Source organism: Heterodontus francisci, chromosome 18, assembly GCF_036365525.1.
Source record: "Heterodontus francisci isolate sHetFra1 chromosome 18, sHetFra1.hap1, whole genome shotgun sequence".
NCBI classification, from domain to species: domain Eukaryota; kingdom Metazoa; phylum Chordata; class Chondrichthyes; order Heterodontiformes; family Heterodontidae; genus Heterodontus; species Heterodontus francisci.
In genome coordinates, this window is record NC_090388.1 from 22,154,608 (window position 1) to 22,226,696 (window position 72,089).

General features: G+C 40.0%; 1 protein-coding gene across 2 annotated transcripts; it reads left to right on the plus strand.

The window, feature by feature from the left end:
• The first annotated feature begins 16,472 nt into the window (after positions 1 to 16,472).
• On the plus strand, positions 16,473 to 52,358 carry cpsf6 (cleavage and polyadenylation specific factor 6). 2 transcript variants are annotated; one of them, XM_068050398.1, is made up of 10 exons: positions 16,473 to 16,602; positions 23,239 to 23,457; positions 24,246 to 24,349; positions 25,594 to 25,739; positions 26,583 to 26,753; positions 27,484 to 27,985; positions 30,909 to 31,024; positions 31,738 to 31,891; positions 38,393 to 38,592; positions 51,785 to 52,358. In XM_068050398.1, exons 1-9 carry the CDS (start codon positions 16,543 to 16,545, stop codon positions 38,586 to 38,588), a joined length of 1,668 nt encoding a protein of 555 aa, XP_067906499.1. In that variant the 5' UTR covers positions 16,473 to 16,542; the 3' UTR covers positions 38,589 to 38,592; positions 51,785 to 52,358. The 2 variants fall into 2 exon arrangements, with proteins under 2 accessions (XP_067906499.1, XP_067906500.1); XM_068050399.1 differs by lacking the exon at positions 51,785 to 52,358 and adding an exon at positions 39,818 to 40,689.
• Positions 52,359 to 72,089: the final 19,731 nt, after the last annotated feature.

A 72,089-nucleotide genomic window follows, 5' to 3' on the forward strand; every position in this document is an offset into this window, starting at 1 on the left:
TACCAAAACTATTCTGAAACAAATGTAAATTCCATCAGTTACAAGTTGGAGAAAGGAAAATATCAAACTTAAACATCAATTTATTATTGGCTCACATTGAATATGACTAACAGTTGCTTTTTAAATTTAAATTGTTAGATATTCAAAACCCAGGAAGTCCTGATAACCATTTTTCCAGAAGTAAAAAGGCCTGTTCTTTTTAAATTCATGATTGGAGCTTCTTTGAAAGAAACAACCAGTTGAAACTCATGAAAGAAAGAATCAAAATCAATACAATATTTTCAAGAAACTATTTAAATAATACAGGCTCCCACCTGATAGGGTATTAGTACTGTAGGCCCAAAATTCTTGGGTCTCTGCTCCATGCCAGAAAAGTGGGACAGCAACCATGGATGACAACCCTGTTCCAAATCCTGGAAATGGGGTCATTAGTATGTTTGGGTCAGGCACATTGCACCAATAAAGACACATCATGGCTGCCACCTAGATCCGCCAGCAGGAAGGAGGAATGCACAAAGTCTTTCCACTATGGGGAAGCCAGAGAAAACCTGGACCAAAGAAAACATAACTCCAAGGGTTGCAACAAGAGTCAAAATCTGGTGCACTTCCCGTTTTGATTATCTTACTTCTGACCAGATATAGGATCCTTTCTCGGGCCTCAGCAGGACTTACCCCTTCCATCTTCTTGTGTGAGTTCCAGTGAGACCTTTTAAAGGCACAAAGGGTGGCATTCCTGGCGTATTTGTCCTTGTGCTAAGGGAGTAGAAAGAAGAGCCAGGGTTCCAATTCTAATTCCAATCCAGTGACTTCCACTGGAAATTACTTGTGTACGCGGCCATCAGGATCAGAATCTACTCTGATCCCATAGGTGGTAAAATGACCTGCCAAAACTCGGTGTTAGAATGATGGTCACTTTAGTGAGATGGCACTTAGTGCTGCGAAAATGTACCCTGACAAGGAAGCAATGCCGTTGAGAGAGGAGAGATGGAACTTGGAGAGCAAACAGCGTTTAAAAATAAAGAAATAAACTAATAGTAATATTAAAAGATACGTATGGGACAAAGAGAGAACATGAAGAAAGAGAAAATTGTGAAAAAGAGGACTGAAAAGGCAAACAGAAGCAACGTTTAATTTTACTTTTGCCAATTCTGTTCTCTTGCTTCTGGGCCCCAGAAAAATAATCTAGGCCATTCCCATTCTTCAAACTATTTCCCCATTCCCACCCCACCATCCCACTCACTTACCTCGATGGTGGCCATCCATACTCCAGCCACCTGCATCAGGATGTCCATTTGTTGCCCCACAGCTTAACAGCCCAATGTAAATGTGGCCAGTGCGTCAGAATTGTAGATATCTCTTTGTCACAGTTAATGGCTGGCTGGAGTAGTTGACAGCTGTCAAAATCTACCTTAAGGATTATATTTCTTAGCCTCTCAGGCTGGTTGTGTGCTACAGGGATTGGAGATGGCAGTGGAAATGGCAAGCGGGATAGGATGATGTTGGAGAGATTAACACTAACAATGGTGCAGGGTGAGATGGTTGTCAGGATCAATGGAGCAATTTGTTGGAGAGCCAGTGATAGGTCCCATAGTGGGCCCAGAGAAGAATGAAGAGACAGGCACAGAGATAAGTTGTGAGCTCATTCATGAGGAATTTGAGCATGAGATGATGGCAGGAGAGATGGTAGGTTTTAGAGCAGTGATGGCAAGTAAGAAAGAAAGACTTGCATTTAGATAGTGCCTGTCATGATCTCAGGAGGTCCCCAATGTTCTTTACAGCCAATGAAGTATTTTTGAAGTGTAATCACTGTTGTAATGTAAGAAACATGCAGCCAATTTTCGTACAGCAAGCTCCCACAAATAGCAATGTGATAATGACCAGAAAATCTGTTTATGTGATGTTGATTGAGGGAAAAATGTTGGCCAGGATTCTGGAGATAACTCCACTGTTCCTTTTTGAAATAGTGCTATGGGACACCTCCAACAGTGCAGCACTCCCTCAGTACTGCACATCAGTGTCAGCCTGGATTGTGTTCAAGTCTCTTGAGTGGGATTTGAACCCACGACCTTTTGACTCAGAGGCAAGAGGGATTAAGAGTGGTATGATCCCAGACAATGGGGAGATGAAATGTGCTGTGGCCTAGTAGAAGGAACAGGAACAGAGCAGCACCTTTGAAAGGATGGAAGGAAATCAATGAGGTCAAGTCCTGAGCAGCATCTAAGATGCACATACAAATGGACATGGAGGGATAACTGAGTTACATTAATGTGACAGAGATCTAGGTGAGGCAGAAAGGTGTCTTTAAATGTGACTGAAAGTCTATGTTTATGACGGACGGAAAGTCATTGACAGAGAAGTTGGAAATATTTGGGCCTAAGGCACTTTCCTGAGTAACTTCTGCTGCACTGTTCTGAGATGATTGACCTCCAACAACCACAACCACCTTCGTTTATGCCACATATAACTTCACCCACTGGAGAGTTTAACCCCTGATTCCCATTGACTTCAGTTTCACTAGGGCTCCTTAGTGCCACACTAGGTCAAATGTTGCCTTCATTCATTCTCTTCATTCTCACCTCACGTCTGAAATTCAGGTCTTGTGTCCATGCTTGGACTAAGGCTGTAATGAGGTCTATAGCAAAATAGTCCTGGAGGAATCCAAACTAAGAATTAGTAAGTAGGTTATTGATGAATAAGTGCTACTTGATAAGACTGTCGACGACCCCTCCTATCACTTTGCTGGTGATTGAGAGTGGACTGATGGGATGGTTATTGACCCGGTTGAATCTTTCTGTTTTTTGTGGACAGGCCATACCGGAGTAATTTTCACACTATTGGGTAGATGCAAGTGTTTTAGCTGTACTGGAATAGCTTGACCTGGGATATGGCTAATTCTGGAGCACAGGTCATCAGTATTACAGCCGGGATATTGTCAGGATCCGTAACCTTTGCTGTGTCCAGGATACTCAGCCATTTCTTGATATCATGCGGAGTAAATCGAATAGGCTGATAACTGGCATCTGTGATGGGAGGGATCTCAGGATGAGTCTGAGAAGGATCGTCCACTTGGCACTTCTGGCTGAATATGGTTGCAAATGCTTCAGCTTTGTCTTTTGCAGTCAACTGCTGGGCTCCTCCATCATTGAGGATGGGGATATTCATAGAGACTCTCCACCCTTAAGCTGCTCAATTGTCCACAATTGTTCATGACATTTTAAAAATTCTTTTATGAGATGTGAGCATCGCTGGCTAGGCCAGCATTTGTTGCTCATCCCTAATTGCCTTTGAGAAGGTGGTGGTGACCTGCCTTCTTGAACCACTGCAGTCCATTTGATGTAGGTACACCCACAGTGCTGTTAGGAAGGGCATTTCAGGTTTTTGACCCAATGATAGTGAAGGAACAGTGATACAGATCCAAGTCAGGATGATGTGTGACTTGGAGGGGAATTTGCAGGTGGTGGTGTTCCTATGCATCTGCTGGCCTTGTCCTTGAATGTGGTAGAGGTGGTACAGGTCATGGGTTTGGAAGATGGGTCGAAGGAGGCTTGGCGAGTTGCTACAGTGCATCTTGTATATGGTACACACTGCTGCCACTATGTGCCGGTGGTGGAGGGAGTGAATGTTTAAAGTGATGATGGGGTGCCGTTCAAGCGGACTGCTTTGTCCTGGATGGTGCCAAGCTTCTTGAGTGTAGTTGGAGCCGTACTCATCCAGGCAAGTAGAGAGTATTCTATCACACTCTTAACTTGTGTCTTGTAGATGTTGGACAGGCTTTGGGGAGTCAGGAGGTGAGTTACTCACTGCAGAATTCACAGCCTCTGACCTGCTCTTGTAGACATAATATTTATATGGCTGGTCCAGTTAAGTTTCTGGTCAATGGTAACCACCCCCACCACCCCCCAGGATGTTGATGGTAATGCCATTGAATGTCGAGGGGAGATAGTTAGATTCTCTCTTGTTGGAGATGGTCAGGGATATGGCTAATTCTGGACCACAGGTCATCAGTTGCCTGGCACTTGTGTGGTGTGAATGTTACTTGCCAATAATCAGCCCAAGCCTGAATATTGTTCAGGTCTTGCTTTATGTGGACACGGACTGCTTCAGTATCTGAGGAATTGAGAATGGTGCTGAACGTTGTCCAATCATCAGCGAACATCCCCACTCTGACCTTATGATGGAGGGAAGCACATGATGAAGCAGCTGAAGATGGTTGGGCCTAGGACATTACCCTGAGGAACTCCTGCAGCAATGACCTGGGGCTTAGATGTCTAGCCTCCAACAACCACAACCATCTTCCTTTGTACTAGGTATGACTCCAACCAGTGGAGAGTTTTTCTGCAGTGTTATGATCCCTGTGGAGACCACCAACAAATGAAAAGAACCAAATCCAGCAGTTTACCCTAATTTACCCCAATTTACGAAAACAAACCAAATGGACAAGATTTCACTTTTATAAATTTTACTTTAATGCTGAAACCAAAACCAACATAAATTAAGCATGAAGCAACAAACAGATCAATATATTTATATATGTTACAAATTACATCTTAATTATCAGATACAACAGAGATGGGTCGCACAGTTTCACTGGGCAGTCCACCCAGCCTGTACGGCAGCAATTACAGTCACACAGTTCTTCACAACTCTGAAGTTCCTCAGGTAGATTTTCAGCTCCTTTCTTCAAGGATTTAGCTGCTGTTCTTCTTCTGACAGCCATTCCCTCTCAATCTGAACTCCACAGGTACGGTCTTCACTACAAGGTGCAATTCTCCAGAACCTCCTCAGCTCTGCTCATGACAGTCTTGATAGTATGGATTTACCAGTCTTCCCTTTATCCAGGTACTTCAGTGAAAACCTGTGCACTGTATGGCCGGTCTGGTCAGTCTGCTACTTTGAGTAACAGAAACAGCTCCTGGATTCAGTGTTCACTTTCTTCTTCTTGCCAGCACTCCCCTCTTGTCTGATCTGCCTGGTCTGCATGATCTGGGAAAAATTCTGTCTCCTTTTATCTGGTTCTAACTAGTGTCAGTTTCCCTGGAAACCTGAAATTGTTTTTCCAACTTCTGTTTCAGTTTTGGTTTCCATTTCTGTTTCAGTTCTAGTCTCCCTCTCAAAAAACAAGCTTTGCAACCATGTATTCCATCACACCCCAATTCCCATTGACTTCAATTTTTCTAGGGCTCCTGGATGTCAAGGGCAGTCACTCACACCTCACCTCTGCAGTTCAGCTCTTTTGACCATGTTTGGACCAAGGCAGACCAATATAGATAGGTTGAGTGAGTGGGCAAAAATCTGGCAGATGCAGTATAATGTGGGAAAATGTGAAATTCACTTTGGCAGGAAGAATTAAAAAGCAGAGTATTAAACAGAGAACGGCTGCAGAATTCCGAGGCACAGAGGGATCTAAGTGTTCTAGTGCATGAGTCACAAAAGGTTAGTACGCATGTACAGCAAGTCATAAAGAAGGCTAATGGAATGCTATCCTTTATTATGAGAGGAATTGAAAATAAAAGTAAGGATGTTATGCTTTAGTTATACAGGGCATTGGTGAGACCACATTTCGAATATTGTGTGCAGTTTTGGTCTCCTTATGTACGGAAGGATATAAATGCATTGTAAATAGATGTCCCCTTACATATTTGTTATTTAATCTCTCCTGCCCTCTGCCCTATCACACACCTTCCCTTTTGTTCTCTTCCACACCCAACCCCCGCCCCTTCACTTATATGAAACCTAATCCTTTTCTAACCTTTGCCAGTTCTAATGAAAGGTCACAGACCTGAAAAGTTAAACTGCTTCTCTCTCCACAAATGCTGCCTGACCTGCTGAGTATTTCCAACATTTTCTATTTTTATTTTGGAATGGTACAGTTGGGTATTGTTGGCATACATATGGAAACTAACCTCAGTAACACAGCACAATCACAATCACTGATACTGGCAAAGATCAAGAAAAAAACAAATTCGGAGTTGACAACACCAGGATCAAAGATTATGTCACGACCGAGATGGGAAGAGTGCACTGTCTTTCTCTAGTGCCACTTCTCCATGGGTCACAACATATATTTAAATGTTTACCCAGTTACCGACACGGTCAATTATATACCCTATTTTTATTTCAGAATAAAATCCACTAACCAGGTTTCTTTCTTTAATAAATAACAAATTTATCAATTTATTATAAAACAAGATGTATTCAGTAAAGATGCAAAGCATTAACACAGATTGAAATATGAAAATTCCCTTTTAAAATTAGTCCCCCCAACATATATATATATATATATATACACACACACACGTTAAAGAAAAAATAGAGAAGGTTTCTCTGCAAAGATCTTTTTACAAAAAAGACAAAAAAGAATACTTTGGCCAAATACCTGTTAATTTTTGAAGGAAAAGGGAAAGATTTGGAATGATATCAGTTGTCCCTTTATTCTGGCATCCCAAATACGTGTAGATGGCTATCACTGGATCTTTCTGGAGCAGTTCTTTTCAGGCCGTGTCAAGGATTAGTCTGACAGACTTTCCAGGGGAAATGTGGCAACAGGGGTTTCAGCTATCACACACTGGACTCACAGGGTTTCTCAAAGAGTTGGAGAAAGGATGAACTGATCTTTTCTTTTAGCAGGCTGACCCCAAACTGACTCAAAACAAGCCAAAACAAAACCAACTCTTGATAACCATAAATCTTGACATGTCACTTCTCTGTAAACAACTCCCATAGTGAGAAGGCACCTGCTGTTTACTTATCTGAAGACATGTGACTTCCAGTAAGTGTTTTTAAACAAAGTCCCAAAGTCCTTCCAGTGACTTTAAAAAACAAAGTCCAGCATCTTGGACTCACTTCAGTCCTCCCAAGGAATCTATCTCCACAGTCCTCAACCACAAGTCATCAAAAATAGAACCACTTTCATAACACCTCCTTCCTTGGAGGAATTATATGCCATTTTAAAAGCATTTCATTACAAAGAGTGGGAAAAAAAGATGAAAAAATATTAAAACACATTTACACACACTCTCATTCACTCTTTACCTGTAACTAATACAGTTATGCCCTGTACCATCTTTGTATTCAGATAACTCGAAGCAAAGTTAAATCTTAGACAAAGCACCAGCAATGACATTATTTTTCCCCACAATGTGGATAATCTTTAAGTGATAGAAGCTATTATTAAAGACATTATAGCAGGGCATTTAGAAAAATTCAAAGTAATCAGGCAGAGTCAACATGGTTTTGTCAAAGGCAAATCATGCTTAACCAATTTATTGGAGTTCTTTGAGGGAGTTACATGTGCTGTGGATGAAGGGAAACCAGTGGATGTATTGTACTTAGATTTCCAGAAGGCATTTGATAAGGTGCCATATCAAAGGTTATTGCAAAAAATAAAAGCTCATGGTGTAGGGGATAACATATTGGCATGAATAGAAGATTGGCTAGCTAACAAGAAACAGAGAGTAGGCATAAATGGGTCATTTTCTGGTTGGCAAGATGTAATGAATGGTGTGCCACAGGGATCTGTGCTGGGGCCTCAACTTTTTACGATTTATATAAATGAGTTAGATGACAGGACCGAAGGTATGGTTGCTAAATTTGCTGATGACACAAAGATAGGTAGGAAAGTAGGTTGTGAAGAGGACATAAGGAGGCTACAAAGGGATATAGATAGATTAAGTGAGTGGGCAAAAATCTGGCCGATGGAGTATAATGTGGGAAAATGCGAAGTTGTCCATTTAGGCAGGAAGAATAACAAAGAAGCATATTATCTAAATGGTGAGAGATTGCAGAGCTCTGAGATGCAGAGGGATCTGGGTGTCCAAGTGCATGAATCGCAAAAGATTAGTATGCAGGTACAGCATATAATTAGGAAAGCTGATAGAATGTTATCGTTTATCGCGAGGGGAATTGAATACAAAAGTAGGGAGGTTATGCCTTTTGTTATCTCTTGCCCCACCCCCCGCTTTATTTGCTTAAAACCTATTACATTTCTAACATTTGCCAGTTCTGATGAAGGGTCACTGACCTGAAACGTTAACTCTTCTTCTCTCTCCATAGGTGCTGCCAGACCTGCTGAGTATTTCCAACATTTCTTGGTTTTATTTTATATTAGGGAGGTTATGCTTCAGCTGTACAGAGCATTGTGAGACCACATCTGCAGTACTGTGTACAGTATTGGTCTCCTTATTTAAGGAAGGATGTAAAGCATTGGAAGCAGTTCAAAGAAGGTTTACTAGACTGATACCTGCAATGGGTGGAATGGGCGGGCTATCTTATGGGAAAAGATTGGACAGGCTAGTCTTGTATCCACTGGAATTTAGATGAGTAAGAAGCATCTTGATTGAAACATATAAGATCCCGAGGGGTCTTATCAGGGTGGATGTGGAAAGGATGTTTCCCCTTGAGGGAGAATCTAGAACTAGGGGTCACTGTTTTATAATAAGGTGTTGCCCACTTAAGACAGATGAGGAGGAATTTTTTCTCTCAGAGGGTCGTGAGTCTTTGGAACTCTCTTCCTCAAAAGACAGTGGAAGCAGAGTCTTTGAATATTTTTAAGGCAGAGGTAGATATATTCTTGATAAGCAAGGGGATGAAAGATTATCTGGGGTAGGTGGTAATGTGGAGTAATCAGTTCAGCCATGAACTTACTGAATGGCGAGCAGGCTCGAGGGGCCGAGTGGCCTACTCCTGCTCCTAATTCGTATGTTTGTATGTTCGTATGATAGGGCTGCAATAGTAAGCTCCATCGAAATAGTCTAGCATTCTAGGTTTTGAATTTTTCCACAAAGGCTGAGGGGTTATGATCAGTATCTACCAGTGTCTCTCTGCAGTTGTGGCAGACATAGACTTCAAATTGCTTAAGAGCTACTAGTAAGCCCAGGGCTTCCTGTTCCAATGTTGAGTATCTCTTTTGATGTCGATTTAGCTTTTTGGAAAAGTATACCACTGGCCTTTCTATGCCTGATTCATTGTCTTGTAACAGGACTACTCCAACCCCCCAAGTCACTAGCATCAATTGCTACCTTGGAGGGCTTAGTGACGTCTGGGGCAGCCAGCACTGGTTCGTTGATCAAAATGGCTCAAAAGATGTTTGCCACTCTCCTGACAACACTACCTTGGCTTTCTTTTGTTGTAGCAAATCTGTCAGTGGAGCAACTATAGTGCTAAAATTTGGTACAAGCTTATGGTAGAAACCACCAAAAAACTCATGATTTCCCATTTAGTCTTAGGGGCAGGGAACTCCATCAATTCTTGTACTTTTGCTGTTTTTGCCCTAGGTCGGTTAGTCATGCTTTTGCCTTTGGTAAGGTTTATCACCAAATCAGTTGAGAGTAATTTTCTAAATAGAGCTTCTAGTTGTTCCAAGTGGTCCTTCCAAGTGTCACTGTATACCAGCACCTCATCAAGGTAAACCACACAATTAGGAACACTGGCTACCACTTGGTTCATTAGGCTCTGGAAAGTTGCTGGGGCATTTTTTAGCCCAAATGGCATCCCTTGGCATTGGAAAAGATCATCTGGTGTGACAAAGCCAATATTTCTTTAGCTCGGGGTGTTAAAGGAACTTGCCTGTATTCCTTTAACAAATCTATTTTTGTAAGAAAAGTGACAGTGCCAACTTTGTCAATACAGTCTTCCAAGTGAGGAATTGGGTAGGAGTCTGCCTTTGTTACTGCATTAACTTTTCTGTAGTCTATGTAAAATCTAGTTGAACTATCATCCTTAGGTACTAACGTGACTGTGGAACTCCAGCTGCTTTGACTGGGTTCAATTAGGTGGTTTTCCAACATGTATTGGATTTCTGCTTTCATCTGGGCCTGTTTCTCAGGACTTCAGTGATAATAATGCTGTTCTATAGGAGAGGATTCTCCTACATCCACTTCATGTATGGTTAAGGTTGTACATCCTGGTTTATCCCTACAGACCCCTTTCAATGCTGTGAGGAGCCTTGTTAGGTCATCTTGTTGCTTTACATCTAAATATGAAAGCATAGTGTCTAAGTTAGAGATACAGCACTGAAACAGGCCCTTCAGCCCACCGAGTCTGTGCCAACTATCAACCACCCATTTATACTAATCCTACATTAATCCCATATTCCTATCACATCCCCTCAATTCCCCTACCACCTACCTACACTAGGGGCAATTTACAATGGCCAATTTACCTATCAACCTGCAAGTCAGTGCACTCCTCCTGCCTCGATCATAACATATTAATTAGGGGCTCTTGTCGGGTTTAAACCCAACGGCGATAATGTTTAATAGTATGTGGAGTAATAATAATTGAAAAAGGAAAATTAAAGAACCAGGTTTCTTGTGTGATAGGGTAAAGTCTAAACCACCGGAATGTCTTTAGCAGTTGCTGAAACTTTTCTGGGGAAGGAGAACGTATCCCTCAGCGAAAGATGGAACTTTCTTAATGGGGGCGGGGGAGGGCGGCCTTGACTCCAGTGGAAATTCTGGTTAGGAAGAATCTGAATTGTGCCCAGAACCCAGCAAAAAGCTGTTTAAATTTATACAAGCTCTCCCCAAGTTTGAAGAAAGGGACGTAGAGGCATTTTTCATTTCTTTTGAAAAGATAGCCAAACAAATAAAATGGCCAAAGGAAAGCTGGACACTGCTAATACAAAGCAGGTTGATGGGCAGAGTTCATGAAGTTTATGCCATGCTTTCTGAAGAGGCTTCTGCAGATTATGAGATGGCAAAAAAGGCTATTCTCACTGCGTATGAGTTAGTTCCTGAAGCTTACCAACAGAAGTTACGGAACCTCCGGAGATTGGCTGGGCAGAATTATATAGAATATGAGAGGGTAAAGAAAATTAATTTTGATCGTTGGAAATGGGCATTAAAGATGCAAGCCACATATGAGAACCTTAGAGAACTGATTCTCCTGGAAGAATTTAAAAATTCACTCCCTCCAATAGTGAGAACTCATGTACAAAACCAGAAAGTGTCAAGGGCCAGACAAGCAGCGGAAATTGCTGATGATTTTGAGCTTGTGTATAAGCCAAAACCCTTTGTCTGTTACCCCCACAAACTCAAGAAGGATAGAGGGTGAAAGAGTGAAAGGAAGGCAAGTAGCCGAGGACAAGAAGGGACTGCTGGGAATGTCCCAGGAATGCCGCAATGTGCGGTGCACTAATAAAATTCAGCCCAACATTTCCACCAGAGAGTGCACTGAATACTAAAGTTTTAGTGAATGGTATTGGCGGGAGTATATACCCATACCTTTGTATTGTGTGCACCTGGAGTGTCACCTCATGTCTGGGTTGGTAACTGTAGGAGTTGTCCATAGTTTGCTGGTAGATGGAATTGACCTACTCCTAGGGAATGATTTAGCCAGAGCAAAAGTATTAGTTTCTCCCGCAGTCATAGAGAAACCAAGTGAAATTAAAGAAGTTAAACAGTTACAGGAAAAAGTTCCAGGAATTTTTCCTTCATGTGTAGTAACCCGAGCAATGGCTGAACAATTTCCAGTGTCGGAGGTAAAATTGGCACCACAGACAGATAGCCGAAAATCTGGAACTTTATTTGGGGAATTAGATAATCCAAATGAAATGTTTAATAAATCTTCTCTGATCACAGCTCAACAAGCTCAACAAGAGTCCGACAGAAGCTGAGGTAAAAGGAGTTCCAGAAGGCTATTATGTTAAAGATGGAGTTCTGATGAGGAAGCGGAGACCACCTCACAGACCTGCGGATGAAGAATGGACAGTTGTTCGACAGGTAGTGGTACCACCTAAGTATTGCCGGAAGTTATTAAGGATAGCACATGAAATTCCTATAGCAGGACATATGGGGATCAGGAAGACCAGATCATGTATAAGTCAACATTATTACTGGCCAGGCCTTACAAAGGACGTGGTGCAGTTTTGTAAAACATGCCATACATGCTGGTTTGTGGGAATACCGCAACCTGCCATAAAACCAGCACCTCTAACTCCCATACCAGTTATTGCGGAACCATTTAGTAGGGTGATGATAGACTGTATAGGACCCTTACCGAAAACAAAAGCGGGACATCAATAAATACTATCATGGATATGGCTACTCAATTCCCAGAGGCCATTCCCTTGAGGACAATTACTGCTAAGGTAGTGGTAGAGAAGTTAACCCAATTCTTCACTAGATATAGATTACTGATTGAGATTTAGTTGGATCAAGGTTCCAATTTTATGTCTAAGATATTTCAAGAAGTTATGGGTAATTTAGGTATAACACAGTTAAGTCTTCAGCATACCACCCACAGACACAGGGAGCTTTAGAAAAGTACCATTAAACCCTCAAAACAATGATTAGAGCATACTGTCAAGAATATCCCCATGATTGGGATCAAAGGTTAGACTTTCTTTTATTTGCCACTAGAGATTCACCAAATGAGTCTACAGGTTTTAGTCCTTTTGAATTAGTTTACGGACCTGAGATAAGAGGTCCTCTAAAACTAATTAAAGAAAGAGTTTTAGAACAGAGGGATGAATCTTCTGTACTAGATTATGTATCCATGTTCCGGGAATGGCTCATGAGAGCTTGCAATGTGGCTCAGGAACATCTTAAAGCATCCTAAACCACTATGAAAAAATGGACAGACAAGCATGTAAAGACCCTAACATTTCAACAAGGGGATGAAGTGTTGGTATTATTACCTTTACAGGGTGAACCATTAAAAGCATAGTTCAGTGGTCCGTATAAAGTGGTCAAAAGAATTGGTAAGGCAAATTATTTGATTGTCAACTCAGATTGCCGAAAAAAGAGTCGACAGTGTCATATCAATAGGTTAAAACAATATTATCGCCAGGAGAAGGATAAGCAAGCACAGGTATGTCAGGTAGTAGGAACAGTTAAGAATGAAAGGGATAGTGAGAATGAGGCAGAAGGAGGCCTAGACAATTCTCAAATTGATCCTCCTACTATTCAGTTAGTTAATATGGAATTGCTAGGAAGATTGGACACTATGCTTTCATATTTAGATGCAGAACAACGAGAAGACACAACAAGGCTACTCACAGCATTTAAAAGAGTCTGTAAGGATAAGCCAGGATGTACGACCTTAGCTACACATGATGTGGATGTAGGGGAATACGTTCCTATAAAACAGCATCCTTACCGCTTAAGTCCAGACAAACAGGCTCAAGTAAAAGCAGAAATCCAATACGTGCTGGAAAACAACTTAATTGAACCCAGTCATTTGGAGCTGTAGACTCATTTGGAGATCACCAATAGTATTACTGCCTAAACCTCATGGGTCAACCAGACTCTGCATAGTCTACAGAAAGGTTAATGCAGTAACAAAGGCAGACTCCTACCCAATTCCTCACTTGGAAGATTGTATTGACAGAGTGGGCAGTGCCCTGTTTCTTACAAAGATAGATTTGTTGCCATCTCTTCTCTTCAGTAAAAGTTATTTTTTTTATTCCTTCTATTTCTTTGTAACAGCTGTAAACAAAAATCCCATTTTTTCCGGTTAACCAGTTTTTGGATGTATGTGAGTGTGTGTGAGGGCTAGGTTATTAAAATAAATACAGGGCTTTAATATTTCTATTCACGTATATATTTACTTCCTTATTGGTTAAGACGTGTTTTATAATAAACGGATAGTTTTGTTGTTTATTAAAGAAACTTGGTTGGTGTGCTTTATTATGGGGACAAATAGAGTATCTAATTGGCTGTTTCAGTGAGTAGGAAAATTTATTGTTACGTTGTGACTGTAGAAAAGTGGGACTGAATTAACACTGCACTCCTCCCGCCTTGGTCGTAACACAGTAATAGAAACACCTCATCCCCTGGTTGAAATGTTCGTGTCTTGGCATGCTTGTCTGCCCATTTCTTCATGGTTATTTGGTAAGCTTTCAGGTGTTCCTGAGCCACTTTGCAGGCTCCATGAGCCACTCCCAGAACACAGATACATAATCTAACACAGAGGATTCATCCCTCTGTTCTAAAAGGTTTTCTTTGATTAGTTTTAGAGGATCTCTTACCTCATATCCATAAACTAATTCAAATGGACTAAAGCCGGTAGACTCATTAGGTGAAGCCCTGGTGGCAAACAAAAGAAATTCCAGCCTTTTGTCCCAATCATGCTGATATTCATGACAGTATGTCCTGATCATCATTTTGAGGGTCTGATGGTACCATTCTAAAGCCCCTTATGTCTATGGGCGGTAGGCTGAAGATTCTAACTGTGTTATACCCAGATGACTCATAACTTCCCAGAAAATTTTGGACATAAAATTGAAACCTTGATCCAACTGAATTTCAATCTGTAATCCATATCTAGTGAAGAACTGAGTTAACATTTCTACCACTACCTTAGCAGAAATTGTTCTCAAGGGATTGGCCTTTGGCAACCAAGTAGCAATATCCATAATAGTGAGTATATATTGATGTCTCACTTTTGTTTTTGGTAAAGCTCCCACACAGTCTACCAACACTCTACTAAATAGTTCCCCAGAAACTGGTATGGGAATTAGATGTGCCGGGTTTATGGCAAGTTGCAGTTTTCCCACAATCTGACACGTATGGCACATTTTACAAAACTGCACCACCAGGTAAAGACCTGGCCAGTAAAACTGTGGACTTATATGTGATAGGGTTTTCCAGATCCCCATATGTCCTGCTATAGGAATTTCATGGGCTATCCTTAATATTTCTCGGCAATACTTGGGCGGTACCACTATCTGGTGAACTACCGTCCATTTGTCGTCCACAGGTCTGTGAGGAGGTCTCCACTTTCTCATCAGAATCCCATTTTTAATATAGTAGCCATCCGGAACTCCCTTTCCTTCAGCTCCAGTTAGAGCTGATAGTGTCACTTTACTTAACTCTGGATTGGCTTGCTGAGCCTTGATCAGAAAAGACCTACTGAACATTTCCTTTGGATTATCCAAATCTACAAAAAAAATTTCAAATATTTGGCTATCTGTATGCGGTGCCAATTTGACCTCCAACAATAGAACATGTTTAGCCATTGCTCGAGTCAGTACACAGGAAGGAAAAATTCCTGGTACCTTTTCCCACAACTGCTGTATCTCTTTGACTTCACTTGGTCCTTCTGTGACTACTGGAGAAGCTACTACCTTCACTCTGGCCAAATCATTCCCCAGGAGTATGTCAACTCTGTTTACAGGCAAACTATGGACAACTCCTACAGTTATCGTCCCAGACATTAGGTTACACTCCAGCTGCACCCGATACAAAGGTACCGGTATATAGTCCCCGCCAATACCATTCACTAAAACCTTGGAATTCAGTGCGCTCTCTGGTGGAAACGTTATGCCTTTCCTCAGCAAAAGAGTTTGGGTGGCTCCTGTATCCAAAAGTATAACTATAGGTTTACCTGCCTCACTTGAGGGATAAGGAGTTACTTTTCCTTTTGACAAGAATTCCCTATAACTCTCAGGTACCTTGTTCACGTCCCCCACACTCACAGTGGTTTTTGTACTTCGCCTTACAGCTACAGTCAGAGCTACAGCCTGATCTGTCGTACTCAGTCAGGGCCCCTTTCTCTGCATTGGCCTTGTGTATCCCAATAAGTCCCATGGGTTTACCCCACAATTTACAGCATTCTGCACGAATGTTGTCCCACCTTATGGCAATGGAAACACTTAGGCTTTTGGACCTAACCCACCCTCAGCATCTTCCTTTCTGGCCTGAGGTGATCCTGCGGCTTTTCCAGCTATCCCTTCTTGTCCCCAGCTACTTACCTTCCTTTCACCCTTCCACCTTCTATCTTTCTCGGATTTGTGGGATTGACTGACAAAAGGTTTGTGCTTGTAAACAAGTTCGTAATCATCAGTGATCTCAGCTGCCTGCCTGCCTGTTGAAATCTTCTGGTTTTCTACATGGGTTCTTACTAACAGAGGGGGAGAATTTTTAAATTCTTCCAGGAGAATTATTTCTCTAAGTGTCTCATACGTGGCCTCTACCTTTCATGCCTGCATCCAACGATCAAAGTTAATTTGCTTTACCCTCTCAAACTCTATATAAGTCTGTCCAGGCTGTTTCCAGAGGTTCTGAAATTTCTGCCTGTCAGCTTCAGGGACTAGCTCATAAGCAGCGAATAACCTTTTATGCCATCTCATAATCTGCAGAAGCCTCCTCAGAAAGCATAGCATCAACTTTATGAGCTCTGCCCATCAACCTGCTTTGCATAAGCTCGCAACCACAAAGAGTAACTGAATCAAACAACTTAGATGCATTTAAGGGGAAGCTAGATGAGCACATGAGGGAGAAAGGAATAGGAGAATATTGAAAAGGTAAGATGGAAGGGTAGGAAGAGGCTCCTGTGGAGCATAAACGTCTGCCGAATATTCGATTTCTGCTGATGTAAATTAGGCTGTCAGAAAAACAAAACCATACGTGAAAAAAGGGAAAAACCTTTTTAAAAAATTTTGCAGTGTTTTCTCCCGCAAAAAAGAGTACACTTTTGCTCTGGTGTGTCAAGTGCTGAGGTTGCAGTTCCCATGGCGGCCTGCGGGAGGGTGGGGGTGCTGTTTCCGGAAGTGATGCAGTGACCCTTCAAACGGCCGCTCGAGCGCAGAGAGGCGGTGAAATGGCCGACGGTGTGGATCATATCGATATCTACGCGGATGTCGGCGAGGAGTTTAACCAGGTAACGGTCGGTCGCTCGGGACCGGTGCGCCTCGGACCTGGGAGAAGGAGTGAGCCCGCAGTCACCAGACTTTCCGCCCTCCCCACACACCCGATCGAGGGGAAGGGGCGGTGAAGTTGTCGTGTTTCCTTGGTTCGGTCAGCCGCGGCGGGATCGAGTGGACTAGGAACCGCAGTGCCGGTTAATAGACCCGGCCGCCATGGCCTCCAGCCAGAGCGGCCAGCTCTCAATAATTGTGAAACGTAGGCCCGGCCCACATGGGCCGCCTCTTCCCCACTTCCCTCAAGGAAAGTAAGTAGGCCGCTGGCTTCCCTTATCCTTAATCCCCCGCCACCCCCTCCTCCCTCCCAGCAATGGCTGTTAATTCGGGAGAGGGGGTTTTCCCGGCGCCCCGGTGACATTTTTTTCTTTAATCGTGTGGATTTTGTTTTCTTGACTGGGAATCGCTTTCTCTCCGGCCGGTAGATCCCGCGCTGCCGAAGCGCAGCTTTGTGAAACACGACAACATGGCGCCCGTGAGAGCGGGAGGCGGGCAAGTAAACAGCAGCTAGTGATTGCGTATTCTCCACTCAACACATTCTTGGAGCCGTCTTCAACAATTGAACTTTGAGATTTCTCATAACTCCTGTATATTTTTTTTAAAGGGCTAGGCAAATTTGGATAGGAGTGGAATTGGAAAGCTATAATATGTTTCTGCTACTCATGCAGTTGATCTGGAATCGCAACGTTTTTGCTTTGATTTCAGTTCATTTTTAAATCCAGTTATGTGGTATAACAAACTCCAAATTTAATGCAGTTTTATATTTCACGATCTACACACGAATGCACTTTCAAAAGATTAGATGCTTATAAATTCAATAATTTTGAGGATATCCACGATTGCATTTGCTAATCTTTGTAATCCCTTATAGGCGGCACAACCAATGGGCGGTCAGTAATACATTTCTTTCTGGGATCTGTACTGCGTTTTTCTTCGCAACTTAGTGAAAGCAGTTCGTTCATGTTTTGCGAAAAGTAATTTATTAGTTTTGTGTGTCCTGTTATACCAATTTTTTTCATTAATTGCCACAGGCTGTGATCATACTTAATGCTTTTCTGTTTTTACTTTTTTATATCGAAATTTACATTTCCAGAAAGTCAACTTAAAATAAACTTTTACATAATTACCTGCATCCTTTATTCAAGTTATTCAGTATTTTGTTCTCTGACCTTGTAATTCTCAGGTGTGGAATGTCACTTGGAGGCAGCATGGGTTTTTAGTACAAATTAGGTTGTTAAAATTCCAGTAAATATGTAAGAGGAAACTAATTTTGTTTGTGTGGGGAAAATTGAACAACTTGAGTGCAAGTATTTGAAATTTCACAGCCTGAGTCTACAGATCAATGCTTGTTCACTTTGCAACATAAATTTTCTTAAACAGAAGAAGCTGACAATTTGAAACTAGGTAACTGGGACATATCAGTTTTGAATTGGATCAGTCAAGTGCTGGAGAATGTCTGGATGTAGTAAAAGATGGATGTTCTTGATGTATGGGAGCCAAAAATAGGTGGATAGGGAGACACTGGGAAGAAAAAGATAATGAGCAGTTTAGAATTCTAGGAGGGTAATGGGAAATTGTGACTGGCTATTGCATGAGTAGCAGAAACATGTAAATATATTATACTTTCACTTTTTTTGGTGGTTTACTATAGAGAAGAGATGGGGAAATATTTCAGACCACAGCAGGTGTGATCTGAAAAGTTTATATTGAAATGCAGTGTTGCATTACTGCTCCATATATAACATTGCCAATTAATGCTATGTGGTATTTCCCCATAATTAGAATCAATTGCGCTTATACTACTGGCCACTAATGAGCTTAGTTATTTTGATTATTTTGGTTCATGGGCGTGTGTGTTTCACTTCTTTGTCAATTTAGTGAAATACATAATCACAGTAGTTTCCCTCACTGAACTACATGGGTAATTTTTTTCCACTTAGTATGAATCTGACTTTGCTCTGGTCCAGGGTTATGTTTCTGATGCCGACTATTGTATATTTAGCCCAATGAAGTTTAATGGGCCAAATTGACAAGCTATAATATATTATTTACCTCCATATTGGTGTGTGCACTTGGAAAATTGTAGTCACATCTTTGACAAGGAGATATGAAAGACTTTCCATATGGACCTTAATTTCCCTCACCCTGAATCAAAATCAACTATTGCTTCTGGCAATCTTAGAAAATCCCAAAAGGAATATAGTTTCCAAGTTTAATTTGTTACATGAAGTAACTATCTCATTATTTCTAGCTTCTTAGCTCTGAAATAAAAACATAAAATGCTGGAAATGCTCAGCAGGTCTGGCAGCATCTGTGGAAAGAGAGAGTTAATGTTTGTTTGCTTCTATAATAAAGTATAAATTGTGTTATGAGCAAAGTTCTTTCTACAGTGGGGACAACTATGGCTAAATGGTGCAATTTTGAAGAGGGTGCAAGAAAAGAGAAACCTGGGGGTACTTCTGCACAAATCTTTGAAGGTTGTAGAACAGGTTGACAAAGCATATGGAATCCTGGGCTTTACAAATTGAGGCATGGAATACAAAAGCCAGGAAGTTACGCTGTACCTATATAAATACTAGTTTGACCCTAGCTGGAATATTTTATCCAATTATGGGCTCCACAATTTAGGAAGGACATGAAGGCTTTGGAGGGGATACAGAAAAGATTTACTAGAAGGATTCTAGACAAGGGATTACACTTGTATAGATAGGCTGGAGAAGCTGGGGTTCTTAGAGCAGCGAAGGCTAAGAGGAGATTTGACAGAGGTGTTTAAAATCATGAAAGTTTTAGATATCGTAAATGAAGGGAAACTGTTTCCAATGGTTGAAGGGTTGGTAATTAGAGGGCACAGATTTAGGATTGGCAAAAGAATCCGAGGTGACATGAGGTAAAACGTTTTTACACAATGACTGTTTAGGATTTGGAATGCAATGCTTGATGGGGTGTTGGATGCAAATTCAATAGCAGCCTTCAAAAGGGAATGGGATAAATATTTGAAGGAGAAAAATTGCAGCGATATGGGGAAAGAGTGGGGGAGTAGGACTTAACTCCATTGCTCTTCAAAAGAACTGATACAGGCAAAGATGCACTGCAGCAACGCACCAAGGCTCCTTAGACAGCACCTTCCAAACCCGTGACCTCTACCACCTTGAAGGACAAGAGCAGCAGATGCATGGGAACATCAGTACCTGCAAGTTCCCATCCAAGTCGCACACCATCCTGACTTGCAACTATATCGCTGTTACTTCACTGTCACTGGGTCAAAATCCTGGAACTCCCTTCCTAACAGCACTGTGGGTGTACCTACATCACATGGACTGCAGTGGTTCAAGAAGGCAGCTCACCACCACCTTCTCAAGGGCAATTGGGGATGGGCAATAAATGCTGGTCTGGCCCGTGATGCCCACGTCCCATGAATGAATTTTTTTTTTTAATGGGCCAAACTGCCTCCTGTGCTGTATTCTATAACAGATTATGTGGAGTTGTTGCAAGATTTGTTTTCAGTGGAGGAAGAGGGTAATGTTGAGTCAACTGATCTTAAAACAGTATAATTGGGTGGTATTCAACACTGTTACTAGCTGACAGTTTCTTCTGAGAAAGTTAAGCTCGGCAGCAGGAACAGCAGCCACCATGAGCGCTAACTTTTTAAACTTGTATCGTTCTGTGATAGCTGGCAAAACTCCTGGTCCCTGCTGTTAGTGAGACCTTGAACTACTTTGGGAGAATGATTTCTGGTATTTGGAGAAGACACAATTTCTCAAGAGGCAGGTTTTTAAAAAAAAAAAAGAAATTTTCCTGATCATTTTCATTTTCCTTAAGATCCCTCTGAATTGCAGAGGGAATTCATTGTATAATGTACGATGCTTGTAAATGGACCTTTTTATTAGGGCTTTAACCTGCGACCCTTGCACTATGTGATCCCCAAGCCCATAAAGCTGGCCTTTGAACATAAGGCAACTGAAGGCATTGCACTTACCATCTTTACTGGTTTGTCTTGATTGAGCTTTAAGGGCTTGAGAGATTTGAAAGAGCTGTTCTTTTGCACTGTTGCCTCATTGGTAAGCAAATCCTAATTCAGAACACCTGTTGGTAACAGTGGTTTGAGTATGACAGTTGAGGGAATGTGGGTTAAAACTTTATTTTTGCAAAGTTCTGGCACAAGTTGCTCAATTTTTTTCCCCTATGGAAATTCAAACATTACCGATTTATGCTAGTTTTGCACTAACATTGCTGTGTGTGAATTTCCTCAATCGATAGCGCCATAAGATGCATCCTCTGAAATTCTCTTCCACTCACTTAGAGATCTGGATGGGTCAGCTTGCAAGTTTCCTAGATTTATGCCAAAAATTTAGACACAGCAAAACTCGTAGTCACTATCAACGTATCTGCGGTTTCTCAAATTTAATAATGCAAAAAATCTTGCTGGGTTCTGCGCTGTACTTTACTAAAGTGCTGTCAGTTTTGCTGCACCCAAAAGTTTTCCGAGACCCTTTCTCCCCCCATACGTTCAGAAGGTCTATGCAGCTGGAATCACCTTCCCACATGGCATGTTCCTGTTCTGCATAATGATGTCAGGAAAATGCTGGAATCTATTATTTAAGGAAGTCTTGATGCACAGAAAATCCTAGTATGATCAGAGTCAACGAGGTTTAATGAGAGGGAAATCGTGTTTGACAAATTTCAGTTTTTTGAGGATGTATATAGTTGGTCAATAAAGGGGAGCCAGTATATTTTAGTATACTTGGATGCCTAAAAGGCCTTCAGTAAGGTACCGCACGATTAGGGTTCATGGAATTGGAGGTAATATATTAGCATGGTGGAGACAGACAGGAAGCAGAGAGTAGGGATTAATGGAACATTTTCAAGTTGGTGGTCTCTAACTATTGGAGTGCCACAAGGATCTGTGCTGGGGTCTCAGCTATTTACAATCATGATTTTAGAGGAAGAGACAGAGTACTGTGTTCAAGTTTGCTGACCGTACAAAGCTAGATGGGAATGTAAGCTGTGAGAATGATTCAGAGGTTGTTAAGAGATGTAGACAGGTTAAGTGAGTGGGCAACAAGGTGGCAGATGGAGTATAATGTTGGGAAGTGAGGGGTTATTCTCTTTGATAGTAACAATGAAAAGCAGAATATTTCTTAAGACATTAAACATTTAAATGTTGATGCTCAGAGACTTGGGTGTACTCGTACACAGAATACAGAAAGTTAGTATGCAGGTACATCAGGCATTTAGGAAGACAAATTGCATGTTGGTCCTTATTGCAAGGGAGGAATAAGCAAGTCTTGCTACAGTTGTACAGAACTTTGGTGAGATCACACCTGGAGTACTTTGTGCAGTTTTGGTCTCCATATCTAAGGAAGGATGTACTAGATTGGTTTCTGGGATGAGAGGCTGGGTAAATTGGACCTATATTCTCGAGTTCAGAAGAATAAGATGATCTCATTGAACCGTACAACATATTCTAAACAGCTTGATAGGATAGACAGAGAAATCTAGAACATGTGGGCACTGCCTCAGAATAAGAAGTCAGTCATTTAGGACTGAGATGCGAAATTTCTTTGCTCACAGGGTTGTGAAACTTTGGAATTATCTACCCCAGAAGGTTGTGGATGCTCAGTCATTGCGTATATGCAGGCTGGGATAGATAGATCAAAAATCTATTGGAATCAATGGATATGGGGAGTGGGCAAGAAAGTGGAGTTAAAGGAGACAATCAGCCATGATTGTATTGAATGGGCTCGAGGGGCCCTCTGGTCTACTCCTATTCTCTACTGCTCCTCTTTCCTTTTTAAGAGATAAGAGGCTTTGAGAGTGAGATGCTATGACAGAAGATAGCAGGTATGGCTTTTGGTGATGCTGAGTTTGTACTTGTTTGATGGGTTGGATTATATATTCTGTAGGCAAATTAACTCTACAGGAAATTTCAGCATTAGTTCCCGTTGGCAGGTTTTGTGTAGAAACTGAAGTAAATTTAAACATTTGTGTAAATGCGATCCAGGGAATTCTAGGCTTATATGTGGCCTTGTCGTGCAGACCCACAATGATGCAACTTTTTAATACCCTGACTTTGACACTTGATTATCATGAGTTTTTGCATTTAATTTTTTTTGGTATGCTATCTTTTATTGACTGACTACACTTAAGGCTGCTTTATTGTAGATCAGGTTGTATCTCTGTTCATGCAGAGCACTTTGTTTAATAGTGTGAATTTTATAGTTAAATGGGGATTTTTATAGAAGATTTCAATTATGTTGGGCGGCGCAGGGGTTAGCACCGCAGCCTCACCGCTCCAGCGACCCGGGTTCAGTTCTGGGTACTGCCTGTGTGGAGTTTGCAAGTTCTCCCTGTGACCGCGTGGGTTTCCTTCCACATGCCAAAGACTTGCGGGTTGATAGGTAAATTGGCCATTGTATAAAAAAAAATTGCCCCTATTGTAGGTAGGTGGGAGGAGAATTGAGGGAAGGTGGGGATGTGAGGGAAAATGGGATTAATGTAGGATTATGGGTGGTTGATGGTAGGCGCAGACTCGGTGGGCTGAAGGGCCTGTTTCAGTGCTGTATCTCTCTATGACTCTATGTTCTTGTCTTATTTAGGAGACTGAGTACAGTGGTCATGATCAGATAGATTTGTATGATGATGTCATATCACCATCTGCTAATAATGGAGATGCGCCAGAGGATCGTGATTACATGGACAGCATGCCACAGTCTGTTTCGGATGATGGTGGCAAAACTCCTAATTCATTGGGTCCAAATATTGTTTATACATACACTGGCAAGAGAATAGCCTTGTATATTGGGAATCTGACTTGGGTAAGTGTTTAGATTTGCTAACAATTGTGTTTGTACAATGGGATCTGAGTTTTACAACTTCCTCTCTCCAAGCAGCTGCAATTACAATTAGTTCAAATTTCAGACGTTCCTGGTTAAGCTCAATAATGGATGGATAAAATATTTTGGGTGGAATAGGAAGAGACCTATGCTTCTTTGCAATAGTAGTTACATACTCATTCGTGAGCTGGAAGTAGTTTTAAAAAAGCCAATCCCATTTGCTAGTAGAAGTGGTTTTCCACCATCTAGCCCTGGGTGGGACAGATGCCCAGGATCTTCTGGACCAGGAGGACTTCCTTTTTTCCTTGAGTATCAAAGTGATTATCAATATTTAATGATTGACACGATTTAAGAATTGGGATCTACATGAATTAGTTACCGATTTAACACGAGATATACACAAACTTGTCCCAAATGACACAAGTATCAGGTCCATCATTCCTGAGCATTTCAGAGATTATTAGAAACCTGTGGATGCTGCCCAGTATTCTCAAGAATTTGAAAGCAAAATTTAATGAGCATTTTAATCCCATGTCATTGAAGGATTTTTGCGTATATTCTGAAAATCCTTGTACTGTCTTTAAACTTGATAATGCAAATATACATTCCACTCCTCCACATTTAGTTGTCAAGCATCTCTTCCAAGTTCAGAAGCTATTAACTTTTAAAATCTGCTGAGCATAGTTGAGATGCCTGTGTTTTAAAGCATGTTGCTCCTTTGAAGTGCCCAGTTTAACATTCAAAATTCTTCTTTCCACATTGCCTTACAGTGGACCACGGATGAGGATTTGACTGAAGCTCTTCATTCAATGGGAATTACTGATGTTTTAGAGATAAAGTTTTTTGAGAACCGGGCTAATGGGCAGTCAAAAGGGTGAGAACATGTGATGAATTGACATCATTATTTATTTATTTTTATTTTTATTTTGTTTAGAGATACAGCACTGAAACAGGCCCTTCAGCCCACCGAGTCAGTGCCGACCAACAACCACCCATTTATACTAACCCTACAGTAATCCCATATTCCCTACCACCTACCTACACTAGGGGCAATTTACAATGGCCAATTTACCTATCAACCTGCAAGTCTTTGGCTGTGGGAGGAAACCGGAGCACCCAGTGAAAACCCACACAGACACAGGGAGAACTTGCAAACTCCACACAGGCAGTACCCAGAATCGAACCCGGGTCCCTGGAGCTGTGAGGCTGCGGTGCTAACCACTGCGCCACTGTGTAGATAGTGTGTTTGTAACTGCTTTAAAGAGGAGTTAAATTTGTAATTTTATTTGAGTTCAACGATTTGGATGTGCAGTGAACTGCCATTTCAATAAATTTAAACTTCAACATTTTAGTACAGAAGTTGTTCATCAGAAACATGTAATGGCAAGTGATATATGCTGCAAAAGATTTAGCAGTTTTGCAGAGGAAAATTGCTTTTAATAACTTCATGATTGGCTTACTAGTTATATAGATTTATATAAGTATTACATAAATGGTTTGCCACTTTTAAGTGCTATAAAACAAAACTATTAAAAGGCTAAGACGGTGTGATTAAAACTTTGACATAAAAACAGAAAATGCTGGGAATACTCAGGTTAGGCAGCATTTGTGGAGAGAAAAGCAGAGTTAACATTTCAGATCGATGACCTTTCATCAGAACTCTGTTTTGGCGATAAAGTTTTTAAGAACCGGTCTAATGGACAGTCAAAAGGGTGAGAACATGTGATGGATTGACATTGTTAGGTAGTGTATTGGCAACTGCTTTAGAGAGGAGTTAAATTTGTAATTTATTTGAGTCAAAGATGTGGATGTGCAGTGAACTGCCATTTCAATAAATTGAAACTTCAACATTATAGTACAGGGGTTGTTCGTCGGAATCATGTAATGGCAAGTGATATATGCTGTAAAATATTTTAGTAGTTTTTGCAGAGGAAACGGTATTCTGATGAAAGGTCATCGATCTGAAATGTTAACTCTGCTTTTCTCTCCCCAAATGCTGCCTGACCTGAGTATTTCCAGCATTTTCTGTTTTTGCTCCAGATTTCCAGAATCCAGTATTTTGATTTTGTGTCATAATTAAAAGTTTGGTTATTCTATATTTTCTTTTTAAAAAAACAGGTTTGCACTCATTTGTGTGGGATCTGAAAGTTCGTCTAAAAAACTGATGGATATGCTTCCTAAACGAGACATGCATGGGCAGAATCCTATCGTCACACCATGCAATAAGCAGTCACTCAGTCAGTTTGAAATGCAGTCTAGGAAATGTAAGCTTATACAAATACATGTACTGAATAATGTAATTATTTGGCATACAGATGCTCTGTCAGTATGAGAAGTTGTATAAGCATTTTTATTTAATGATTTAATTACGACTCTCTGCACTAATACTAACTGCAACATTTTTAATTTAGCTCAGTTGGTAACAACTCTTACCGCTAGGCTTTGAAGGCCCGTTCCGGAATTTGAACACTTAATCTAATCAAATAGTTCTACTCAATTACAAAGCATTGATGCATTAGCATTAGCAATGCAATCTCTCTGATGTGTTTAAATAGACTCCCCCTTTATCTGTTCATGTGAATGTTAAAGAACCCACATTATGTTGAGAACAAGGAGTTTGCCTAGTGTGAGCTAATTTTTCTTTTGACCAACTAAAAACTGATTCACTGGTCATATATCTTGTTTTGCTGCTTCTGGTAACTTACTTTCTGTAAACTGTCTACAAAACAGCAGTGACTATCTGAAGCCCTTGGGGCATATTGCTATGTAAAGGCAGTTTTTTTTTTCTTGTATTATACTGGATGATCCACTCAATCTTAACTTTTCTGTGGTGCAGCATAGGGCATGTACTTAAACATAAGTGCACTTAATATATACTTATTTGTATGTGTTTGGTGGTTTGAATTTTACCACCACCTGCCATTGGAATGCTCCCTGACACTGCAGCTTTGCAGAAATACAAATGTCTGGTTACCCATCAGATGCAAGGTTATACAAGCCTGATCTCCATGTATATTAGGTAAAGTAAATGCTTTTGGTACTTGTTTGAGAGAACTTTTTAAAAAATAATTTTAAATGGAAGTGATTGGTGTTTATCATTCTTGCAGCTACTCAGTCTGGCCAAATGTCAGGGGAAGGTAAAGCTGGGCCTCCTGGAGCCAACAGTCGTTTAGCATTTTCCCAAGGTGGAAGAGGACGTGGCCGTTTCCCACCATCTGGCCCTGGTGGGGACAGATTCCCAGGGCCTTCTGGACCAGGAGGGCCTCCACCTTTTCCTGGTGAGTGTCAATGGTTATCAATATTTAGTGAACAACGCTGGGGAAGGCAGCAACAAAGCGCTACATGATTTGATGTCCGTCATTTTGGATTCTGAATTCCTTAAGGATGATACATAGTTTCCACAGTACATAAGTGCAACTGATCTAAGTTGGGTGTTCAGGCGTCACGTGAGCCTTCTACTCTAATTGTCTCCACGTCCCTTTTCCCTTCTCGCTTGTGTATGTTCAGCCTCATCTTAACTGTCGATATTATCTGCTTCAACTACTCCCGTATGACATTGAGTTCCACATTTGTACCGTTCTCTAATTCTTTGCTCTGTGGATGATATTAGTGGTGATATTAAGTCATTGGGTTTGGACTTCAGTTGCTCAATTGGTAAATTCACTGCCCACCACCCCACATAACAATCTTTGGAGATAGGCAAATAATCAAGTTCAAATATCTTCCACTGAGTTTCAATAACCGAATTCATTTTCTAAAGTTCATTGCTGCCAGAGCAGATTTTAAAAATGTTCATTGCTGTGAGTTGACATGCTTAGGTGTTGTTTTTTCATTCATTTAACAGCATCAAGGAATTAAAGAAACTTAAGTTGTAATGGGAATATGGTTTAAGTTAAAAATGTTGAAAGTTGAATTTGGTATTATAAATAATGCATATAATCTTTAGTACAGGTATTTCTTATAAATTGTATTTCTTTGAATGTGACAGCATCTTTTTATTTTTGTCAGGGCAAGGTCCACCTCGACCACCTCCAGGTCCTCCTGGTCCACCAGGCCTCCCGGGTCCGCCTCCACCTGGGCAAGGTCTTCCTCCTCCATTAGGTGGGCCACCGAATCGTGGTGATCGTCCTCCACCCCCAGTTCTTTTTCCAGGACAACCATTTGGGCAACCTCCCATGGGACCACTCCCTCCTGGTCCTCCCCCTCCTGTTCCAGGATATGGTCCTCCTCCTGGCCCCCCTCCTCCTCAGCAAGGACCACCCCCACCACCTGGTCCTTTCCCTCCACGTCCTCCAGGTCCACTAGGCCCTCCTATTAATCTTGCTCCACCTCCCCATCTTCCTGGACCCCCTCCTGGTGCACCACCTCCAGCCCCTCATGTAAATCCTGCTTTCTTCCCACCACCGGCGAATAATGTCATTCCCTCATCTGACAGTCGTGGACCACCTCCAACAGATCCATATGGACGGCCTCCACCATATGACCGAGGAGACTATGGACCTGCTGGCAGGTAAATTTTACGTATACTTTAATTTTGTTAATAAATGTCTATTGATCTTGAGAGAAAAATCCTTTGCAAATCCGTCAAAAGTTGAATGTTTTAAGTCAACATGAACTGGGAATGGGTGGGGGTGCAATTGGATTTTAATGTAGAATACTGACCTTTTCACCCTCAGGACTTGGGTTCAAATTCACCAGTGGTGTGTCGCTCTTGAAATGAGATTATGATTTCAGCTCTATTCATAGCCAACGATACAAAACTGCCTATAATTCATGATCATGTTGGAAATCGAGGAATCATTTTACATTGTAGCTATTGATCTGAAACTAGTAGGTACAGTTTGGTTTTCTGCCATGCAGCACTTTGTTTAAATTGTCTAACTCCTACCTAACTGGAATTTCACTTGCATATTTTGGAGAGAACTGCATTTGTGGATGCATGAATGGGCAGAGCTATCTTCCAGCAGTTAGAAATTCAAATGTTTGAGAGGGGAGAATCCCTGCTGCCTTAACATGTAAATTAAGATAAATTAGGTTTTTTTGCTTTTTAAAAGTACACAGTTGGTAGAACTAACAGACCAATGTTGATGCTGTACTGGATTTATAATCAATGTAGTGTTACAGGAAGTGGCATGAGATACCTCTTTTAGAAAGTGTCACTGCACTTTGCCCTGGAGTGAAGTTAAGCTTTGACTCATTTCCAAGGAAAGTGAGACAGAAATTGCTTTGTACTTTGTAACTCTGCCTTAAAAGACAATAATAACTCTTGTATGAAACAGTATCATCTTACAAGTGGAGTTGGTGGTGGGAATATAGGAAATAGGAGCAGGAGTATGCCTTTTGGCCCGTCGAGCCTGCTCAGCCATTCAAGAAGATCATGGCTGATATCTACCTCTACGCCATTTTTCCCCACTATCCCCCTATCCCTTGATGTCATCGGTATCCAGAAATCTATTGATTTCTGTCTTGAACGTGCTCAATGTTTGAGCTTCCACAGCCTCCTGGAGTAGAGAATTCCACAGATTTACCACCCTCTGTGTAAAGAAACTCCTCCTCATCTTGGTCTTGAATGGCCTGCCTCTTATTCTGAGACTCTGTGTCCCCTGGTTCTAGACTCACCAGCCAGAGGAAACATTCTATCCACATCTACCCTGTTGCGCCTTGTAAGAATTTTGTAACTTTCAATGAGATCACCTCTCGTTCTTCAAAACTCTAGAGAATATAGGCCCAGTTTCTGCAATCTCTCCTCACAAGACAATCCCACCATCCCAGGGATTAGTCTGGTGAACCTCCATTGCACTCCCTCTATGGCAAGTATATCCTTCCTTAGATGAGACCAAAACTGTACATAATACTCCAGATGTGGTCTCACCCAAAGCTTTATACAATTGCAGCAAGACATTTTTACTCCTGTACCCAAATCCCCTTGCAGTGAAGGCCAACATACCATTTGCCTTCCTAATTGCTTGCTGCACCTGCATACCAGCTTTTAGTGACTTGTGAACAAGGGCACCCAGGTCCCTTTGGACATCAACACTTCCCAACCCCTCTCCATTTTTAATAAATACTCTGCCTTTCTTTAGTTTCTACCAAAGTGGGTCTCTTCACCCTTATTCATATTATATTCCATTTGCCATCTTCTTGCCCATTCAATTGACTTGTCCAAATCCCCTTGAAGCCTCCTTGCATCCTCACAATTTACATTCTCTCTTAGTTCTGTGTCATCAGAAAAGTTGGAAATATTGCATTTTGGTCCCCACATCCAAATCATTTATGTAGATTGTGAACAACTGTGACCCTTGCAGTACCCCACTAGTAACAGCCTGCCATCCTGAGAATGACCTGTTTATTCCTCCTCTCTGCTTTCTGTCTGTTAACCAATTCTCAATCCATTGCAGTCCCAGGTGCTCTAATTTTGTTTACTAACCTCCTGTGTGGGACCTTATCAAAAGCCTTCTGAAAATGCAAATACACCACATCCACTGGTTTCCCCCTTATCTATCCTACAAGTTACATCCTCAAAAAACTCCAACAGGTTTGTCAAATCCATGTTGACTCAGCCCAATCATATTATTTTCCAAGTGTCCAGTTATCTCATCCTTTTATTAATTCTAACATTTTCCCTACCATTGACGTTAAGCTAACGGGTCTGTGTTCTCTGTCCTCTCTCTCTCGTCTCTTCTTAAATAGTGGGGATACATTTGCTACTTTCCAGTCTGCAGGAACCCTTCCAGAATTGAAAGATAACCACCAAAGCATCCACTATTGCTTGAGCTGCCTCCTTCAATACTCTGGGATGTAGCTCATCTGGTCCAGGGGATTTATCAACTTTCAATCAAGTTAAATTTTTGAGTACTACCTCTATTTTGATACTAATTTCTTTCAGTTCCTCATTTTTACACATCCCTTGGTTCCCTAGTATTTCTGGGAGATTTTTGTCTTCCTCCATGAAGATAGACACAAAATAATTGCTTTGTATCTTTGCCATTTCCCCATTTCACCCACATTTGTCCTTGCTAATCTTTTCCTTTTCACATACCTAAAGAAGCTTTTACAGCCTGCCTTTTGTTTCTAGCTAGCTTACATTCATAGTCTCTTTTCCTTTTCTTTATCAGTTTCTTGGTCCTCCTTTGTTGGATTCGAAATTGCTCCCAATCTTCAGAAGTTGGGTTCAGGCACAGTATGAATAGAAATTTTTCCTTCATCTGACTTCTGCAATGTCACCATTAATCAATCTCAAAAGGGGAAGGAAATGCCATCATCAGCATTCACAAAGAAATTCACCTGAAATGCATTTCTTAAAAAGAAAAAATTGTCATGTACATCCCATGAACCAGTTTCGAATGTTGAGAAGACCAGAATTTTGTTGCTGTGGTTATTGGGAAATTTTATACTACATTTGCTATTGTTTGCATTATTTCTTTTTGTAACAGAGACATGGATTCTTCAAGGACACCACTGAGTGAAGCAGAATTTGAGGAAATCATGAATCGAAACAGAGCCATTTCTAGCAGTGCCATATCGAGGGCTGTGTCGGATGCTAGTGCTGGTAAACTGAAGCAACTTCTCCCTCTTTTTTTTTTCCACTTCCACCATCACCCATAAACATGTATCTCTACTCAAAACAGGAATTTTTGAAGGAGTGTGATTGTATTGATTCTGGTAACCACCTAGCACCTCACCTGGTTTTTATGCTCTTGTGAACCTAAACAGTGAGTATTGGCAACCTGCTTAATTGAGGTACATTGCAATAGATCTTCAAAAGATGCAGCGCATTACAAATGGAAAATTACCCTCTTTGGCTTTGGAATGATTAATACATTGTGAACATGTGTCTGTTCTAGCGGAAGTCTTTGGTTTCCACTGCTGAATGCTTTCTAAAGGTTGCAACCACCCCCACCAATCTCCAACCAAAAGTTACAGATAGCAGTTGTAGCTTCCTAACTGCTGGGCTGGCTGAGATCAGCTAATGGAACAGTCTGGAGATCAAATTAGTACACTTTTGGTCTGTATGGCTTAGTTCAACACTAGGTCATGCATTTTCTCATTGGACCATTAGCAGACCCAGAAATTGATCTAATTTTGAAGCTAAAGAGAATGTCAAAGTAAGATTCAAGGTACAGGTTGCAGGACTGTGGTTGAATTAGATGTGGTAGCTGTAGCAAAGGAGGCATTTCAGCTGTGAATGCAAGGATTAATTGACTCTATTATGCAGGTAACTGAATAATTGTAATAGTCATATTTTTTCCATTTGGATTGCAGGTGATTATGGAAGTGCTATTGAAACCCTGGTTACTGCTATTTCACTGATTAAGCAGTCTAAAGTATCTGCTGATGACCGTTGCAAAGTTCTCATAAGTTCTCTACAGGATTGTCTTCATGGAATTGAATCAAAGTCATATGGTTCTGGGTCACGGTAAGGTGATAATTTCCATCCTTCATCGAAATTCAATAATGGCGGGCAGCTGAGGCCTCAAAAAGCTTGTTCTTGCGTGCTGGGGTGGGGGCACCCTGTTCCCCATGGAGGGCCGCCCCCAATACACAACACTCCCCTCGGCGAGTCCCTAAAAACCTGCCTTTTTTCCGGGGCCATCCTTCAGCTTCCGATGGAACTGAGAGCTGCTGGCTCACTGGCTGGCAGCTGTAATAGGTGGGACTTCCTGCCTCAAGGAGGTGCAAGTCCCGCCCAAGACCAATTAAGGGCCAGGGGAGTGTTAGATCTGGTCTGGCTCCCCAGGACCGACAGATGTGGGCTCACCACTGACTTTTCAGCTGGTGGATGCCCCCACCACCCAACGATAAATGCCAACCCGTGTCTTTAGCTGCTGAAAGCTTGTTGCAGCGTATGGCCAGCCTTGTTAAAATAAATTAGTAGTTCCATTGAAGGTTGCTCTGTTCTATTTGCTGTAGGGGACATTAAACTTTTTGAAACCAGGAGAAATTATTTTTGTTCTGCCCTTGTTTTTCTCACCCACTGTATTTACATGAAATCACTTTCTCTGGCATTCCTGAGAATTAGTATCGCTAATGCCCTGTCCCCATCCCTATCCCCTGTGAGTAGAACAAGAGATTCTCTCGTGAAAATTAACATTTGTCCACTGAGGGGCTATCTGTTACCTCAGTTCTTGAAGATTAAACTGAGGAGAGCACTAAAGGAAATGTATGGTTAAATTTCCCTGTTAGAATCCTGGCTAAGACTGGAGCAAAATTGGAATATGTTGTTTGGATAGCCTCACAACTGAGGCTTCACTTCTAAGTGTGTCCATGCCGCAACAAAATAAGTATGTCACTGAGTTGTTTCACAGGATTTCAGTTGGAATAGTCTAACAAATGTGTTGCACTGGTCCTATTTCTGCGGTGGCACTAAAACTTTTTTCCTAGCTAAATCTCTCAAAAAAAATTTCTGTCACTTGCCACAAGCTAGGGATACTCTTACCATTAAGGAAATCATTATGGATTTTCAAATGGCTTTCGATAAGGTACCATTTAGTGGACTCACGACCAAGTCCAGAGCATGTGGAGTCGGGCCATGTGGCAGAATGGATAGCATGCTGCCTACAAAACAAAAGAGTAGGAGTTAAAAGTATGGCTTGGGTGGGAAGTGATGTTTCACGTGGATTGATGTTGGGGCCACTGTTCACTGCCATTTGCATGAATGATTTGGACTCTAATCTAGGGAATACAATTTCAAAATTTGCAAATGATGCCAAATTGGGGGATGTAGATAATGCAGAAGAGGACTGCAAAATACAGGAAGAAGTTAATAAACTTTCACAATGTGGCGTTTAATTGTGAAATGAAATTCACTATAGTGGTACATTTTGTAATGAGGCCACATACTCATAAAATAGGAAAAGAACAGAAGGATCTGGGAGTACAGATTCACAAATCACCAAAAGTAGTGACAGAACAATAAGCAAGCAAACTAAGCAATGGGTTTCATTATCTAGAGGGATGGAATTAATAGCAGAAATGTTATGCAAAACTTAGAACCTTGAATAGATCACACTTGGAGTAGTGTGAACAGTTCTCGTCTCCATTATAAAAAGGATATGTACGCATTGGAGAAGTTGCAAAAAAGATTTACTGGAATTGATGCCAGAACCAACAAGTTATTCCTGTTGGGAAAGACTGGTGCTCTTTTCTCTAGAAATAAAACTGATGGATGATCTGATAGAGGCCTTCAAGATTATGCAAGGGTTTGATAAGGTAGAAATAGAGAAGATGTTTCCACTTGCAGGGGGTACCCGAACTAGGGATCATGAGTATAAGATAGCCACTAATAAATCCTAAAAGGGAATTCAGGAGAAACTTCTTTCCCAGAGAATGCTTAGATTTTGGGACTAGCTACCATAAGGAGTAGTTGAAGTGAATAGCATAGATGCATTTAAAAAGAAGTTTAATGCACATATGAGGGAGAAAGGATTAGATGGAAAAGGATGGTAGGTGTTGAACATAAACACCGGCATGGATCTGTTGGGCAGAATGGCCTATCTCTAGACAGCACCTTCCAAACCCGCGACCTCTACCAACTAGAAGAACAAGGGCAGCAAATGCATGGGAACACCACCACCTGCAAGTTCCCCTCCAAGTCACACACCATCCTGACTTGGAACTATATCGTAGTTCCTTCACTGTCGCTGGGTCAAAATCCTGGAACTCCCTTCCTAACAGCACTGTGGGTGTACCTACCTCACATGGACTGCAGCGGTTCAAGAAAGCAGCTCACCACCACCTTCTCGAGGGCAATTGGGGATGGGCAATAAATGCTGGCCTGGCCAGCGATGCCCACATCCCATGAATGAATTTTAAAAAATTTTGTGCTGTAAATATTATGCATGCGCAAAAAAAACATGCTATCTGAATTTTAAAATATCTTAAATTGTACGAGAGCATGTTTAGTTTACTGAGTTGTTTTTAGACCTTAAAGTGGCCAAATTTGGAATTCCAGATCCTAATGTTTAGTTTAGAGATACAGCACTGAAACAGGCCCTTCGGCCCACCAAGTCTGTGCCGACCATCAACCACCCATTTATACTAATCCTACACTAATTCCATATTCCTACCACATCCCCACCTGTCCCTATATTTCCCTACCGCCTACCTATACTAGGGGCAATTTATAATGGCCAATTTACCTATCAACCTGCAAGTCTTTGGCATGTGGGAGGAAACCAGCCAGAACATGATGAGGCGAAGGAAAGCATTGGGAAAGTGTGGGAGAGGAAGGAAAAGTTTAAAATGGAATGTTGTATGATCACTTTCAGACCATTTGATAAATTGAAGGATATTACAATTTATATAATTTTAAAGTCTGCTTCTGTAGATCTGGATTAGTTTAAATTGGAGGCTTTGTTACTTTTTAATGCAATGTATTTAAACTGTGTGAAAATGATGGCACTGTTGCACAAAGTTCCAGCAATTGTGTGCAGTGATCAGTGCCCTTTGGCATTCTTTTCCATTTTGCCACCCAACATGCCAGTCCCTCACCCCTCTGGTTGACCATTGTACAATGGCATTCCCAAATTCAGACCAGGAAGACAAGTCTATGCCGAGTTAGTTCATATCTTTCCACAAGAAATTTAGAGTAATTGGAAACTTGAAGCACAAGTTATATTTTTAGTAAGGATGTGGCACTTCATTTAGCAAGAACTCCTCAAAAGGTGCAGATATTTACTTCATGCAGTTCTAGGAAATGGTTGGAGGAGGGTGGTGGGGGGAGAGGGTGAAGAAAAATCCTCTTAAAAGAAGAGATGTGACTTGAGGCCTTACGAAAGGTCCCCTCAGATGAGGGAAAACTCTTGGGAGTAAAACTGGAGATGTAGGTTGATGCAGATTGAACATTGCAGATTTTTCAGCTGAGTACATTGTGAATAAGACACACTGATGCAAGCTAAAAGATTTTTCACAAGTGGACATGCTTCAGATGATTAAAGTACAATTATCCAGAAAATCTCTTGTTCACTTACAGGGTGAAAGACACTGTAGTTTTGTTTGCGTCCCAAGTGACGCTACTTCTGTTTTCCAGACAGGCAATAGTTTCTTAGGAAATGGAGGTTCCTGTATGCAAGGATCCTTCATGGGTGATTCAGCTCCTTCACAGCTGAGGAGGTACATCATCCTTGTGATAGCCAAAAACAACTTTCCCAGACTAATGGTTGGTTCACAGGACAATATCTTAATGGTGTATCTGTTGCATTGGGCAAAGAGCCATAAAGTGAGTCCTGCTCAACTGTTCGTAATATTTCGGTACGCATAGTTGCTTTCTTTTCCAATCTTGTATTTAAAGTGGTTTAAAGACACTTATCTGTTCCAGAGTTTCTGACTTGGGTGACATGACTCTTGAAAGATCCAGGCTCGAAAAGCAGATTTTCACCAGTCTTTTTTTTTTAAAGAATCTCATGATCGTTATTTTAGTCCTCAAGGGATTGACCATAAGAGACATTCTTTGGTTTTTACTTCCAACACTCACCATTGCGACTTTTGTTACTTCAGAAAGAGTTGTTTAGTTGCTTGCCTTAGTGATTTTATAGCACATGAATGGAGCAGTCATTGAGATTCACCTATCAATCATGCTTAGGATTGTTTTAAGTTCTCTTTATAACTAGAGGTAACTGCATTTACACTGCGTATATTCGGTAACTGAGTTACAGTTTTGCTGGACTATGCAGTTATTCTCGCTTGAGAATGAAAATTTACAAAGCTCCTTGCTAAATAAAAGTTAGCAAAATGGGTACTAGAAAGTATCTCGGATATCCTGGAAAACTTGACTGAATTTTGGCATTGCTTTGGTATAGTACAAGAAATAAAACCAATTTTGTATTTTCAGAAATTATTTTCATTTTATATTTTAAGTTCGGCATATGTAAAAACTCCTGTTCCTAATCTGTTTTTCCTTTTCACATCTGGATTGAAGCTTTTTCATAAGGTTTCTCTGCTACTGTATGTTTTTATTTTGGGAATAAAACCAGCAGATGAGTTCACAATATATACGGGGAATGCAGATCACCTGACTCCTTTTATATTTAAAAAAAATTTAAAGCAAAGTACCCCCAGATGACTTATTTCCTGGAACTCTCTTTGAAATGCTCCAATCAGGTTTGTGTCACTGCCACAGTACAAAAACAGCTCTTATCAAAGTCACAAATGATATCCTATGTGATTGACAAAGGTGAACTTTCCCTCCTCGTCCTTCTCAACTTGTCTGCAGCCTTTGACGTGGCACACCATCCTCCTTCAGTGCCTCTCCACTGTCGTCCAGCTGGGTGGAACTGCTGTCACCTAGTCCGTTCTTATCTATCTAATCGTAGCCAGAGAATCACTTGCAATGACTTCTCTTCCTGCTTCTGCATAGTTATTCCTGGTGTCTCTTCCCCCACCCTGCCAGCCCAAGGATTTATCCTTGCTCCCCTCCTATTTCTCATCTACATGCTGCCCCTTGGTGACATCATCTGAAAGAGCGCTAGTTTTCACATACATGAACGCTGACGGCACCCAGCTCTATCTCACCATTACCTCTCTCAACTCCTCCACTGTTGCTAAACTATCAGACTGCTTATCTGCCATTCAGTACTGGATGAGGGGAAATTTCCTCCAATTAAATATTGGGACTGAATCCATTGTTTTTGTTCCCCACTCCAAACTCTGTTCCCCAGTTACTGACTCCATCCAGGCAACAGTCTGAGATGAAGCCTATCTGTTTGCGACCCTGGGGTCACAGTTGACTCTGCGATGAGCTTCTGACCTCATTTGTGCCAACACCTAAGACCACTTCCAGCTCCAGCTCATATGTTGCTGAAATCCTCATTCTTACCTTAGTAACCTCTAGACTTGACTATTCCAACACACTGCTGACCAGTGTTCCACATTCTGCCCTCTGTAAACTTGGTCACCCAAAACTCTTCTGTCCATGTCTTAACTTGCACCAAGTCCTGTTAACCTTTCACCCCTGTGCTCATTGACCTACATTGGCTCCGGGTTAAGCAACGTCTTGACTTTCAAATTCTCATCCTTTTCATATTCCTCCATGGCCTTGCCTCTACCTATCTCCATAATCTCTTCCGGCCCCACCACCCTCTCAGCTATCTGTGCTCCTCTAATTCTGGCCTCTTGAGCATTGTCCATCCGGGAGATGATGGCATAGTGGTAATGTCATTGAACTAGTAATTCAGAAGCCCAGGCTAATGATCTGGGGACATGGATTCAAATCTCACTGACAGCTGGTGGAATTTAAATTCAAGTAATTAACTAATTAAAGTAAGTAATTAAAATCTGCAATTGAAAGCTAGTCTCTGTAATGGTGCCATGAAACTATCATCAATTGTTGTAAAAACCCATCTGGTTCACTAATGTCCTTTTAGGGAAGGAAATCTGCAATCCTAACCTGGTCTGGCCTACATGTGACTCCAGACCCACAGCAATATGAAATAAAAACAAGAAATGCTGGAACCACTCAGCAGGTCTGGCAGCATCTGTGGAAAGAGAAGCAGAGTTAACGTTTCGGGTCAGTGACCCTTCTTCGGAACAGCAATATGGTTGACTCTTAACTGCCCTCTGGCCTAGCAAGCCACTCTGTTATCAAGGGCAATTAGGGATGGGCAGCAAATGTTGGCTTTGCCAGCGATGTCCACATCCCATGAAAGAATTTTTTTTTTAAAAACATTGGTAGCTGCACCTTCAGTTGCCTCTGCCCTAAGTTCTAGAATACCCTCTCTGCCTTTCCTCCTTTAAGGCACTCCTTAAAACCTGCCTTTTGGTCCACTGACCTGATATCTCCTTATGTGGCTTGGTGTCCTATTTTATAATGCTCCTGTGAAGGGCCTTAACATATTTTATCATGTTAAACGTGCTATATAAATAAAGTTCTAAACTTTTTAAAATAAATGTTGGATTGATAATTTGCTTAAACTCTTCTTAGAAAACGTGAGCGTTCACGGGAGAGAGACCACAGTAGATCAAGAGAGAAAAGCAGACGCCACAAAGAGCGCTCACGAAGCCGTGATCGTCATGATGACTATTACCGTGAAAGAAGTAGAGAACGGGAAAGGCATCGTGATCGTGAGCGAGATAGAGACAGAGAGAGAGACAGAGAACGAGAGTATCGTCATCGTTAAATAGGTGAGTTGCTTTGTTCGTTTTTATAATTGTGTAAAGTGATTTATTTTTATTTTCTGCCTATTTTACAAACAGATTTGAGAATTCTTCAATTTTATGCAGTAACATTCGACTGGGACCTTGTGTTAAGTTCCAAAGAAGCTGTTTAGCACATTAGTCAAATAACATTCTTAAGAATTTTGGTAAGTATTGCTTATGCTATTGCCGTTGAGATGAGTTGGTGTCTAATTTGTGATGAATGACAATTGAACTACTTTATTTTAAACTTGAGTTCACAGATTAGAGCATTGCTTTTCATGTAAGTAGTTTAACAAAGTCTCTGGGCACTCATTCATACCCTCTTCTTAATTCCTGCTGGTGCTATACATTGCATGTTTTGAAATACTTCACAGAATTTATAATAGGTATCACAGATTAAGCAACACAGCTGCCTCTGGTTGCATAAAGTTCCACTTCAAATGGTATCTTTATTCTGTATTGCATTCTTTGCTCCATCTTCACCTTTGTACCATTTCCAGCAAATTGCTTTCAGCACAAGATGCTGCGGCCCACCATTTCTTTTTTGTTGGCAATAGGTTCAGTGCTAAGTCCATTTTACAAACTTCCCTCTATCCCCACCCACCTTGTGGGGAAGGTTTGCAACCAGAAAATCAAGTTTCATTGGGATGTCAACGTAATTTTTATGTGTTCAGTTGCTTCTCTGTCAGTTGTGTAAACGGGAGATTCCTGGGCTGTTAGCATATCGTAGGAATGCTTCAAGTAAAAGTAATCTGCGATGTAAACTGACAAATTTGCCATAAGTATTGTTTGTGCTGTAAAGGATAATGAAGTACTAAGTCTTGGGTCAATGCACTGGTAGTTTTGTCATTAATGTTTTGAGATTTGAATATGCATTAAATTCAGATTTCTTTGCTGTAACCATATGTCTTCATACTTGGGAGATGGAACTCTACCACATATCTTCCGATTCTGAGATACAGATTTTTACAGCAATCTAATATTCAGATGTGTCTAAACTGATTTTTAAATGGTTAGATTTATAGACTGTGTATAATTGGTCACAGTGATGATGTTAGTCAGGCCATTATGGAGGTGTGAAGCAGAAGGGTTGAAATTTCCATATAGGGAAAGAAGGAAAGCAAGAGGTCATGTTACCCTGAACAAAAGTCACAAGTTAATACTATTTTCAGAGGCCTTGTAATAAATTACCTGTTGATCCTTGTGGCAGTGGATGGTGCCTGAGAAAGAAGAAACCCATTTGAAGGATTTGGGGGTTTTGTTGCAATTTCTGAAAAGAGCAACTTGAGGTGTCCTGCACTGAGTGTTGGCTGACAGGAATATATTTTACCTCAAAGAAGCTTTCAGGTAAAACTCTTATTTCCTCCCCCCACCCCGAGTTGTTTTATAGTCCATTCGGGTTTGCTGTTTAGTAGATAAACATTCCATTTGAAAACTTTTCATTCTTTTACACCTAGTTGGTATAAAGAGACTCTTCCAATTGAGTCCTGCACAATTACCTTGGAATAATTTTCAAAATGGAGCATGTGCTATTTGCTAATGTCCAATTTTGCATATTTTTGTGCCTGCAAATTTGCACAGTCTTTTTGCTTTGATTTATCTATTCAAGCCAGAGCTTATTAAAATCTTGAGTAAGTAAATTATGCCACAACTAATTTGTATTTATGACATTTATTATTTTACGTTGGTCCACAATGAAAAGATAAAGAGCATAGTAATGAGTAATAAGATCGTATTTTTAAAAAAAAAAGTTCAACTGATGTTTTTGCACTCTGCAGTCTTCAAGTATCGCATACTGAAAAGCTGCAAAATAGCAAATTGGTTGACAGTTTACATTTTATTTCCTACAGGTAAATGGGCTGATGTAATTGTGGGATGCTTTAATTTTTGTTTTTTTGGAGGAGCTTATTGTAAATTTAGCTTAAAAGTTTCAAAATTAAACTTGTTTTTACCTCTTGACTTTGCACATTTTAAAGAGGTGACTGAGTTCTTATCGTCCAGTTGTTAGAAATTGTGTAGACTAATACTTGAGATTTTTATAAATCTAGCCACTGATGTTTTTAGAAATAATGTAATTTTTAATTCTATTTGAACTTAAATAGGATCTTTGGTAAAACAGATTTGTTTATAGAAAATTTTTACTCTGCAGTTTATTTTTAAGCTGATGGGTATAGTATTGTGTTTTAAGGCCTGCTTTGATGGTTTAGGCATATCTTTAAATTAAATTTTAAAAAAAGTCCATGCCGGTGAAAGCTGCTTATTGTATGCACTGTTCGTACATAAAATACTATTTTTTCCTCACTTTAAATCTTGTGGATTGGTTAAAGTGAAGATACTCCAATGTTTTCCTCACAATATGGGGAAATATGTATGTATTATAATTACAAGAAGTTGTGAATGTCTTTGTGGTATACAGAGTGCAATTTATATCTTGTGAAACCGAAAAAAGGTACTGATTTGGTCATTTCCCAAGTTTTGCTGCATTAATGATTCACTCAAAGTATGCTGGTAACAAACCAACTTTTTTTTTAACCTTTTTAAGGTATTGCAGCTAGCAAAATTCATGAAACTAACATTACCATAACATTCATAGACACATTGCTGAATATCAACTTAAGTCCTCAGTCACTATTGTTACACCCAAATTGAAGATTAATAAGAATATTTTTGATTTAAGGATTCTGTTGCATTTCAGGAGTTTGGCTTGTGAATTTTATCACTTAAGCTTACTTGCCTTGGTTGGATGAGGTTAATAGTGCAGTTGTGCTGCACAAAACAACATTTTGATATTAAATTTATATTCTATATTCCCAATTACTTGAACATGGAGCTATACTATTTGTAGTTGAGGGAAAATCTGTTCTAAACCCTATGGTAGAGGAGGATATGTAGAGCCAGTGGTTTATACGGAAATGAGAAAAATGGAATCAAAAGTCTCTGCACATTTTCATTCTGCCATATTTGGCTATTGAATATTATTGCCCACTATTCCTTAAAATGTTTGGGCAGTTATCCTCTCTCTTGCTGTTAAGTCCCATCCCTAATTGGAGACCTGTCTCCCTGCTGGATGCATTACTGTCAGTTTGTAAACAAGCCTGAAAGTTTCAGGTTTACTGTGGTATGCCAAAGATTAATTGTTTCAGTTTTAATATTTGTGTACATTTGAAGCATGGTTGACTTGTGAAGGTTTTTTTTTTAAAAACATGACAATGCAATTCCTTAAGTTTCTACTTTAAGAATGCTTGTAGTGATGAAAACAATATTAAACAGATGAAATATGCACCAATGAAGTATTGCTGGCTTAAAGCCATGATGCCAGACAGCACAAGCTATTTATACACTCAAGGCATTAGGTCAAATTTCTGTTCATTTTTAATTGTGGTTATTAAAATTCTTGGTGTATAGTCTGTAAGGACTTGGAACTTGGGTATCATAAGTTGTAGGCTTAGCTGCATCCTATTTTCTGCATGTTTTCACTACATGTCCTGTAAACTGCCTGCAGCACAATCATGTAACTGAATTGCACAGTATATTCTCGAACTATCTTTAGAATGTAAGAAACGTAGAATGTAAAACAATGGAAGCCATATGAATTGTCAAATTAAATCAGAACAAAATCTATAATAATTTTGCCAATAATCTGGTAACTTGTGATGGGGCAATTTTGAGTTAATTGATAGAATAAAAATTGAGGTTCTTGCAGTGTGGTATGGGGGTTGTTTAATCTTTATTGTATAGAAAAATGATTAGAATGTTCATTGAACATATGCACTTAAAGCTAAACAATATTCTCCAAGATCTTCCCATTTGCCAGCAATATTAAGTTAGTGTTTCATTGAAGATTAGCAATTTAAATAAATCTGATATGGGTTTTTACATTTCATCGAATTTGGTTTATATGTGCATCGAACTATTCCTTTCAAATATCTTAACTTTTTCTAGGTGCACAAGTACTTGTGATTTAGCACAGTATTTCACTGGTCATTGGCACCTGTAACAGACTGGTTTTAACATTTTGTTTGCCTTGTATGAAAGGTTGACTTAGATGGTCTGTGTATTTTTCCCCACCATCTATATGTATACTCATTATGTAAAATGTGTTCTCAGTTATGTTATAAGCTTCTAAATTGGACCTTTCTGTAGGTTACCAGTTCCTCCCTCTCTCTTTTGTTGCCTTTCTTAAATTTTCCCTTCGGTTCCCAATGGAAAAACTAGTGCGGTTGCTGTTGCCCTACAATAAAAAGCTGGCTGTGATTTGTAGCTAGCAAATGCCTAATTATTTACCCTTCACTAATATCAAATTTCAAAGTAAAATCAGTTTCCTATGTAGTTTCAGAACCTCTGGTACTTGGAATTGTTTTAGCTGTCTAAAGAAATAAATATTTTAAAATTGATGCACTTGTGAGATGTCCCAATTTAAAATCAATCTTGTGTTGCACCTTTTCACTATATTTGCTGTATCAAGTAAAAACCTGTCTAGTCTGGTGGGGTTTTTTTGTAAACCAGTAGCTGTGTAGTGTTTGTCATTTTCACAAAGTTGCAGAAAATTTCTATTTCATCCTTAGGAAGCCAATTAGGGGTGTCATACCTTTAAAGTGGTTAATAAAAATTGTTAATTGTTGTCTTGTATACAAAAATTAGGCCACAATTTGCATGAGGAATTATCCACAGTGATCAAAACTAGAGACTTGTACAAAATACTCCTATTGTAAAAATTTCTGTATATTGTGTAAATGCTGTAAAATGCTGGCTTTGTTACCTGTATAAATATAATTTTAAAATGACCAGTCATGGGTGTGAAAAATTGCTTTGTAATATATTTGGAATATGTGGTCACTACAAGTTAAATTCATTAATTGTCCCTCTTATTTCAAAACCCTAAATATCGAATCACTTATGTTCTGTGACATTTCTCTTTTTTTTTATTGGTTGATTTCCTAATTATCTGTGGATTATGAATGTTTAGATCCTTAAAGCTGCATATGGTTAGGTTGGTTGATTACTTTTTTCGGTGGAATAGAAATTATGTGCATTGTTTTGTCATCCATATTTGGATTCTGCTTCAAATCTATTTCTTTTAAATGGCTTAATCAACTGAATTCTGTATTTCCCAACCTTTTGTCTCTTTGGACAAATTGCTTAGAAAGAGGAAAAAGCTTTGCCTATTGGCTGTATTTTGCTAAATTAACTAGTACATTCTAGTTGTTTCTTTACAAGACCCATCAAAGCTTCAAATGTTTTATTGCTACAAAATATTAATAGTGTAGAAAGTAATCATAAATGTTAATGCCTGAATAAATGTACTATGATACCTTTTTTGAAGTATTTTGCAATTCCAGTGTGTCTTGAAGGTTTGTACTTTGCAGAGTTTGCGTTGTAAAAGCTGGACAGCTGATTATTTCCATTTTCTGGTATCAAGATTTTTTTGACTTTTTTTTAATATTGATAGCGCCTTATAATCACCATGAGACATTTCCCATCTTTAGATCCTAGGACATGGAATTTGCCATATTTAAATGAGTATTTAATAAAGTCGTTGGAAGTGATTTTACACGTTGGTTTATTCATTTAATGAAAATTTGCTTTCAACACTGCACTACAAAACCAGCTCCAAGGAATTATTGCTCCAGCATGCATTAAAATTAGAAAATCATGTCTTGATTGTAGTGCGTCGTGGTAGAAATAAAATTTATAGTATGTGATTAGGTTTGTAATATTTAACATTACGCCTAGCGCACATGTATATACCCACCTGTCATTGCTTGGAATTGCTTTAAAACTGTTGGATATTATTTGCCACATGCCAAGTTATTAGACGCCAGCTGTTTTTCTTTAAAGTCAGAATAAATTAACTAAAAATTTACTGCCATACTTTCACTGCAGTCAACAGGAGAGGCTACGTATTGTGCTAAAGATATATAGATAAACCCAAAGGTCTTTACCATCTGTGTTTTCAAAGTTGCTGGTCAGAAGCCATGTAAGTGTAGACTTTTTTTAATATGGTCACTTCTCCACTAAGTTAACTGTTGCCCATCATTGCTTATTGATGTCAAAGGAGATGAGTTACACAATTGCCTGCTGACTAGCAGGTGAACGCCTAAAACACAGAAATGAGTGATTCTGTAACTATTGAGAGCAGACTTGTAGATATTAAGACAGTTTAGAAAAATAAGCTTTGAGCACCACGACAAGTTATGCTAAGAAAGTGGAACAAAAGAACATTGGTCTTGTACCCCTTGCAACATTTTGAATCATTGGTGAAGTTCTTGGTGGTAGTGATATTAAAACCTGGAAAGGACGAAGGCCTTTGGGTTAGTAGCTGGGGGAGGGGGGAGAGGACTGTTTATCTAGTTGGATGAGCAACAATTCTCCAGATGACTTCTTCATACTTGATGTCAACACATTCAGATATTTCCCATTTTCTAATAACATTCGTGATTACTGTTCTATGCAGAATACTTTTCCGCTGAGTTGGGAAACTGATTCCAAATCTGGTGGTGTGACCTTTTTGAGTTATTACTAGTGGGGAAGTGAGGTTAAAATCATAATGGTGTACAGCAAACAGTTTTCCTGGTACAAATGGATCGTCCCAATAAGGCAGCCAAGGGCCAGATAAACCTCATTTTCAGTGTATATTCTCGCCTCACATTTCTAAATTAGAGTGCTATAGAACATTAACTTCTGTTCAGCATGGCCTCGATAAATAAAATAACTGAGCTATGCAGATGAAATATGCTGAATCTGAATATGTAGGCAGGGTTTCATGCTGTATAATTTTAGCCATTCCTATAGACTGAATAGATTTTATCTGTTACATTGAACTATTTGAAATAAGTTTGTTAAATTGTAAGCTTACTAAACATAGTTATCATTAATATCCTTTTGTTCTATTTAATTTAGCCTAATGTTTAGAGATGTCTATAATTTGTATAATTGAAGATTCCAACAAAAGATCTGTACTTAGAAAATGTTGATACAGACGTGATCATCTTATCCCTCAGTAACTTTAATGTCTTTATTATGACCCACTTAGAATTATCATGCATTGCAACGCACATTTTGTGAACATTAGTCATCTGTTACATCTGCTAACCATCCACAATGTTCTAATTTTAGTATCAAAAATTATTTATTTTATTACAGCAGGTTTTTTTTAAACTAGCACCCTTTAGCTGACAATCAGTCACTCCCAGTCTTTTAATGATTTTAGGACCAAGTCACTTGTGCTACTCTTAGTCATTTGAACTAGGACAAGCGTAGGAGCAGGTTTCCTTTTGCTCTTGTAAATGGGGAATGGTATTGTCTAAAGATGAAGAAACAAGTTGACTGGGTAGAAAGACAGAAGCATATTGTGTTTATTGAAAGTGGCTAACCAATTTGATCAGAAATCAAAGATTCCTAACTTTTGACCAGTTTTCTAAGTGATTTTTTTTCTAAACAGATTTGTTGTCAACATTGGAATGGGGTAACTTGGCCACTACACAGGATGAGCAACTGTTCTGAGAATTGAATTATGGTCAGTTCTCCATTTTAGATGTATATTTCACTTCAGTTGCTCACTGCCAAGGCAGGTGGGGAGGGTATTTCATTCTCCTTTAAATATGCAAACAGCAGTGGAAATTTGAACCTTTGATTTAGAATCAACCATAGTAATCTGCTTACTGTTTGTCAACAGTGAAGGTATATAATGACTTTTAGATGTGGCTGTTGTCCTCAGTAGTATTAGCATGCTATTTAATGATTAAATCTACTTAATATTTTATTGAGGTGAGTTAGTGTGTTACAGTATTAAATTTATTTTTAGTTTGGTCATTGTATTCCACCACTGCTTAATAGCTTCATAGACTGGTGACGCTGGACTAAGTGGGTAATGAATTCTTGCACCTCACGAGTGCCCAACAAATCACTGTTCTTGACCTCTAAAGACATTAATCTATCCAAAGGATTTGGAAGTAATTGTGACCCAAAAAACATTTTTACAGGCAAATTATAATTAGTTTTAACTCTAGCATTAATTATTGGATTTATGGCTAAACCTGTTTTAATTTAGTTTTCAGTATAGTCTTAAATTCTGAAGTAATGCAAAGGCATGCCTTTCAAAGTTAATCCATGTTGGTGCAATTAGAGCAACTTTTTTGGGGAGCTGGGCTGGAGAATGGTTGTGATGTGGCCTAGGGGAAATGCTGTCTCATGGAGATTACATGGAATATAGGTTCAATTTTATTGTTAAAACAGTTTTTTTTTAAGGAAAAAAAAGTATGGTTCCGGTGATAACTGAAAAGTTAGTGTGCTGACAGATGTGGCATTGCAGCATTTCTAGATTACTGCAAAATTGGCTTGATTTTCTTGATAAAGGCCATATAAAAGTATAATTTTATGTATTGGACGACTATTTCAACTAAGCGTTAAAGCATACAAAAACAGCCTTGAATACTGTTCAACTGTAGTAGCAAAGCTGCTGCTTAAGACCACCCATGGAATTTCATTTAAGAGACTTAGTCTGATACATTTGACATGAAGCCTCTGGATAATTTTGAGGGGGAAATATAGTGTGCAGTAAACTTTGAGCAGTGGATGCAGTCAGCAGCTAGGTTCCAAAAGTGTTAACACAATCGTACCTTATATACTATTACTATTAAATAATGGTATTCATAGTCCAATGACTAATTTAACTAATGGTGCTGACGGTAGTTGCTACAATATGTTTGAGAAAGCCATGAATGACAAGGCATGGGGAAACTTGCTGTTGCAAAACTTTGTTAAATTGTTTTAATGGTTTTATTCAGATTGAAATTATTTTAGATGACATTTAAATAGATAATAGCATTAGCTTGAAGCATTGTATATCTGCATGTCTGGTTGTTATGCAAGAACCCAATCCATGTCTGTTTTTGTAAGGTGTGATATATTGACTATTTTCCAACAAGTGCCATTTATTGATTCATGTCTTTATTGAAATCCTTTCCTGTTTGAAAGGGAGTTTTTTTTCAAATAAATTAGCCCAGTTGTGACCTTTGACCTGTAGCTGAAGTATTCCCCTTAAGTTTTAAGTTCATTTCCTTTTTTTAAACCTACAGTTGTATAACTTCTAATTTCCTCTCTAACTACACATCTGTTTGGTTTTCAAGAATTTAATTGGGTGCAAACCTTCAAGGCTCTATAGCCAACAATGTTTTAATATGTATTTTAGTTGTCAAGTAATACATTATGGCTTTGCAACAACTTATTTGCACTTTTAACATACGTCTCAAGGCATATCACAGTAGCATTATAAAACAAAATGGCACTAAGCCAGATGAGATATTAAGTCAGGCGATCAAAAGCTTGGTCAAAGAGGTAGATTTTAAGGAGTATCTTAAAGGAGAAAATGAGGTAGAGGGGCATAGAGGTGTTGGGAGGGTATTCCAGAGCTTTAGGGCCTGGGTAGCTGAAGACGTGGCCACCAATGGTGGAGCGATTTAAAATTGAGGCTGCTGAAGAAGCCAGAGTTAAAGGAGTGCAGATATCTCTGAAGGTTGTGGGGCTGGAGGAGATTACAGGCATAGGGAGTGGGGAGGCCATGGGATAATTTGAAAACAATGAGAATTTTAAAATCAAGACGTTGCTTGACCAGGAGCTAATGTAGGTTAGCGAATGCAAGGATGAATGATGAACAGAATTTACTGAGAGTTAGGACACAGGCAGCAGAGTTTTGGATCAACTCCAGTATATGGAGGGTAGAATGTGGGAGACCAGCCAGGTATCAAAGGCATGAATGAGAGTTTTAGCAGCAGATGAGCTAAGATAGGTGAAGTTGGATTACGTTTCCGTAGCTGGAAATAGGTGGTCTTATTGGTAGCGTGAATCTGATGTCGGAAACTCATATCTGGGTCAAATATTCCTTGATCTCAAACTGTTGCCAGGAAGTGGGATAAAGTCAGTAGATAGGGAATGGCTTTTGGAGCGGGGACTGAAAATGGCTTCAGTTTCTAATATTGGAAAAAATTACTGCTCATCCAGTACTGGATATTGGATAAGCAGTCAGATAGTTTAGCAACAGTGGAGGAGTTGAGAGGTGGTGGTGAGGTAGAACTGGGTGTCATCTGTGTACGTGTGGATACTAATGTGCTTTCAGCTGATGTCACCGAGGGGCAGCATGTAGATGAGCAATAGGGAGCCAAGGATAAATCTTTGGGCTGGGGAGGGTGGGAGAAGAGACACCAGAAGTAATGGTGCAGAAGCAAGAAGAGAAGCCATTCCAAGTGATTCTCTGGCTACGATTAGGTAAGAATGAACCAGGTGAGAGCAGTCCCACCGAGCTGGATGCCAGTGGAGAGGTGTAGGAGGAGGATGGTGTGGTCAACTGTGTCAAAGGCTGCAGACGAGTTGAGATGGACAAGGAGTGAAAGTTTACCTTTATCAATCACCAAGATTGGCTTTGCGAGGGCATGAGGGGAGATAAGACAGAAATAAAGATGCGAGTTCGGAGCTTGTGTCGGGGAGAGCATTGGAGGAAGTTTGGCCAGTTGGGCTAGGATGGTCTCAATCTTAGTGACAACGTCCAAGAGCTCCTCACACATATTGGTGGTGTGTGTGGAGGGGAGAAGGGTTTAAGACAATCGTTTGCAGTAGTGAAAAGAAGCTGGGGGTTATCTTTGCATTCCAGGATGATCCTGAAACAGAGCGGTTTTAGCATAAGAGATCAAAACCTGATGGTGTTTTAGGTGGCCCAGCCAGATCTGGTAGTGGGTGCTAAACCATTTGTCTGCCAAATCCTTTCAAGTCTGCATCTCAGAATTAAGGAAGAGGAGATGAGCGCCCTATTGGGAGAATGACCAGGGTAAGAAAGTAATGGTTTTATTGGGGACTCTGGCATCAAAGGTGTAGTTAAGCAAATCAGTAGCTACAGAAATGTGGTGAATGGAGGGCCAGAGGCTGGACAGTTGGCATTTTGAAAGTGCAGTTGTAAGTGAACTGGGTAGTTCTCCTTCCTTTCCCCCCCCCCCCCCCCCCCCCCCCAAAAAGGGGCAAATACAGAAGGAGGTAGGGTTGGGGTGTTGAAGGGGATTGTGGGTGTTGTGATACAAGGAAGTGATCAGAGATGGCCTGATTGGTGATTGACATGAAGGGACTACCAAGACCATGCGAGATGGCAAGGTCAAGGGGCTGGCTGTGAATATGGGTTGGGAAGTTTACATGGAGGCAGAGATTTAGGGGGGGAAATAAGAGGGCAGTGAACTCAGGAGGAAACGTGTTAAGATAGAGGTTGAAAGCACTGAGGATGAGAAGGCGTTGGGTGCAGAGGCTGAGGGAGGAGAGCACTGAAGATATCTTGGTGAGAGTTTTTATCCTACTTGAGAGGGTGATATAGAATGATGATTTTTGAAAGGGATGAAACAAGATGAGATGTTGAAAGGAGGAGAAAATGCCAGAGGAGTAGGTGATCAAGCCAAGGTGTGATCTGATGAAACGCCCCACCCATAACATCATGGTGGCAGGTGGTGGAAAATGTAGCCTGGCAAGGTGTCATCACCCCTCACCCGTTAAGGCCACAGTGTCTATGCAATCATCCAGAATAAGTTCATGGGTGGCAAAGGCCTTGTTAGAAAGTGAAGGGATATTCTGGAGGGAGATGCATTGAGGGGTGGTGAGAGTCAACAGTGGGAGGAGTAAGTTGGACACTGAAAAAAAGTTGGCAAGATTAGTCCCCAGCGGGCACAGGGCAGGAAGGTCAATGAGAGAGTGGGATGGGGCAATTGAGGCTGCTGCCCATAATTCAGCACCATGTGCCTCTATCAGCCTATCAAAGGATGCCAAGAGAGATACAGAAGGAAGCTGTAGGCTTGTCTAACAGTCAAGCCTGGGACGGCAGCAAGAGAGCAGGAAGGTTGAGGAGTGGGGTGGAGAATCAAAACTGGTATGACCAATAGAAGAGAGGGGTCTTGGAGACGTAGAGAAAAGTCGGAGTTAAAGTGGAAATAGTGGGCGGCAGCCAAAGTGTGCTCGCAAAGTCTTGGAGAGCTGAAGTTACATGGGTCTAGTTACATATAAAAATTAGGGTACATAAAAGTCTGATAGTAAATGGGAAATTATAGGAAGGAGTCCAGAGTAAATTGGGAGGTCCTGCTGTCGAATAACTATGATGTAGGTAGGGTGGAGTCAGCATGGAGCATTGACGAGCTGCTGTCCAAGTTCAGAGACAGGTGAGCAAGTGAAGTGCAGAAGCTATTTGAGGGTAGAGTATCAGAGGATGCGCATTGATGGTATTTTCATAAAATGGAAGATCCAAGGGGTGAGAACAGTCAGTTGAAGGATAGAAAGATGAAATTGGAGGACACCATAAAATACAGAAGTTGTTCTTTATCCCAGGCGAGAGATTTTCTGGCCAGGAACAGATTGAAGCTGAAAAACCAGTATAACTATTGGCCAGTTGCTGGAGACTGAAGTGACAGCAGTGGTGGGGGAAGGACTTTAAACAATCAGTTACTTTGAATATCACAAAAGAGCAGCAAATCAGAAACAAAAACAGAAAATTGATGGAAATACTCAATAGGTGGGGCCACAAACCTGAAACGTTAACTTTTTCTCTCCACAGATGCTGCCTGGCATGTGTGTTTCCAGCATTTTCTGTTTGTTTCAGGTTTCCAGCATCTGCAATATTTTGCTTTTTTATTGGAGCAAATCAGACAGAAGTTTGCACTCAGTAAAATGTGGCTGTTCTAGTTGACAAATTGTTACCATTATTTACTGAGTCACTTGGTGAAAAGGTCACAATCAGGCTTAGTTTTCGTGCTTGAAATGCTTTCTAATGAATCCAAGTGATAGTTTAAAACAGCTTTTTTTTAAAAAAAAGTTTACTTCTAAATGTGAAGAAAAATACTTATGGCTTGTGTTAATCAGTTAATTTATTGATGTGTAGTATAATATTGGTCTTGAAAATGCATCTTCTGGGCTTTTTAGAATGTGTTTAAAACTTTGGAAGAGTTTGAAATTGTGCTGAAAGTGAAAGTTTAAATTGTTTCAGATTTCTTTGATCTGTAGTATTTGAACTTCTATGGAAAAACTGTTCAAGACACCAATATTAATACACAAATGCATGATTTATAATATGTACTTCAATAAGTTCAGTGGTGTAAAGTATGTACAAATGTAGTCAGGGAAGAACAAAATCTACATCATGAATTTTGACACATTACAGCTGTTTGAAGAGAAACGTCTCCAGATAAAAGAAACAACAAAGGCTCTTCACAGAAAAGACTGCCCTTTATCCATCTGTTGGAATTTCATGGTTGAACAGGAATTCTCAGGCTACGTGGTTAAATGGAGCAACAGTAACGAATAAAGCAAATCCACTGTAATGGTAACTGATTGCTCTACATTTTTTTTATGTTGCTTGATTAACCATTTTATTTGGACACAACCTGTGTGACTTAAAAGTTACTAAAAGCTTTGGCAACTCTTCGTATTCTAAGCGTTAAACGTACATGACGTGTAAACAATTAAAAGTCGTTAGCTTCACTGTTTTTATAGTTCTTTCATCTTGTTACCAAAATTGTTACAAAAATGTTAATGTTCAAATAATGACTGTAAGCAGCTCAGTTTCAGTTTATCAAAATAGATGTACTATTAGTGTTGTAATAAACTGTTAAATGGAGCCTACGGTTGTGTAGATTATGCAAGTTCTCAGATTCAGTTTCTTCATGTTGAATTCATTTGACGGCTGTATGTTGTGGTGTATTAATTTGATAAACTTCAACATCTTGTGTAATTTGCCCCAGTTGGTTTCGAGCTTTTGTTAGTCAACCTCCCATTGTGGTTTTAATACAGAAGCATCTTAATGATAAAAATCCAGATGTGACTGGTTAAGGACATTTTTAACACGTTCACTTCACGTCTTGGACATTAAAAATTGCAGCAATATAATCTGTGACGAACACTACCTATGTAGAAAAACATTTTTCCTGTTTTGTATGTCAAAGCATAGCGTGTTGGACATGAAATTCTGATTTTAGTGAGGATTTTCTTTTAATGTCCTGTGTTAATTGTTTTTATCTGCCTCTGCTACCTCAATTGGGGAGAGGAATGGTTTACTTCAGAAATGTACAGCAGTTGCATTGTATTTTAATGCAGACTATTTATTTGGGATTGCCAAATATTTAGACTTTTTAACTAATTGAACATAGTACAAAACAATCCGATTGTAGAAGTAGATGCCCATGTTCTAAGTTTTTTTTTCTTGTGGTAATTGAAACTGAAAGCTCTGTATCTATTTTCATTTTGTCTTAAAAGTTTGAATTTGAAAGCCACCAAAATCTCTACACACTGCTTTTTTACTTATTGTGAATAGAATCCTAGCTTTCAGTAGAAGATGGAGTTAATGTTGAGTATTTTTTTGTAGCTTTAGTTTCTGAAAAATTAGCTAAAAAGGTGTGTCTAAAAGCATATATGGTCATAAGGGCAGTTTGTGTAGATTAACTTTTGATGGTTTTAATGTTCTTGTACAAATCCAGAACAAAACAAGGATAGCACAGCTTTAACTGTCTGTATATTAGCACTATTTTTGCACTGAAAAATGTTAAATGTGTGAAACTCGACCACTTGGCCAAATACAAAAATATTTAAGCTGTTTGAAAAAAGTATACTTTGGGGCTGAGGTGTGATCAGTCTAAAGCACATCTGTCAGTTGCAAATGGTATGTCTTGAGTTTCTATAGTGATGCAATAAAATGACGATTCAATGGGTGACTGGTTGCTCTAGTGGTAGTATTTGACACCCATTTAGAGGCCCTGGTTTTGAGTTCTAGTGTTCACTGAGCTTGGGACTCATACCTCCTTTGGGATCATTTCCTCAGTCCCCTATAACTAAGATAGGAGTTTCTTTTTATGATCAATGCTTTAACACTCATGAAAAATTAGCTGGGAAATGTAATCCTATCCCATAAAGTGTTTCCTGCTGATAACATCTGTGAAGAAGTTTGTTCAGACTGTCTCTAACAGACAAATTTCAGCACTAAAGTTAGGGCACATAAATTTACCCTCTGACAGTGAGTAAATATGTAGTTTTTTTAAAAAAAGAAACAAAGACTGGTCATACTTTTTATTAGACTTAGCCTGCAGTTTTTCAGTATCCAAGTTATTTTTGGCTTCTCCGTACAATAAACATATCAGCATTGTTTGTAAGTGCTGTTTCCTTCCCATAACAGTTCAGATAACAATGTTATAGTTTTTTTTTTGGTGGGGCGTGGGGTGGAATTGATGTAACTAGTCCATATAACAGATGGTTCACTGTCTTGTGTAATAATGTGCAAATTGTTCATGTTTTATGCAAGTTAGTAGTCTCTTTTAAAAAGGACAGTGTCTACCATACCTGTGGTGATTTTTTTAAATTCTAAAAGTGGTAACTTTGGTTTTGCATTATATTTTGTTTTGCTGAAATGCCTTTGATCTGAACCAGTATTTGAAGAAAGTATATTGCCAACCATAGAAAATAGGTCATATTTACTTCATTAGTTACTAAAGCAATAAATTGAGTTGTTACAGGTTGGGTATTGTCTTTTTTAAAATGATGAATTTTGCTTGCAATAGCTGTGAACGTTAACCTTTCTAACACTTAAAAGCTATGTTCATCAAGAAACCAGACAGCACAAATAAACTTTTCCAGTCTGCAGGTATGAGGTTTACAATTAAGTAATGGAAATTTACTGAATTATTAAAACGTGTCCACAAAAGACGCTCTGGTAAGTAATATTTTTTAAATTAAGTTTGGATATTTTATATTTGTTTTTAAATTATTGACTAAGCACTTTTTTTTAACTGCAGTTTTTTTTTTAAATAAAGGGTTTTTATATAAAATTCAGTGTTTTTATTTAAGTGGTATGCAGTTGAATAATTTGTAAAGGTATAAATGTATCAAAGATTAACTTGTTTTAAAAGAATGTTGAATATTTCAGTGTTGTAGTGGGTTAGATCATGTAAATGGAGTAAGTTTTTTTTTTTAGGCTAATTAGTTTTTAATTAAATACTAGTTAAGATCAAGCCCAAAACATTTGTCTTATTGGCCCAGATATTGCAGTTGTAATGATGACGAAAGTGTCACCTTTGCCATCATTACAACTATAAAACCGACAGCTGCTTCTAACCTCCGCACGTGTGCAGTTAAACATAGAAATCCAGAAATTTCTGTCAGTTATTTCCCTGCTCCTTCACAGGGTGCCCTGTTAGAAGTCCCTGCAGATGGAAATCTTCTGAAATCACTTGAATTTCCACTTCAACCCGTCAAAAGTTATGCCTTATTGAATAAGATGCAACTGGGTTTTAACAGCATACTAAGTTAATTGCTGCTGAACAACCTCTGACCCGTTAAAAAAAAAAATTGTGGAATGTCCTCTTTAAATTTCAGATTTTTTAAGTTTGATCTTTCAGCTACCTTAATCTGATGTGTATGTCTCTAGCTTTATTCCTCTATTTGTAAAATTTACAAAAAGTAAAGGATAATTCATGGTTTTTGCTTGTTTTTGTCTGAAGAATTCTTCAATGTGGTTGGCTGCTTATCTTCCCTGATGACATCACTGCTAGATGCTGATCCCTTGATCTGACACCACAATCAAAAATAATGCTGGGGAAGGGGGAATGCATGCCACAGAGATAATTAGATCTTTAAGGGCAGCTTTCTTCGAGGTCACTGGCAAGCGCCATCGCTTTACTGCTGACTGCAAACTCTCCGCTGGTAAATTTGGGCTTTGGCCAAGATATTGCTGCCATTGGAGTTTCCTTTCTGCTAGTGTCAAATGATGTAAAACTACGTCCTTAAAAATTATATTTAGATGCTGGATCAATACTTTTATACCATGTTTATTGGTATTTGAGGTGACTTAGTTTTCCCAGGTAAGAAATTTGCATTGCTAAAGACTTAAAACTTTCAGTAGTGCAGGTGTAGGGAACAAAAAAAGGTGTGACCTGCATGTCACATCACTCGTTCCTGAAGGACAGCTAGACAAATTGAAGGTTCGGTCTGGATTCCACAGTGCACTAACGATGTCAGAAAGGATTGTCTGCACATGATGTGCTCCCATTAACCTTAGTGACTCACAGGATGTCGAATGGGGGAATCCTCCCTACAACATAGGCAAAGCCAAAATCTGAGCAATTTGGTCCTCTGCTATCTCAAAATTTGAGTACCCATCAATAATAGGCCAACAATACTACTGCAGTTTAATTGACAAGCAGGAAGGATTTGGTCCTCCTTTTGAAGTGAGGTAGATGTGGCACTGATCTGGACTTAATTCAGTGGATTATCTCAGCCTATACAAGTTCTCAGATGCCCTCAACTTGCCTACTGCATGGATGGACACTTCATTTGCAATCAGTTTTATCCACATATTTTGGAGTTAACCTAAGATGAACCACTGTGGATATGTAGAAGAATAAGATACTGAAGTGCTGTTCCAGGTGCCAAGGAGGCCTCTTGGTTGTTGTGCCAGGCAATTATATTAGCTGATCTGGCTTTTTTGTTTTGCACCATAGTGCAGATAATAGAATATTCAAACAGAAGGAAAGTACTGGAGTAAAGATATCCTAAACAATTTGCCAAGCCAGGCTTCATTCTTTCCTGGCTCTTAAGTCCTTTGAGTTTCATAATGCCACACTTAACACAATAACTGCCTCAGGGCTCCATACTGATAACTCTCTTTGGGAGGGATGACTGCTCGCTTGAAAGAATGCCTTGAATGTGACAATTTATGGAGCTATTTTGTCCACTGGTATATAAACTCCATTTTATTCCACTGAAGAAATTCACCTATAATTTATCATTGTCAAATGTTTCAGGATCTGGTATTTTTCAGCTTTTTGGGTCAGTTAGCCATACCGTCTTGAAAGTCATAAAACATCCAAGTTTTGCTGTGTCAGACAACTAGTAAGCAACCAGGAACCATCCCATACTGTCCTGGCTTTTATATAAAGCACCTAGAAAGTGTGCTTTCTTGAAAAAAAAATTTTATGTTGAGTCCCGTAAGTTCCTGTACATCTAAGTTACCATCAGCCTGTTCGGGTTTGGTCTCAACACTGGATAAGATAGTTCTCAGATCCCCTTTAGGGTTTTTTCATTGGTTGCTTCTCATTTCTTCAATTAAAAGGAATTCCAGTTGTGCAGAAACAGGGGAAGGAACTTTGGCAGTTTGTCTGCATTGGGAGCAAGAATCACTAGTTTTTCGACTCAGAATTTCCTGCAATAGTGATGTTGGTGAGGGACACCCCGATCCTATTTTGTGAACTTAATCTAAAATGTTTTTTTTTCTTTCATGAGATGTAGGCGTCGCTGGCAAGGCCAGCATCTGTTGTCCGTCCCTAGTTACTCTTAACAACTGAGTGGCTTGTTCAGCCATTTCAGAGGGCAGTTAAGAGTCAACCACATTGCTGTGGGTCTGGTGTCACGGATAGGCCAGACCAGTTAAGGATGGCAGATTTCCTTCCCTGAAGAACATTGGTGAACCAGATGGGTTTTTGCAACCATCAACAGTGGTTTCAATGTCCTCATTAGACTAGCTTTTAATTCCAGATTTATTAATTGAACTCAAATTTCAATATCTGCCATGGTGAGATTTGAACCATGTTCCCAGAGCATTAGCCTAGTCCTTTGCATTAATAGTCAAGTGACATTACCACTGCCACCACCTCTCCCTCCCCCCACCATTTACGATTTGAATACATCACAGCAAGTAAAACAGCAAATATAAAGTAGTGCAGCTAATATCCAATGTATACTAATAGCTAAGTCTAGAAGAGTATGTCCAACAGGTTGGAAATAATTTTGGTTGGAGTGAGACTGAACATTCTCAGGACATTATGGTATGATGCAAGTCATGCTGTAATTCTGCACTAATAATGACCTGCACCATTACTATGGAGGAACTTAAGAACTTCCTGAGCCATTCAATTTTTTTCCTATCAATCTTTCCAGAGTTGATTCCTGATGCAATATTTTTTCATAGCATTAGCTTCCCTCTACTCAGTCAACTGGCAATTTTTCATCTGGTACCAAGACACTGCTCATTTGGCTGTGATCCTGTTCTTGTCAGGTGTCTGCATACAGCCAGTAAGTGATGCTGGAAAGTGATCAGGTGTAGGACAATTCCTCGTTCACACAACAGTGAGGACAGTTATGTTGCTAATTCAATCTGCTAGCTTATTACAGTCCATGGGGTCAAAATTGTGATTTTCTGTTACCTGATTCAGCTACAAATCGACTTAATCAGCCATTGGACAGTAGTTAACATGTTGGATAATGGTGATCCATGATGAAGATGCAAGTTTTCTGAACCTTGCAAGCAGTTTTGCACTGAAGTTGAACCCACTTAAACTAAAGTGGTGTAGCTATAAAAGCAATTAATTTTGTAAGATCAGAGTTCCTACCCACTGCAGCAGTTTGAATTTTTTGGGGGACAGGCACAAATGGGAAAATTGAATTTTACTATGATCAGATATGGAACAAGCACCAGCAATTAAACAACAAAGTTACACAACTCTCAGTGCATTATATTAAGATGCCCAGTGCCCAAGATTAGAGTCAGCACCTCACGTATCTGGTCATCTACCTCAAGGCCACATAACAGACATATGAAGCAACACTCTAAAGTGCTACATGAGATGTTCAGGATTAAACAAGTTCTGCTGACTCCATGTCAATGTTCTAAAAATTGCTATCACTGGCACCACAGCAGCTGATTGGTCAGTGCTGTGTTAGTTGGATCAGCCAGTGATGAATCTCATCAGTAACCTGAGATTCAGTTAGTGGCTTTAACCAATACTGTGCAGTGCTTGAAAATGAATAAAAGTTTTTGATGGTGTCCATAATCCCACATGCAGCAAGACCTGGACAGCATTCAGGCTTGGCTTAACAGTGGCAAGTAACATTTGTGCAATTGAAGGGCCAGGTAATGACCAGCTCCAGCAAAAGTGAACCTAACTCCTCATGACACTCAATGGCATTACAATCACCAAATTCCTCACCATCAACATCCTCAGTGTCACTGTTGACCAACATCATTGCTGTGGCTACTAGGGTGGGTCATCGATGGTGAGTGGCTTGCCTTAAAACTTCTGTTTACAAGGCACCTGTGAAGAGTGTAATGGAATACACACCACTTGCCTGACTGCAGAAGCAGTAAAATTCAAGAAGTTAGACACTGTCCAGGATGAAGCAGTCGACTAGATCACCCAATCCTTTGTTTAAACATTCACCACCAGTGTACTATGGCTACAGTGTGTCTTTTCTACAGGATGTACTGTAGTAGATTGCCAAAACTACATCAGGGGTGCTTCCCAAACCCCTGACATCCTCCACCCCTAAGGATAGCAGGTGCTTGGGTACGCCATCACCTTCAAGTTACAGACAAAGCCAAATTGGACATATTTTTTTGTTCCTTCATAGTCACGGTCAAAATCCTGGTCACATTGGTATTTTTCAAAAGGAGGAAATGCAGTGCTTAATAGATGCACAAGTAATTACATTTTTGGCAATTGCGATAGAATAGTGACAAATAGCTTTTATTTATCCTGCAAAATTGGAGTATTTTAGTGGTTGTATAGTTGCAGCCCATTTTTATGTTTTGTGAAATGCTGATGTTTGTAGGATTTCATGGCTATTTTTTAATCTCAATTCATTAGTTTCAAGTATGAGTTTATTTGCTTTAACCACTGAATGGGAGCAGATAAAAACAAGAAATGCTGGAACCACTCAGCAGGTCTGGCAGCATCTGTGGAAAGAGAAGCAGAGTCAACGTTTCGGGTCAGTGACCCTTCGGAACTAGGAGCAGATAATGTGATGAGTTGTGACACTTAATTGTTACAAATTTAATTGCAGTTAACTACACAGCTGTATATAAAAGGGTAGTACACAAACTCCAGAGTTGCTACATCTGTAAGTATTGAAGATTTGCTTTCTGCTTGAGCTCTAATTCAGTGTAAATTAAAATAATTGAGGTAGTAGGAATGCAGGAGAAAAAGCACAATCAGTAGTACATACTTGAAGAGATAGAATGATTCTTTATTTCAGATCTCCATATACCTAAGCTGAACGGTCTCATTCTAAGGGCATAGTTGGATAACAAGGACACATTTCTCTTATCCAAACCAAAAACAAAATATAAAGCTGCAGTATTGCGCAATGTATGTTAATATAATGACTGAAGAAAAATATTTGTGTTCTACTTTTTAAAATCTGCGTACTAAAGACTTTACGTGGATTTTCCTCCAATAATCTGGGGGTGGGGAGAATGGGGAAGAGCATGGGTGGAATTGGTAACTAGGCATACAAACTCAAACTACTTTGGAGATACCCATGCCATTCAGGTTGCTGTCACTTCTTAGCATTTGAGTAAAGAGCTACCTTAGTTAATGCATCAAGTTATTCTGTGTTCATTGTTCTTTTTGTGTTGAAAGTGTTACATTTTCCTGCATTTTTACTCACTCCCTAATAGGTCTGCAGTTCAAATCTGAGCACTAAGAATTGAATCTGGGCTTTCTTGGTTGCTGGTGCATTCATTCACTGAGCCAGGAACATATCCAAAACATCTTTGCACATTTTCACTGCAGCTCCTGTTTCTTTTAGAGCAGTTCAGGTGGACATTGAGCAGCAGGAGCTCTATTAGAAAATATTGAATCATTATAGTATAACTTGTGCAAAAGCAAAATAACAGTTGGATAACATCCCTGCAATTAGTGTACATGCATTGTAAAGTTCAAAACTATTTCAGTTTACTCATTGTTGAAAAACATTTTTTTTTGTAGCAATGCAAGGTTTGCAGTAAAACTGCTGTAAGTATTTACACATTTCAAACATTTGGCATGGTCTGCCTTTTCGTCTGTCCTTCCCCTCAGAATAAATTGTCTTGGTGGTCTGATTTGTAAATGAGGCCTTGAAATTGAAATAGTGTGCTGTACTGTAGTTTTTGAAATGCTGTATCTTCACATACTGTTTGTAACCATTTTTTATAGGTTCTTTATAGATGAATTTTGCATGCAATAGACACATTGATGCTTTCTCCACTCAAATTTCATAGTGATAAATGCAGAAGTGTGGCGTATGATTTTCTGCAGAAAATGTCAGGGGAAACCAATAGGAAGGTGAAGACTCCTTATTCAGATAAAGACCACTCTTTTTAAAATGTATTGTTTCATAATTGGTGCATAGTGCATCATGTTAAGGCATTTTGTTCAGATTACTTTGCAATAAAATGACATAACCACACACATACCATTTATGAATTAAAACTATAGTTGGTTCATTTGGAAACTAATCCACTTCGAAAATGTTGCAGTTCTTATAATCTCATGCTGAAGATCATGAGGAACTCAGTATTTCCAGCTAACTGGATTGTCTACGTTGTGTTGGTGACACTGAGCAACTTGTGTGATGCTAGTTGTTGATGGAGTATATCAGCAACTTGTAGCATGTGACTTGCATTAAAAATGTTGAATACATATTTTAAATGCTGTACTTTTTTAAAAGGCAATATCATACACTCCATGTAGCAACTGTAAGTGAAATACTAAAATAATCAACCATTAAATTGTCGGGAACAATGCACTCATTGGACCCTAGAATCCATAGTTTGAAATCCCACTCAGCTGAATTGTAACCTGTACCACTGATGAGTATCCCCTTAGCACCTCCCAATAGAAGTGTGGGAAAATGAGGAGAGTTATCACTGGGTCAAATGGGGCATGCCTCTGGTAACAAGGTAATTTGCATCAATAAAGAGATTTCATGGCTTCTATTTCCGATAATCAAATATTTGTGTGTATGAATGTGACTCAATTATTACTGGTTTGCTTGAGTAATGAAATTGTGTACTCTGCAAATCGAGAAACGATTGTTAACATCAATGGGGTAGATTTTACATTTACAATTCACCTACCATGTTGTAATTTGTTGCATGAGTCAAGAGTGTCAATTTCTCCTAAACATCATTTTGAGGCATTCTATATAAAAACTGATAAATTGGAACAAATATATGCACGTTGTAAATAATTTCGCAACTTTTTATGCAACTTAAGTTACAGGAACTCCTTTTGAATACTGAAAAACAATCAACACCAAATATGGGGGGGGGGGGGGTGAAACCTAGCCGCATTTTACTTACTTCCAGCAAATACTGATGTGAAAAATCTTTGATTATTTATGTTGTTCCATGCATTCATTTCTGATTGGAGATATATTCCTGTAGATGTTATTTTCGTAGGGGATGAAAATGTGGGTTTCAAATAATAGCAGTGACTGAACTCAGTTACAGAAACCCCAGAAAGGTATACACAACAGTGACCGCCACCAATGTCCAGTTCCTTCAACAAAAAAACTGTAAAACCATACTTGTTTGTTCCAAAGATCTTAGTATAAAAAAGCTCAATGCATCAGAATTCATAGGTGTGCTAAGGTAGGGGTGTGTACTGAAAGGAAATTCACCATAATATGCAACCTGTGAATTATTGGGTCCAATATAATCACGATTCTCCTAGTGTTATTTGATAGAAATACAATTATGCATGTTATGTAACTTTTTTAAAAATGAACCATAATGCATCTAGTGCTCAAATGGTTAAATTTAAAATACTGGCTTAAAAGCAGTGCTGTAAGAAATGAGTGTACAAGCTCATGAGCATAGAATAAAATTTCACTGTCCTCTTTCAACAGAGCATTTGTTTGAATAATGAGTAAAGGAATCACATGACTGCATTAAACATTCAGGGAATGTACTTTTCAGGCCAGTGAAATATTTCACTTTCAGTATTTCATCCAAAACTCTGCTGCCTGCATCTTAACACGTACAGAGCCCTACTTGTCCATCATCCTTGTACTTGCTGACAGACATTGGCTCCTGGTTCAGCAATGACTTAAAGAATTCTCATCCTTGTATTCAAAATGCTCCATGGCTTCACCCCTCCCTATCCTCCAACTCTAAAACGCTCCAAGATCTCCGCACTCCTCCGATTCTGTCTGCTTGCTCATCCCTGATTTTCTTCGCTACCATTGATGACTGTGCCTTTGGCTATCTAGGCCTTAAACTGTGCAATTCCCTCCCAGACTCTTCTCCCAGTACTCTGAGGTTGCTCCTTAAAACCTACTACTTTGACCAAGCTTTTGCTCACCTGTCCTAATAAGTCTTTATGTAGCTCTGTCAAATTTTGTCTGATTACACTCCAATGAAGCCCCTTGGGTTGCTTTTGCTGCGTTAAATGTGCTGTAGTTTATCAAAGGTGCTACACTCCAGAATTGGCCTTTATAGCCACTCCAGGCGCTGCTTCACAAACCACTGACCACCTCCAGGCGCGTATCCATTGTCTCTCGAGATAAGGAGGCCCAAATATTATGCATCATGTCAGTTTGTATCTTCCAAGGTAAGCAAACATAAAACAAGTCTATATTAAATTTATATCACAGGTATTGATGCTGTTCATAAAGAAGTGGTTCAGCTAGTTAGTTTTTTTTCCAACAGGAATGCTATAATAAAATCATTGGGAGCAATTTGGCTTTCATGTTACTAAATAAACCCACAAGCCCTTGCCTAACCTGACATGTTCAACAGCTCATGAGACCTCCAAGATTGTACTGACAACTTTGCTTTGTGGATTACAAGAAATACATGCTGGTTTAGTCAGAAAATGACAGTGTGAATATGTTGATCTCTAGGTTTGGAAAGTAGCTTTTATCTTTATGGTGTTTTCAAATAGTTTGTATTTTTTCTCTGAAGGGCATTGGCATGCAATAGCTTACATCTTTGTGTCATGGACATCTATGTTTTGTCTGCTTTTTTTTTACAGTTGAGTTTACAGGAATTGTAGCATTTTAAAAATAAAACAATCAACATTATCTTTGTGTTCAGTCCTTTTAAAATCATGAGTTATATGTAAAGTTTCTCTATGCAGAATGTTCATTTCATTCCTAAGGAATATTTGGTGTAATTTTAGTCAAATGCTCAGTTTTCTCATTTTTGTCAAAGCACTGCAATTAATTTATGAAAAGCTGCTGTTATGAAGTACTTAATACTTCTCATTTTTAGCAGTGAATAAGTTGACTCTGAAATTATCCCTTGCTGTAAATATAAAACAGCTTTTCCAGCTAATTATAGGTTACATTGGACTCAAATGTATAGCTACATAAATACACTGACATTTTAAGGGAATTATCTTTACATTTAATGGGATTGCAGTGCAAGCTGACTATTTTCTGTGTTTTTGTAACAGAAAAGCTTAGTTGTAGACTTTTTCACCTGTGAAACTTTGTGGTAGCTCAGCTCCCCCTCTCCCAAAAAAAAAAATTGGGCTAAATTTTGCTGGTCCCTGGGTGGCAGGAGCAGGGATGGGGGTCTGGTAAAATAGCGGATGGTTCCTCACCACTGGGAACATTTTCCACTGGTGGGCAGGAGGTGGCCAATTAGGAGGCTGCCTTTGGAAAAATTGACCAGGTTCTGCTGCTGGCAAATGCAGGCTCTGGATTCCATTTGATCCCAATGTCGGAGGCCTGAAAGACCATAGTAAAATTCAGCCCATTGCATAACAAGAAATAAACACATGGTTAGACTTGCTATGTATATATTGTCCTGGTTGTTTTTACGCAAAAGAATTAAAATTTAACACTTAAGGTCATCTTGGGCAGAAGACTGGGGTGGATCATAGGAAATAGGAGCACGAGCAGGCCATTCAGGCTGTTGAGCCTGCTTTGCCATTCAAAGATCATGGCTGATCGTCTCCCTCTATGCCATTTCCCCCCACTATTCCCATATCCCTTGACAATATTTCTATTTCTGTCCTGAACATGCTCAATGATTGAGCTTCCACAGCCCTCTGAGGTAGAGAATTCCAAAGATTCACGACCCTCTGAGTGAAGAAATTCCTTCTCATTTCAGTCTTAAATGGCCTGTCCCTTATTCTGAGACTCACCAACCAGAGGAAACATTCTAATCCACATCTACCCTGTCATGCCTGTGAGAATGTTGTAAGTTTCAATGAAAAACTCTGATGGACCCACATTTTCTAAAATCTGCTAGATTTGGGGAAGCTTCCTTTAGATTGGAAAATAGCAAACTCCTTTATTCAAAAAGGGAGGGACTCAGCAGGAAACTACAGGCCAGTTAGCTTAACATCTGTTTTAGGGGAAATGTTAGAAGCTATTATTAAAGATGTTATAGCAGGGCATTTAGAAAAATCCACGGTAATCAGCCAGAGTCAACATGGTTTTGTGAAAGGGAAATCTGTTTAACCAATTTATTGGAATTCTTTGAGGGAGTTGCATGTGCTGTAGATAATGGGGAACCGGTGAATATATTGTACTTAGATTTCCAGAAGGCATTTGATAAGGTGCTACATCGAAGGTTATTGCAGAAAATAAAAGCTCATGGTGTAGGGGGTAACATATTAGCATGGATAGAAGATTGGTTAGCTAACAGGAAACAGAGTAGGCATAAATGGGTCATTTTCTGGTTGGCAAGATGTAATGAGTGGTGTGCCACAGATCTATACTGGGGCCTCAACTTTTTACAATTATATAAATGAAAGGTGAAGGGACTGAAGGTATGGTTGCTAAATTTGCTGATGACAAAGATAGGTAGGAAAGTAACTTGTGAAGAAGACATGAGGCTACAAAGGGATATAGATAGGTTAAGTGAGTGGGCAAAAACCTGGAAAATGGAGTATAATGTGGGAAAGTGTCCACTTTGGCAGGAAGAATAAAAAAGAAGCATATTATCTAAATGGTGAGAGATTGCAGTGCTCTGAGATGCAGAGGGATCTGGATGTCCTAGTGCATGAACTGCAAAATGTTAGTATGCAGGTACAGCATGTAATTAGGAAAGCTATTAAAATGTTATTTATGATGAGGGGAATTGAATACAAAAGTAGGAAGGTTATGCTTCAACTATACAGGGCATTGGCGAGACCACATGTGGAGTACTGTGTATAGTACTGGTCTCCTTATTTAAGGAAGGATGTAAATGTGTTGGAGACGGTGCAGAGAAGGTTTACTAGATGAATCCATGGAATGGGTGGCCTATCTTACGAGGAAAGATTGGACAGGCTAGGTTTGTATCCACTGGCATTTAGAAGAGTAAGAGGCGACTTGATTGAAACATACAAGATCCTGAGGGATCTTGACAGGGTGGATGTGGAAAGGAAGTTTCCCCTTGTGGGAGAATCTCAAACTAGGGGTCATTGTTTAAAAATAAGGGGTCGCCCATTTAAGATGGATGAGGAATTTTTTTCTTTCAGAGGGTCGTGAGTCTTTGGAATTATTGAATGGCGGAGCAGGCTCGAGGGGTCAAATGGCCTACTCCTGCTCCGAATTCACATGCTCGTACATACCCCTAGAAGGACAACGGCAGCAGATGCATACAAACACCACCACCTGCAAGTTCTTTTCCAAGCCACACACCATCCTGACTTGCAACTATATCACCATTCCTTCACTGTCCCTGGGTCAAATTCCTGGAACTCCCTTCCTAACAGCACTGTGGGTGTACCTACCCCACGTGGACTGCAGCGGTTCAAGAAGGCAGCTCACCACCATCTTAGGGCAATTAGGGATGGGGCAATAAATGCTGACTTAGCTAGTGACACCCACAACCCATGAACCATAAAGAAAACTGAGAAGTTCTAGCCCTTTGTCCCAATGATAGGGATATTCATGACAGTATGCCCTGATCATTGGTTTGAGGGTCTGATGGTACCTTTCTAAAGCTCCTTGTGTCTGTGGGTGGTAGGCTGAAGACTTTAACGATTATACCCAGATTATTCATAACTTCCTGGAAAATTTTAGACATTAAATTGGAACCTTGATCCGACTGAATCTCTATCGGTAATCCATATCTAGTGATGAACTGGGTGAACTTCTCCATCATTACCTTAGCAGAAATTGTTCTCAAAGGAATGGCCTCTGGGAACCAAGTAGCCATATCCGTGATACTGAGTATATATTGGTGTCCCGCTTTTGGTAAAGGTCCTGTACAGTCTACCAACACCCTACTAAATGGTTCCCCAAAAATTGGTATGGGAATTAGAGGTGCTGGTTTTATGGCAGGTTGCAGTTTTCCCACAATCTGGCATGTTTTACAAAACTGCACCACATCCTTGGAAAGACCTGGCCAGTAAAACTGTCGAATTATATGTGATTGAGTCTTCTGGATTCTGGTTCCTGCTATTGGAATTTCATGGGCTACCCTTAATATCTCCTGGCGGTACCACTACCTGGTGAACAACCATCCATTCTTCGTTGGTAGGTCTGTGAGCAGGTCTCCACTTCCTGATCAGAATCCCATTCTTTAACTCCCGGAACTCCCTTTGCCTCAGCTTCAGTTGGAGCCCCTTTATTTAACTCTGGATCTGGTTGTTAAGCCTTGATCAGAGAAGACATATTAAACATTTCCTTTTGGATTATCCAAATCCCCAAGGAAAGTTTCAGATTTGGCTATCTGTCTGTGGTGTCAGTTTTACCTTCAACAATCGAACTTGTTTAGCCTTGCTCAGGTCACTACACATGAAGGAAAAACTCCTGGAACCTTTTCCTGCAACTGTTCTGTCTCTTTGACTACTGGAGAAGCTACTACCTTCGCTCTGGCCAAATCATTCCCAGGAGTTGGTTAACTCCATCTACAGGCAAACTATGGACAAGTTACCGTTCCAGATATTGGGTCACACTCCAGGTGCATCCAATACAAATGTGTGGGTATATGCTCCCTGCTGATACCATTCACTAAAACCTTGGCATTCAGTGCACTCCCTGGTGGAAAACATGTGCCTTTCCCCAGCAAAAGAGTTTGGGTGGGTCATGTATCCCTAAGTATAACTATAGGTTTACCTGCCTCACTTGAGGGATAAGGAGTTACTTTTCTTTTTGACAAGAACTCCCGATAATTCTCGGGTATCTTATTCATGTCACCCGCACTCACAGCTGTTTTTGTACTTAGCCTTGTAGCTGCAGTCAGAGCTATAGCTTACTCTGTCGTACTCTCAGTTAGGGTCCCTTTCTCTGCATTGGCCTTGTGTACCCCAATAAGTCCCATGGGTTTATGAGATGTCCCACCATGTGGCAATGGTAACACTTAGGCTTTAGAACCTCACTTCTACCCTCAGCATCTTCCTTTCTGGCCTGAGGAGATGATCCCGGGCATTCCTAACTACCCTTTCTTGTCCCGGGCTACATGCCTTCCTTTCACCCTCCCACTTCTATTCTCAAGTTTGTGGTGGTGATGGACAAAGGGTTTTGGCTTGTGAACAAGCTCATAATTATCGATTTCCACTGGCTGTTGAAACCTTCTGGTTCTCTACATGGGTTCTTACTAACGGAGGGAGTGAATTTTGAAATTCTTCCGGGGAGAATTATTTCTCATAGATGGCCTCTACCTTTAGTGCCCGCATCTAATAATCAAAATTAATTTGCTTTACCCTCTCAAATTCTAGAAAGGTCTGCCCAGGCTGTCCCTGGAGGTTCTGACATTTCTGGGACCAACTTATAAGCAGCGAGCCTTTTTTGCCATCTCATAATCTGCAGCAGTCTCCTCAGAAAGCATAGCATAAACTTCATGAGCTCTGCCTATCAACGGCTTTGCATTAGTAGTGTCCAGCTTTCAATACAGCCACTTCATCTGTCTGGCTATCTTTTCAAAAGAAATGAAAAATGCCTCTACATCCCTTTCCTCAAACTTCAGGAGGGCTTGTACAAATTTAAACAGCTCTCCACTGGGTCCTGGGCTGGAATCAGATCTTTCCTCACCAGAATTTTCCTTGGAGCCAAGGCCACTCTTTTGACTTAGTTGCAGCTCTTTTAACTTTGAATTCCCTTTCTTCTCTTCCTCTTTGAAATGCTCTCTCTTTTGCCCTTTCTTCTCTGTCAAGTTCAAGTTTTTTCATTGTCAATTCTCTTTCCTGTTCAAGCTTAAGTTTTTCCAATTCTTTTTCCTGCTCAATTTTTTTCATTTCCAATTGCAACTGAATCCTAGCAAATTCAACAGCACTACCGTCTGGTTCGCCTTTTTCTTCCAATTTCAAATGGTGTGCTGTTACCTCAATTGTATCTGCTTTCTTAGCTCTTGGTTTTAACTCGAACACCAACGTTTCTGCCAATTCCTTTAGTCTAACCTTGGTTAAGTTTCTCATCACTCTGGGATACATCCTCCTTCCCCAGAAAGGTCGTAGCAACTAACAAAGATATTCAGGTAGTGTAAACTTTATTCTAATACACAAGAAACCTGTTTTTTTTTTACTTTTTCTCTTTTCAATTATTATTACCCCACTTACAATTGCACGTCATTGACTTTTGGGTAATCCCAGACGAGCCCCCAATTATATGTCACAACCAAGGTGAGAGGAGTGCACTGTGTCATAAGAGGTTTTTTTTAAACTGAGGTCTGTGTGCCTTTAAAAACTGGGAGAAGGGTGTTTTCTGTGAGCCTTGAGTGTTGACATTTAGTGTTTGAAGAGCGCAGGCTGTAACCCAGTATCCAAGCAGCAGAAGTATTTATGGCAGTCTTGCGCTTTGGACTGCTGGAGGCTTCCAGTTCCATTTTGGCAGTGAAAGAATGCAGGGGCTGTGAGCAGCTCAAAGTTACTGCTGGAAATTGGCCAGGAATACAGCCCAAAAAAAAATCACTTTCTTGATAAATAATTCCTATAACAAAGAGGAAGAGACCCAGAGAAAAGAGGAATTACTATACTCTTTGAAGTAACATTGCTTTGGAGAAAGAAAGCCTGTGTTTCAGGTGGGGCAGGTTGCCTCCATTCAAGAATTCCTGTCCAAAGAGTGAGTTCTGTAACTGCTGTGCTCTGTGGAAAAGGTTCCTTTGCTAAGAGTAAGTCCTGTTGACTTTTGTGTTTTGGAAGATCCTGAATTCTCAAGGAAGTTTCTACTGTTAGACTGCTACTTTAAAATTTAAATAAACCTGTTGCTCCAACTTGTTTGCTGAAAGATCTGTGTGATGCCTGCTGCAGATGAATTACCTTGAATGCCTACCCACCATAGACTGTTCATTAATTTCACCTGGAGGGACATCGAGTAGCATCTGACTATTCGACTCTGGGACACCTCACCGAATCAGAAAATACCATCAGAAGTTACAACCCAGTTATTTTATTATTTCTGAGAAACTGCTATAAAGACCATATTTCCATTTTCCCCAGTTAACCACTGGTAATTGAATGTATGTGTGTGCATGAGGGTTAGGAAGATTAAGGAGTTATAAAATCCTTTCATACATATAGATTCATCTCATTATTTAAAACTTGGTTTATTAATAAATAGTTAATTTTGTTGTTTAAAGCTCACCAAACCAGGTTTCTTTATTCTGGAGATAAATAAAGTTATTAAGTTGGCTATTTTTCTGGTAGGTGGGAAACTTTACTTACATGCTGTGACCTGTGGAGTAGTGGGACTGAATTAACAGTGCATTACCCCCACCTTGGTCATAACAACTGTCTTTTCTAGTCCCACTGCTCCACAGGTCACACCTTTCTGTTATGACTGGGTGAGGAAGGGGTCTCAGGTTCCCTCCCCTCTGGCCCCTTTCCTGGTTTGGTGGTAACAGGGTTTAACTTTTAGAACAGTGTTTGTAGCTTCACCTCAGTGAGTCCTTGCTCACTGCTCTCTCATTGTAATTGTAAATGAACCAACCAGACAGGTATTCTTAGGTTTAAACCACAAATACTCTAACTCAGTTAAAATTACTGAAAATATATGACACAACCATGCTAGCATGCATACGATAAACATGCACACAAATAGATGCAGAGGATGAGAAAGAATTAAAGGGGTAGGGTTTGGAGTAGTAAATGGAATTCAGTTACTGTCTTTAGTTTTGCTGTGTAGTCCTTGATTGGTGTTGAAGTCTTACAGTTCTCACTGGGGCCCAGTGCACACTTTCAAACTTGTTTCTCTGGTACCAGAAGACTGAAGAGCTCCTCTGTCTTGAGGCTTAAGCTACTTCCATGGGTCCCTGGGATTTTGCTTGGCAGAGAGAAAGGTGCTTTCTTCTTCAAGTTCAGTTGCAGTCTTCCCTTAACCTTTCTGTGAGGCACAATTCAAAATGTTCCCAGTCTGGCCAGCAGGTAAGTCATGTGACCAGCTCTTTGTTTGAAACAGCATCTTCTGGGGCGGATTGTTGATTCTTCAAAGCTTACCAGGCATACTCGGTGGGAGGTGGGGGGGGTGTTGGTGGGTGGAGGTTTATCTCTTACAAAGTCAATGGCTCTCAATGTCTTTTGATCATCATTATTGACAAAACCCATCAGTGAGCACTACCATTGTCTCTCTATGCAACTGTCTCTCGGAAGGCAAATGTGCAGCCATGTTTCAGCTGTTCAGCTCTGTGGTCCTTTGAAACAAGTTATGTTCAATGTCCAGTAAAAAGTTCAAGTAGTGTTCCATATGATGAAATTAATATGTTTCCATTTGGCAGCTGTGGTTTCCATCACACCTCCACCTCTCGCCTAATGAAATGCGACATTAGGGGAGCATTTCATCATAAATTAGAAGGAAATGACAATACAGGAAAGCACACATGCATTTCTCTCATTCATCCAGAAATCTTAAGATTGTTACAGCCTGTCTTTCCTTTGTAGCAGCACTGCTTCAAACTGCCCCTCTTCCCTTGAGGCGGGTCTGAGATAGTTATGTGCTGCCCAAAGGGTTTAAAGTTTCTTCACTATCGGCTTGCAATACGTTGGGTATGGGCATCCCAATAAACAAGTGATTTCTGGGGAGGTTCGAAGTTTGCACATTTCCATGATTGCCTAGGATGCCTTTGTTCCTGTTGGGGTCTGCAGGGGGTGATCAGATTTAATTAGCCCTGGTTTGGAGCTCTGATCATGGAAGTCAGGAGTGGGTGGATCCACTCTGACCTCATTTTCAGTGCTCTAGTGAGTCATGCAAGTGCTGTTCACTTTAGGGCATTGTTGGTTGCCTTTTCTCTTGACTGTGGGGGAGGATTCTTTGCTAATCTTCCCTTTGTCCTCTGGGACACTCCTCCTTGCAGTTATTTGTCTGGATTCTACTGCACTCCCCTGCGGCACTTCGATTAGGTGAGGCATCACCCTCACGGTTTCTCTCCCCACTTGAGGACTTTCTTTGTCCCTGCAGATTTCTGCAAATGCTGTTTGCAACCCTGGTGGGGTGTTTCGGTTGTCTGCATTTACATAGGAGGATGTGGCATCTAGTTTTTCTAACACTTCAGGGTTGGCTGACCGGATACTAGGGGTTTTCATTTGGGAATCTTCCCAGACCTCCTTTAACCTGTCCTCGTTATCCCTTTTCCCCCTTTCCTCTCTAAAGTTTTGCCAGCCCTGTGCCTGTCTCTGCCCTTTTGTTCTCGGCAGGGGTCCCTTACAATTCACCAGCCCTCTGCTCGAGGGTTTCCCAAAAGCCGATACAGGAGTTAGGGGTGCAGATTTCACTGCAGGTTCAGGTTTCTCCTCAACCCGGCACATGTGGCAGTTCCTACAGTACTCCACTACATCTTTGCGCAGTTT

Excerpts from the sequence above, each read along its gene's own strand:
- cpsf6 (XM_068050398.1), top strand. The coding sequence starts at position 16,543 with ATGGCCGACGGTGTGGATCATATCGATATCTACGCGGATGTCGGCGAG. Across the intron at positions 27,986-30,908 it reads GACTATGGACCTGCTGGCAG|AGACATGGATTCTTCAAGGA; the intron begins GTAAATTTTACG and ends TTTTTGTAACAG. Across the intron at positions 31,025-31,737 it reads TGTGTCGGATGCTAGTGCTG|GTGATTATGGAAGTGCTATT; the intron begins GTAAACTGAAGC and ends TTTGGATTGCAG.